At 44.5% G+C, this 70,188-nt stretch overlaps 4 protein-coding genes across 19 annotated transcripts in view; 2 read left to right on the plus strand and 2 right to left on the minus strand.

The window, feature by feature from the left end:
• The first annotated feature begins 10,570 nt into the window (after positions 1–10,570).
• On the plus strand, positions 10,571–41,914 carry LOC117733484 (sodium/calcium exchanger 1-like). 15 transcript variants are annotated; one of them, XM_034537173.1, is made up of 9 exons: positions 10,571–12,360; positions 21,126–21,232; positions 24,186–24,206; positions 24,332–24,349; positions 39,104–39,172; positions 39,465–39,592; positions 40,461–40,560; positions 40,667–40,927; positions 41,538–41,914. In XM_034537173.1, the coding sequence occupies exons 1-9, from the start codon at positions 10,571–10,573 to the stop codon at positions 41,912–41,914; spliced, it is 2,871 nt and encodes a 956-aa protein (XP_034393064.1). The 15 variants fall into 15 exon arrangements, with proteins under 15 accessions (XP_034393064.1, XP_034393073.1, XP_034393177.1 ...); XM_034537182.1 differs by lacking the exon at positions 21,126–21,232 and adding an exon at positions 22,252–22,355; XM_034537286.1 differs by lacking the exons at positions 24,186–24,206; positions 24,332–24,349; positions 39,104–39,172 and adding exons at positions 22,144–22,166; positions 22,343–22,355 and having other exon boundaries at positions 10,820–12,360; positions 21,126–21,240; positions 39,479–39,592.
• A 3,356-nt stretch (positions 41,915–45,270) lies between these two features.
• On the plus strand, positions 45,271–53,380 carry psen2 (presenilin 2). Its single transcript, XM_034543381.1, has 11 exons — positions 45,271–45,431; positions 48,227–48,364; positions 48,442–48,662; positions 48,730–48,871; positions 49,006–49,073; positions 49,183–49,403; positions 49,501–49,599; positions 49,703–49,768; positions 49,945–50,031; positions 50,215–50,330; positions 52,842–53,380. Exons 2-11 carry the CDS (start codon positions 48,233–48,235, stop codon positions 52,995–52,997), a joined length of 1,308 nt encoding a protein of 435 aa, XP_034399272.1. The 5' UTR covers positions 45,271–45,431; positions 48,227–48,232; the 3' UTR covers positions 52,998–53,380.
• A 2,256-nt stretch (positions 53,381–55,636) lies between these two features.
• dpy30 (dpy-30 histone methyltransferase complex regulatory subunit) lies at positions 55,637–60,306 on the minus strand. The gene is made up of 5 exons (XM_034540488.1): positions 60,238–60,306; positions 58,964–59,004; positions 56,420–56,467; positions 56,156–56,298; positions 55,637–55,819 (listed from the first exon to the last, which is right to left on the minus strand). Exons 1-5 carry the CDS (start codon positions 60,245–60,247, stop codon positions 55,747–55,749), a joined length of 315 nt encoding a protein of 104 aa, XP_034396379.1. The 5' UTR covers positions 60,248–60,306; the 3' UTR covers positions 55,637–55,746.
• Positions 60,307–67,550: 7,244 nt separating this feature from the next.
• Positions 67,551–70,188, minus strand: part of LOC117735667 (3-oxo-5-alpha-steroid 4-dehydrogenase 2-like) — a 14,008-nt gene continuing 11,370 nt past the window's right edge. Inside the window, exons 4-6 of one of the 2 annotated variants that reach the window (XM_034540467.1) lie at positions 69,335–69,436; positions 68,697–68,847; positions 67,558–67,726 (exon numbers count right to left, since the gene is read on the minus strand). In XM_034540467.1, the coding sequence (XP_034396358.1) occupies positions 67,660–67,726; positions 68,697–68,847; positions 69,335–69,436 (320 nt within the window). In that variant the 3' untranslated portion in view covers positions 67,558–67,659. Of the gene's footprint in view, positions 67,727–68,696; positions 68,848–69,334; positions 69,437–70,188 lie in introns of both variants that reach the window. The other variant, XM_034540476.1, reaches the window with a different exon arrangement.

The raw sequence follows: 70,188 nt of genomic DNA on the forward strand, positions 1-70,188 counted from the left end.
TTACTGATGAGTAATAGGCTGCTCTGGCATCACGGAGAGCCTTTTTATATGTTTTAAGACTATCTCTCCAAACTAAGTGTGATTCTTCCAGATTGGTGGAACGCCATATGCTTTCGAGCTTTCGTGAAGTTTGCTTTAGGTCGCGGGTCTGAGGGTTCTACCAGGGAGCAAACCTCCTTTGCCTCACTGTCTTCTTCTTCAGTGGGGCTATCAAGTCTAGTGTCATTCTCAGTGAGCCTGTAGCACTATCGACAAGATGATCAATCTGGGACGGACTAAAGTTAGCACAGGAGTCCTCCGTCACATTGAGACGTGGTATTGAATCAAATGCAGAAGGAATCGCTTCTTTAAATTTAGCTACAGCACTGTCAGTTAGACATCTGGTGTAGAAACTTTTTGCCTCGAGGAATGTGAGTATTAATATGACTTGGAGGAGTTGATTCATTTAGGCTGACATATTCTTCATGGCTCAGCCAGGTTTCAGTAAGACACAATAAATCAATGTGATTGTCTGATATTAAATCATTTACTAATACAGCTTTAGATGACAGAGATCTAATATTTAGGAGTCCACATTTAATTATTCTGTTTTGTTGCGCTGTTGCAGTAGTGATGTTAACCTGTATGAGGTTATTTTGTATGACTCCTCTTCTGGTTACTTTTGATTTAATTAATTTAAGTGGCCGTGGGACAGACACAGTCTCTATAGAGTTAAGGTTAAGGGTGGGTAACTGCTCCAATGGAAGTGCAGAGAAGGGTGGAAGACTACAACGCTGCTTCTGCTTGCTGATCTGAACTCTGGGTCATGGATTAAGTCCGTTAATCAACTTCGCCATGTTCGCAGAAATGAGACGCGCTCCATCCCAAGTGGGATGAATGCCGTCTGGACTCATCAGATCAGGCTTTCCCCAGAAAGTCCTCCAGTTATCTATGTAGCCCACATTGTTTGCTGGGCACCACCTGGACAACCAGCGGTTGAATGACGACATGCGGCTATACATGTCATCATTGATCAGATTGGGGAGAGGGCCAGAGAAAACTACGGTGTCCGACATTGTCTTGGCATAAGTACACACCGATTCCACATTAAATTTAGTGACCTCCGACCGCCGCAGTCGGGAGTCATTACCGCCGGCGTGTATTATAATCTTACTGTAACTACGCTCATCTTTAGCCAGCAGTTTTAAACCAGATTCAATGTCGCCCGCTCTGGCCCCCGGGATGCATATGACTTTGGTCCCTGGCTTCCCTATCTTCACGTCTCTGACTATGGAGCTACCTATAACCAGAGTGGGTTTCTCAGTGGGTGTGTCGCTGAGTGGGGAAAACTGGTTCGAAACGTGAAGAGGTTGGTGGTGCTCAGTGGGCTTCTGTTTAGACTTAAAACCCCTTCGAACAGTCACCCAGCCATCCGGCTGCTCGGGGGCTGCCAGGGGACAGCTAACAGAGGCTAATGCTAAAGGCTCCGCCAGTACTCAGGATAGTTGAACCATATATATATATATATATATATATATATATATGTATTTACATATATACGAATTATATTTAAGAACTCGTGATTCATGATTCCAGAGGAGGAACAGATAAGACCAGGAACTGGCTGTACCATACCACTGTGTGTGTGTGTGTGAGTGAGTGAGTGTGTGTGTGTGTGTGTGTGTGTGTGTGTGTGTGTGTGTGTGTGAGTGTGTGTGTGAGTGTGTGTGTGTGTGTGTGTGAGTGTGTGAGTGTGTGTGTGTGTGTGTGTGTGTGTGTGTGAGTGTGTGTGTGTGTGTGTGTGTGTGAGTGTGTGTGTGTGTGTGAGTGTGTGTGTGTGTTCGTTTGTGTGTGTGTGTGTGTTCGTTTGTGTGTGTGTGTGTGTGTGAGTGTGTGTGTGTGTGTGTGTGAGTGTGTGTGTGTGTGTGTGTGTGAGTGTGTGTGTGTGTGTTCGTTTGTGTGTGTGTGTGTGTTCGTTTGTGTGTGTGTGTGTGAGTGTGTGTGTGTGTGTGTGTGTGTGAGTGTGTGTGTGTGTGTTCGTTTGTGTGTGTGTGTGTGTTCGTTTGTGTGTGTGTGTGTGTGTGAGTGTGTGTGTGTGTGTGTGTGAGTGTGTGTGTGTGTGTGTGAGTGTGTGTGTGTGTGTGTGTGTGAGTGTGTGTGTGTGTGTTCGTTTGTGTGTGTGTGTGTGTTCTTGATGAATGTAGCAAACAAAAACTGGAACTGGAGTCTGAGGTCTGCTTGATGTCATCTGGTTCCACCAGAATCCGAACCGGTGTATACGATGAGGAGCTTTAAGAAGAACCAGATCATCTTCTCTCTGATGGTCTATTTACTGATAGAGGTCTAGAGGATAGAGGATCAGGACTAAACTGAGGTCTATAGTGTATCAGGACTGAACTGAGACCTGGGCCCTATTTCTCATACGTGGCTCAATTAAGTTGATCAACTGTCCTGTTAGCCAGCTTAAGTTAACACGATGATTGAAATCAGGCTATCTCGGTTTCCCAAAGGCTGATCCGTGTTTAAAAAATTTGGTCGAACCAGACTTCAGTACTCAGGATAGTTGAACCAGACTTCAGTAATCAGGATAGTTGAACCAGACTTCAGTAATCAGGATAGTTGAACCAGACTTCAGTAATCAGGATAGTTGATCCAGACTTCAGTAATCAGGATAGTTGAACCAGACTTCAGTAATCAGGATAGTTGAACCAGACTTCAGTACTCAGGATAGTTGAACCAGACTTCAGTAATCAGGATAGTTGAACCAGACTTCAGTAATCAGGATAGTTGAACCAGACTTCAGTAATCAGGATAGTTGAACCAGACTTCAGTACTCAGGATAGTCGAACCAGACTTCAGTACTCAGGATAGTTGAACCAGACTTCAGTAATCAGGATAGTTGAACCAGACTTCAGTAATCAGGATAGTTGAACCAGACTTCAGTAATCAGGATAGTTGAACCAGACTTCAGTAATCAGGATAGTTGAACCAGACTTCAGTAATCAGGATAGTTGAACCAGACTTCAGTAATCAGGATAGTTGAACCAGACTTCAGTAAGCAGGATAGTTGAACCAGACTTCAGTACTCAGGATAGTTGAACCAGACTTCAGTCCTCAGGATAGTTGAACCAGACTTCAGTAATCAGGATAGTTGAACCAGACTTCAGTAATCAGGATCAGGATAGTTGAACCAGACTTCAGTAATCAGGATAGTTGAACCAGACTTCAGTAATCAGCATAGTTGAACCAGACTTCAGTAATCAGGATAGTTGAACCAGACTTCAGTACTCAGGATAGTTGAACCAGACTTCAGTAATCAGGATAGTTGAACCAGACTTCAGTAATCAGGATAGTTGAACCAGACTTCAGTAATCAGGATAGTTGAACCAGACTTAAGTAATCAGGATAGTTGAACCAGACTTAAGTACTGGTTCAGGGATGTCGTATGTGTACAGATTGTAAAGCCCTCTGAGGGGAGTTTGTGATTTGAGATATTGGGCTATACAAAATAAACTGAATTGAATTGAATTGAAGTAATCAGGATAGTTGAACCAGAGTTCAGTTCTGAGTTTGGACTCATGGTTTAATGCATTTATTGTAAGTCACTTTAGATAAAAGCGTCAATCTAGTCCACAGGTAAGTAAGTCAGGTAGTCCACATAATTAAGTCAGGTAGTCCACATAATTAAGTTGAGTAGTCCACATAATTAAGTCAGGTAGTCCACATAATTAAGTTGAGTAGTCCACATAATTAAGTCAGGTAGTCCACATAATTAAGTCAGGTAGTCCACATAATTAAGTCAGGTAGTCCACATAAGTAAGTCAGGTAGTCCACATAATTAAGTCAGGTAGTCCACATAATTAAGTCAGGTAGTCCACATAATTAAGTCAGGTAGTCCACATAAGTAAGTTGAGTAGTCCACATAATTAAGTCAGGTAGTCCACATAATTAAGTCAGGTAGTCCACATAATTAAGTTGAGTAGTCCACATAATTAAGTCAGGTAGTCCACATAATTAAGTCAGGTAGTCCACATAAGTAAGTCAGGTAGTCCACATAAGTAAGTTGAGTAGTCCACATAATTAAGTCAGGTAGTCCACATAAGTAAGTCAGGTAGTCCACATAAGTAAGTCAGGTAGTCCACATAATTAAGTCAGGTAGTCCACATAAGTAAGTTGAGTAGTCCACATAATTAAGTCAGGTAGTCCACATAATTAAGTCAGGTAGTCCACATAATTAAGTCAGGTAGTCCACATAATTAAGTCAGGTAGTCCACATAAGTAAGTCAGGTAGTCCACATAATTAAGTCAGGTAGTCCACATAATTAAGTCAGGTAGTCCACATAAGTAAGTCAGGTAGTCCACATAATTAAGTCAGGTAGTCCACATAATTAAGTCAGGTAGTCCACATAAGTAAGTTGAGTAGTCCACATAATTAAGTCAGGTAGTCCACATAATTAAGTCAGGTAGTCCACATAAGTAAGTTGAGTAGTCCACATAATTAAGTCAGGTAGTCCACATAATTAAGTCAGGTAGTCCACATAATTAAGTCAGGTAGTCCACATAAGTAAGTTGAGTAGTCCACATAATTAAGTCAGGTAGTCCACATAATTAAGTCAGGTAGTCCACATAAGTCCACACAGGAGGTCGGGCTGGATGGACGGGTCAAACAAACACAGCAGGGAGTCCAAAAGGCAAAGATTAGTTATTATTTTAAAGTGCATCACGTAGGTTAACGTAAGAAAAAAAACGTACTTATTTCAATTTAAACCACGACTGCATTCCAAATCTCTCACAAACTGCAGCTGCCTTTACGAAATGCATACTGTTATACTGCCTCATCATAACATGGCACCTTGAACTATCAGATTCATACTTATATATCTGCTGTGCAAATGATTGTGGGTCAGAACAGCCAGAAGATCTAATGTGAAGCTAATTGAGGAAGCGCTCTTGAGCCTTGTATTGGAGGGTGGGAACACATGAGCGGTGTGGTGCTATTGGACCTGTTCATACTTCTGAACCCTGTGGTTCTGCTTGGGTTCAGCTTGTATGAGTTGAAGTTCTTCTGGACTTGAAGGTTTCCCCCTTAAGTCCATCAGGTCTATCAGATACATGCAGTTAAGCTTTCTCACAGACTTCCTGTTCCTCTTCAGGAGCATGTGGGCTCTGCAGGTCTCTGGATGCCACCTTCTCTGTGTGGAAAGCCACTGCTGTGAAGGTTGCACTCATCTCAGCATTCCTGCCTGTTGTGGCCCGTCGGCGTCACCAGGCTGCCGTTAGCCGTTATCTCCCTGAGGTGTCGGCGGGGACGAGGAGCTGCTGGATGGCCCCGGGCCCCGCAGAGCCTTGTATGGCCATGGCCCGCTGGGAGAGGGACGATAAGCAGCTCACAGGCAACTATGCCTCCATGTTTAGAGCAATGTCTGCTTCTGTTAAATTTAGAGCAGCTATCGGACGCAGCTCTCCCTCCTCAACACACTCCTGTTCTGCTGCTGCATCAGGACCAGAGGTGAGTACCGGATCACTGAAGGGACAAAAAGGAGCCCGTTTTCATCCAGCTCGAGAGGAGATGATGCTGCTGTGATGGAATCAAGTGAGCTGGAAGTGATGTATTAATACTGTAGTAGTGTAGTGATACTGTAGTAGTGTATTAATACTGTAGTAGTGTAGTGATACTGTAGTAGTGTAGTGATACTGTAGTAGTGTATTAATACTGTAGTAGTGTATTAATACTGTAGTAGTGTAGTGATACTGTAGTAGTGTAGTGATACTGTAGTAGTGTATTAATACTGTAGTAGTGTAGTGATACTGTAGTAGTGTATTAATACTGTAGTAGTGTAGTGATACTGTAGTAGTGTATTAATACTGTAGTAGTGTAGTGATACTGTAGTAGTGTATTAATACTGTAGTAGTGTAGTGATACTGTAGTAGTGTATTAATACTGTAGTGTATTAATACTGTAGTAGTGTAGTGATACTGTAGTAGTGTAGTGATACTGTAGTAGTGTAGTGATACTGTAGTGTATTAATACTGTAGTAGTGTATTAATACTGTAGTAGTGTATTAATACTGTAGTAGTGTAGTGATACTGTAGTAGTGTATTAATACTGTAGTAGTGTATTAATACTGTAGTAGTGTAGTGATACTGTAGTAGTGTAGTGATACTGTAGTAGTGTAGTGATACTGTAGTGTATTAATACTGTAGTAGTGTAGTGATACTGTAGTGTATTAATAATGTAGTAGTGTAGTGATACTGTAGTAGTGTATTAATACTGTAGTAGTGTAGTGATACTGTAGTGTATTAATACTGTAGTAGTGTATTAATACTGTAGTAGTGTAGTGATACTGTAGTGTAGTGATACTGTAGTGTATTAATACTGTAGTAGTGTAGTGATACTGTAGTGTATTAATACTGTAGTAGTGTATTAATAATGTAGTAGTGTAGTGATACTGTAGTAGTGTAGTGATACTGTAGTAGTGTATTAATACTGTAGTAGTGTAGTGATACTGTAGTAGTGTATTAATAATGTAGTAGTGTAGTGATACTGTAGTAGTGTATTAATACTGTAGTAGTGTAGTGATACTGTAGTGTATTAATACTGTAGTAGTGTAGTGATACTGTAGTAGTGTAGTGATACTGTAGTGTATTATTCTGTAGTAGTGTATTAATACTGTAGTAGTGTAGTGATACTGTAGTAGTGTATTAATACTGTAGTAGTGTAGTGATACTGTAGTAGTGTATTAATACTGTAGTAGTGTATTAATACTGTAGTAGTGTAGTGATACTGTAGTAGTGTATTAATACTGTAGTAGTGTAGTGATACTGTAGTAGTGTAGTGATACTGTAGTGTATTAATACTGTAGTAGTGTAGTGATACTGTAGTAGTGTAGTGATACTGTAGTGTATTATTCTGTAGTAGTGTATTAATACTGTAGTAGTGTAGTGATACTGTAGTAGTGTATTAATACTGTAGTAGTGTAGTGATACTGTAGTAGTGTATTAATACTGTAGTAGTGTATTAATACTGTAGTAGTGTAGTGATACTGTAGTAGTGTAGTGATACTGTAGTGTATTAATACTGTAGTAGTGTAGTGATACTGTAGTGTAGTGATACTGTAGTGTATTAATACTGTAGTAGTGTATTAATACTGTAGTAGTGTAGTGATACTGTAGTAGTGTAGTGATACTGTAGTAGTGTATTAATACTGTAGTAGTGTAGTGATACTGTAGTAGTGTAGTGATACTGTAGTAGTGTATTAATACTGTAGTAGTGTAGTGATACTGTAGTAGTGTAGTGATACTGTAGTAGTGTATTAATACTGTAGTAGTGTAGTGATACTGTAGTAGTGTAGTGATACTGTAGTGTATTAATACTGTAGTAGTGTATTAATACTGTAGTAGTGTAGTGATACTGTAGTGTATTAATACTGTAGTAGTGTAGTGATACTGTAGTAGTGTAGTGATACTGTAGTGTATTAATACTGTAGTAGTGTATTAATACTGTAGTAGTGTAGTGATACTGTAGTGTATTAATACTGTAGTAGTGTAGTGATACTGTAGTGTAGTGATACTGTAGTGTATTAATACTGTAGTAGTGTATTAATACTGTAGTAGTGTAGTGATACTGTAGTGTATTAATACTGTAGTAGTGTAGTGATACTGTAGTAGTGTATTAATACTGTAGTAGTGTATTAATACTGTAGTAGTGTAGTGATACTGTAGTAGTGTAGTGATACTGTAGTGTATTATTCTGTAGTAGTGTATTAATACTGTAGTAGTGTAGTGATACTGTAGTAGTGTATTAATACTGTAGTAGTGTAGTGATACTGTAGTAGTGTATTAATACTGTAGTGTATTAATACTGTAGTAGTGTAGTGATACTGTAGTAGTGTAGTGATACTGTAGTAGTGTAGTGATACTGTAGTAGTGTATTAATACTGTAGTGTATTAATACTGTAGTAGTGTAGTGATACTGTAGTAGTGTAGTGATACTGTAGTGTATTATTCTGTAGTAGTGTATTAATACTGTAGTAGTGTAGTGATACTGTAGTAGTGTATTAATACTGTAGTAGTGTAGTGATACTGTAGTAGTGTATTAATACTGTAGTAGTGTATTAATACTGTAGTAGTGTAGTGATACTGTAGTGTAGTGATACTGTAGTGTATTAATACTGTAGTAGTGTAGTGATACTGTAGTGTATTAATACTGTAGTAGTGTATTAATACTGTAGTAGTGTAGTGATACTGTAGTGTATTAATACTGTAGTAGTGTAGTGATACTGTAGTGTATTAATACTGTAGTAGTGTATTAATACTGTAGTAGTGTAGTGATACTGTAGTAGTGTATTAATACTGTAGTAGTGTAGTGATACTGTAGTGTAGTGATACTGTAGTGTAGTATTACTGTAATATTGTAGTAATACTGTAGGGAGAGAGAGACATAGAGACAGAGAGAGAGAGAGAGAGAGAGAGAGAGAGAGAGAGAGAGAGAGAGGGAGAGAGAGAGAGAGAGACAGAGAGAGAGAGAGAGAGAGAGAGAGAGAGAGGGAGAGGGAGAGAGAGAGAGAGAGAGACAGAGAGGGAGAGAGAGAGGGAGAGAGAGAGAGAGAGAGAGAGAGAGAGAGAGAGACAGAGAGGGAGAGAGAGAGGGAGAGAGAGAGAGAGAGAGCTCACACTGTTATTATTATCGGACGTGTTTCTCGACAGACTTTTATTGTTTCGCAGCAGAATCGAACGCTTTATTAAAAGTGTTTCTGCCTCCGGGGTTGAGTTTGAGTTTCTTCTGTCAGACACTGAACAGTGTGAGTGAGGTAGGTTTTCTTTGGCTTGTCTATTGCTGCAATAGAGTAGGTATTACTGCAGTCTACTTCTACAGAATGGCAGTACATGACACCTTATAGTCAGGTTATAATATTAGTGTGTTTATGGTGTCCTTAAAAAAGTGGTTTCAGTCTGATTTTAGAGCACATTGATATTTAGTATAAATTCATGTTAATATTTGCCGATTATAAAAGGAAAAAAAGGAGAATATATAACTTAAATAAATGTCTTCAACAAGTGTGTATTCATATTATCGCTTAGCCTTATTGATGTCATAACTCAATTCCCATCCAAAGAGTCCAACCTGACGATTGGGTCTGATAGTGGCGACTGTGGCTCAGGGTCGTCCTTCAATGAAAGGATCGGCGGTTTGATCCCCGGCTACGCTAGTCCATGTGGAAGTGTCCTTGGGCAGGATGTTCCTGTTGTGTGTGAGTGGGTGTGAATATTAGTTAGTCTTGATGGACAGGTAGCTCCTCCCATCAGGGTGTGAATGTTAGTTAGTCCTGATGGACAGGTAGCTCCTCCCATCAGGGTGTGAATATTAGTTAGTCCTGATGGACAGGTAGCTCCTCCAATCAGGGTGTGAATATTAGTTAGTCCTGATGGACAGGTAGCTCCTTCCATCAGGGTGTGAATATTAGTTAGTCCTGATGGACAGGTAGCTCCTTCCATCAGGGTGTGAATGTTAGTTAGTCCTGATGGACAGGTAGCTCCTCCCATCAGGGTGTGAATATTAGTTAGTCCTGATGGACAGGTAGCTCCTCCCATCAGGGTGTGAATATTAGTTAGTCCTGATGGACAGGTAGCTCCTTCCATCAGGGTGTGAATGTTAGTTAGTCCTGATGGACAGGTAGCTCCTCCCATCAGGGTGTGAATGTTAGTTAGTCCTGATGGACAGGTAGCTCCTCCCATCAGGGTGTGAATATTAGTTAGTCCTGATGGACAGGTAGCTCCTTCCATCAGGGTGTGAATGTTAGTTAGTCCTGATGGACAGGTAGCTCCTCCCATCAGGGTGTGAATGTTAGTTAGTCCTGATGGACAGGTAGCTCCTTCCATCAGGGTGTGAATATTAGTTAGTCCTGATGGACAGGTAGCTCCTTCCATCAGGGTGTGAATGTTAGTTAGTCCTGATGGACAGGTAGCTCCTCCCATCAGGGTGTGAATATTAGTTAGTCCTGATGGACAGGTAGCTCCTTCCATCAGGGTGTGAATATTAGTTAGTCCTGATGGACAGGTAGCTCCTCCCATCAGGGTGTGAATGTTAGTTAGTCCTGATGGACAGGTAGCTCCTCCCATCAGGGTGTGAATATTAGTTAGTCCTGATGGACAGGTAGCTCCTTCCATCAGGGTGTGAATGTTAGTTAGTCCTGATGGACAGGTAGCTCCTCCCATCAGGGTGTGAATGTTAGTTAGTCCTGATGGACAGGTAGCTCCTTCCATCAGGGTGTGAATATTAGTTAGTCCTGATGGACAGGTAGCTCCTTCCATCAGGGTGTGAATGTTAGTTAGTCCTGATGGACAGGTAGCTCCTCCCATCAGGGTGTGAGTGGGTGAATGATGTCATGTATTGTTAAAGTACAGGTCTATGTATTATAAACAGTCTGAAGAACCCAAATGATTTAGTTTACAAAGAAGCTGACTGTTGACTGATGTTGAAGCTTCACAACAACAACAACCTCAGTTAGATTGTCGTCCATTCAAACCAGTCGCAAACAGAAAGGCACTAAAGTCTCCTCTGTGTCCTGCAGGTTTAAGCTCAAGTGTCACCATGAGCCGATCCGGGACCTCGTCACTGTTCTCCACCTATCGGCTGCTTTTCCTGTCGGCCATCATCTCAACTGAACTTCCACATCCTGCGTCCGGAGGCTCTGTTCTGACCCTCACGTCCAACGACACGCTGGGCAACCACAGCCGGTGTGGAGAAGGCAGCGTCTGCGTTGAAGGAGTCATCCTGCCGTTGTGGAAGCCAGAAAACCCGGCCTTCACCGACCGCATTGCCAGGGCCACCGTCTACTTTGTGGGCTTGGCGTACATGTTCCTGGGTGTCTCCATCATCGCTGATCGCTTTATGGCATCCATCGAGGTCATCACCTCCCAGGAGAAACAGATCACCATCAAGAAACCCAACGGGGAGAAGATCACCACGACGGTGCGCATCTGGAACGAGACGGTGTCCAACCTGACCCTGATGGCGCTGGGTTCCTCTGCCCCAGAAATCCTCCTGTCGGTCGTGGAGGTTTGTGGTCACAACTTTAACGCCGGCGAGCTGGGCCCCAACACCATCGTAGGAAGTGCCGCCTTCAACATGTTTGTCATCCTTGGCTTTTGTGTGTCCGTCATTCCTGAAGGAGAAACCAGAAAGGTGAAGCACCTCAGGGTGTTCTTCGTCACCGCCACCTGGAGCGTCTTCGCATACATCTGGCTGTACCTGATCCTGGCTGTCTTCTCTCCGGGTGTTGTGGAGATATGGGAGGGTCTGGTCACCCTCTTCTTCTTCCCAATCTGTGTTGGATTCGCTTACGTGGCCGACCGCAGACTCCTTTTCTACAAATACATGCACAAACGATACAGAGCGGGGAAGCAGAAAGGAATGATTATCGAAACCGAGGGAGAACCACAGCTACCCTCAAAGGTCGACATAGAAATGGATGGGAGAATGCTCACCTCCGCCGGAGAGGATGCAGGGTTTGATGTTAAGGAGGTGGACGAGGAGGAGGCCCGCAGGGAGGTGGCCCAGATCCTGAAGGAGCTGAAACAGAAGCATCCCGAGAAGGAGATGGAGCAGCTGATGGAGCTCGCCAATTACCAAGTTTTAACCCAGCAGCAGAAGAGTCGAGCTTTCTACCGCTGTCAGGCCACCAGGATCATGACGGGAGCAGGAAACATCCTGAAGAAGCACGCCGCCGACCAAGCCAAGAGAGCCACCCACCACGATATCTGCTCCGAGGTTTCGGTGAACGCCTTTTCCTCCAAGGTGTTCTTCGACCCGGGTGCCTACCAGTGTCTCGAGAACTGCGGCTCTGTAGCACTGAACGTTGTGCGGCGTGGTGGAGACCTAACCAGCACCGTCTCAGTGGATTACCGGACTGAAGACGGCACCGCAAACGCCGGCTCAGATTACCAGTTCACCGAAGGAAGTATCGTATTCAAACCAGGCGAGACCGAAAAGGAACTCCGCATTGATATCATTGACGATGATATCTTTGAGGAAGACGAGCATTTCTTGGTTCACCTCAGCAACGTGAAGGTCCTGTCAGAGGGCGCCGGCTCAGACGAGTGCGAGGCGAACCACGTGGACGCCCTCGCGGGTTTGGGTCTGCCGTGCTCGGCCACCGTCACCGTCTTTGACGACGACCACGCGGGAATCTTTACGTTCAAAGAGCCGGCGGTGACCGTGAGCGAGAGTGTCGGGGTGATGGAGGTGAAGGTCTTCCGGACCTCAGGAGCTCGCGGCGTCGTGGTGGTGCCGTACAAAACCAAGGAGGGGACGGCTAAAGGAGGCGGCGAGGACTTCGAGGACACACACGGAGTCCTGGAGTTCGAGAACGATGAGATCTTGTAAGTACGAATCTTCTGCGTCAGTTCCCTGATTTCTCATCTTTTAGAGTCTTTGTCAAAACAAACTTTTAAATGTCATGAGGAGGATTTCTGTCGGCTGAGCTCTGGTTCTTTGTCTGTGAGCTGATGTTCAGACAAAGAAATGAATCAAATGAATGTTAGTTAGGGTAGTTGAACACGGGCTGATGAGTCTGTTCATGTGGGCGGGGCCAAGGGGACCATGTGGGCGGGGTCATGGCGGACCACACTGTGGGCGGGGCCATGGCGGACCACACTGTGAGGTTGCAGGTCATTCTTGTGAAATGTCTCTGGTGGAAGTTCTGACCACTTGAACATCTAAATGTACATTTCCCCATTTAAATGTTGGTTCATCACTTATAAATATAATATTTTAATATTATATCAATATTGAAAACGATCATCAGTGTGTGATGGATTGAAGTGCACGTGATTGGCTAACGCATGTTATGACATCACAGTTACCTGCAGACTACTCGTGATCTGTGGTTTCTATCCATTATGAGTTATGTTTAAATGTGTCTCAGTTGCTCCTCCTGACTCACGCAACTCTGTCCAGGAATGTGATGACAAGGCGTTTATTTCCAGAGCATAAACAAAGGAAATGAAAAGCTTTTATTAATGAGGACGCTGCTGGAGAGCCTTATATAGACCAGCCGTTGTCTTAAAGGGACAGTAGCAGAGCAGCGGAGCATACCACTCACTCATATTATCTACGGATCCCTTTGTTGTTTGGCTGGTCTGCAAGGATCCACAATATTGATTTTCACCATCTTCCAAAAAATTATTTCAACACTAAAACATAAAAAATACAAAATGTTGTACTTTTACTTTGTTATGGTAGTTTATCGTGTTTTATGTCTTCATAAAAACACACAATTCACATGAGTGAATAACATATATTATGTGTTAATGACGTGTAACGATGACCTCAGAGCTTCAGGAAGTTAAACATCATAATTCATCTAATATCTATTTTATATTCATGTGAAAAATGATTTATTCTAGTTCATCACCAACACTACATTTTACTAGATTACACCTGAACGCATCATGAGAACGTTATCATTTACCTTCAGCCAGTACTCATGTTCACTGAGCGGAGCCTGAACGCATCATGAGAACGTCATCATTTACCTTCAGCCAGTACTCATGTTCACTGAGCGGAGCCTGAACGCATCATGAGAACGTTATCATTTACCTTCAGCCAGTACTCATGTTCACTGAGCGGAGCCTGAACGCATCATGAGAACGTTATCGTTTACCTTCAGCCAGTACTCATGTTCACTGAGCGGAGCCTGAAGGCATCATGAGAACGTTATCATTTACCTTAAGCCAGTTCTCATGTTCACTGAGCAGAGCCTGAACGCATCATGAGAACGTTATCATTTACCTTCAGCCAGTACTCATGTTCACTGAGCAGAGCCTGAACGCATCATGAGAACGTTATCATCTACCTTCAGCCAGTACTCATGTTCACTGAGCGGAGCCTGAACGCATCATGAGAACGTTATCGTTTACCTTCAGCCAGTACTCATGTTCACTGAGCAGAGCCTGAACGCATCATGAGAACGATATCATTTAACTTCAGCCAGTACTCATGTTCACTGAGCGGAGCATGAACGCATCATGAGAACGTTATCATTTACATTCAGCCAGTACTCATGTTCACTGAGCAGAGCCTGAACGCATCATGAGAACGTTATCGTTTACCTTCAGCCAGTACTCATGTTCACTGAGCAGAGCCTGAACGCATCATGAGAACGATATCATTTAACTTCAGCCAGTACTCATGTTCACTGAGCGGAGCATGAACGCATCATGAGAACGTTATCATTTACATTCAGCCAGTACAGTTCTATACAACCAGAGGAGTCGCCCCCTGGTGGTCAGTAGAGAGAATGCAGCTTTAACACATGAAGCATAGACTTCTATACAACCAGAGGAGTCGCCCCCTGTGGTCAGGAGAGAGAATGCAGCTTTAACACATGAAGCATAGACTTCTATACAACCAGAGGAGTCGCCCCCTGGTGGTCAGGAGAGAGAATGCAGCTTTAACACATGAAGCATAGACTTCTATACAACCAGAGGAGTCACCCCCTGGTGGTCAGGAGAGAGAATGCAGCTTTAACACATGAAGCATAGACTTCTATACAACCAGAGGAGTCGCTCCCTGGTGGTCAGGAGAGAGAATGCAGCTTTAAAACATGAAGCATAGACTTCTATACAACCAGAGGAGTCGCCCCCTGTGGTCAGGAGAGAGAATGCAGCTTTAACACATGAAGCATAGACTTCTATACAACCAGAGGAGTCGCCCCCTGGTGGTCAGGAGAGAGAATGCAGCTTTAACACATGAAGCATAGACTTCTATACAACCAGAGGAGTCACCCCCTGGTGGTCAGGAGAGAGAATGCAGCTTTAACACATGAAGCATAGACTTCTATACAACCAGAGGAGTCGCCCCCTGGTGGTCAGGAGAGAGAATGCAGATTTAACACATGAAGCATAGACTTCTATACAACCAGAGGAGTCGCCCCCTGGTGGTCAGGAGAGAGAATGCAGCTTTAACACATGAAGCATAGACTTCTATACAACCAGAGGAGTCGCCTCCTGGTGGTCAGGAGAGAGAATGCAGCTTTAACACATGAAGCATAGACTTCTATACAACCAGAGGAGTCTCCTGTTCCTGAAGTCATGAGGAACAAGCCTCTCAGTCTGACGTACTTTATACGTCCTCGTTGAAGATTACGTCGATACGGTAGAAAACAAACATTACAGCGCACTGTGCATGTAGAAGACCTGATGTCGGATGAGCAGGGTTCATGTGAGGTTCACGGGCAGTAGGACGTGTGAAGCCGAGAACAGAGCACTGCTGCTGTTTCTGTGATCCGGTTCCAGCTCTGCTTTAATGTGAACGCTTCGTTTCAGAGCTCTTTTAACTTTTTATATTATTTAGTCTTTTCTGTTTTATTTTTTAGCTCCTTCATTTCCTTTTTTAATTAACAATTAACAGCGTATCTATTTTTCACAAGGAACATTTAAATAGACAAATAGGGTAATAGGGTAATAGGGTAATGGTTTCAGAGGTGAAAGGGAAAATATGATTATTAGCTTCATTCTAGACTCTGATAACTGTTAACTTCTACATGTTAATCCAAGGTTTCATTGTGAGTCCAGTGAAAGAAGAAAGAAATACTTTCTTTGTGTCTAATTTCAATAATCAGTTGTGTTTGTTGACCCACCAGGAATTCCTCAAACCTTTATGTAACTATAACCATTAATAATATATAATAATATCCACGCTCAGTCTCTGTCCGAGCTGGTCTTCATTAAGGGTTTCCTCTAAAGGTGACGGCGTTCCTTCTGCTGGAGGAGTGCAGCCTGAATGAGTGGATAGTTCTGCTGGTGTTTCCATTGTCTGTTGACGGGCTGCAGTCGTCTTTATTCTTTGCTGGTTTCCAGCTCGTGTCTTCTCGTGTGGACCAGATAAACATCACGCGGCCTCTTCCTTATTAGGCCGCGTGAGGAGCAGCTGGGTCCTGCTCAGCGTCCACGAAGCAGCCGGTTCCTGTCAGAGGACCACAGGGTGCCGTCTCCGTTGTCCTAACTGGTGTAGTAATGTGACGCTGGTTCATTTTCTTTAAACAACTCGTTTTGTTTTTCTAGTACAATTTGTATTTTAATACTTTTATTCTTTTTAATTCTTAATTATCTTACTGACAGATTAGTTTAGTTTCTGTAGGAATGAAACCCTGATCACAGAAAGTAAAGCGTGTTCGGTCACATTTCAGGAGCAGAATGAAACATATCATAACAATAATACTGAGAGAACACGACTCGCCCCGGAACATGAATTAAACTTAACCTAATGTTAGCTAGTCTGACTTCTTCAGCTTGAATCAAATGTCTGACCATCAATAACTTCACATGAGCATTGAACACCGAACATTAACCCACTTTAAATGTAAATATTAGAATAGTAAAAAGGTATTTGAAACAAAGTTATTATCTCTAAATGTGAGTCACAGTAAACGGTTCTAGTTCTGATTTTATCATACATTTTTAAGATTTATCAAAAAGAAAACTTTGATATTGTTTTGTAACAATGTGAAGATATAATCAAATACCAAATATTCATCCAGTATAGATTACAGGTGTAAACAAACCTCAAATATATTTGATTGCTGTTCAATCTTTAAATAAAACGTTGAGGACAGAACTTTACTTTCACACTCAGAGAGGCCATCAATCTGCTCGTATTAAATAAACATGGCAATGCATTAAGGCGGTGCTGTGTTTCCAATGCCGCCGGCTCACACACACACACACAGACACACACACAGACACACACACAAAGACACACACACACACACACACACACACACCCCGTGGATGTCTCCAATCAGGGCTGCTGTAGCCTGGAGCGCAGTGAAATCAGCTGGTTTCTTAATGTTGGGTCACTGAATCATTTGGGGCTGGTTCCGTTGTGTCGTTCCGTTGTTTCGTTACGTCGTGCCTCGTTACGTCGTGTCTCGTTACGTCGTGTCTCGTTACGTCGTGTCTCGTTACGTCGTGTCTCGTTACGTTGAGTCTTGTTCCGTTGTTACGTCGTTACATTGTTACGTCGTGTCGTTACGTCGTGTCGGTCGTCTCGTTACGTCGTTACGTCATCTCATTAGGTCATCTCGTTACGTCGTCTCGTTACGTCGTCTCGTTACGTCGTCTCGTTACGTCGTCTCGTTACGTCGTCTCGTTACGTCGTCTCGTTAAGTCGTCTCGTTACGTCTCGTTCCGTCGTGTCTCGTTTCGTCATGTCTCGTTCCGTTGAGTCTCGTTGCGTTGAGTCTCGTTGCGTTGAGTCTCGTTCCGTTGAGTCTCGTTCCGTTGAGTCTCGTTCCGTTGAGTCTCGTTCCATTGTTACGTTGTGTCGTTACGTTGTGTCGTTACGTTGTGTCGTTACGTTGTGTCGTTACGTTGTGTCGTTACGTTGTGTCGTTAAATTGTGTCGTTACGTTGTGTCGTTACGTTGTGTCGTTACGTTGTTTCGTTACATCGTGTGGTTACGTCGTCTGGTTACGTCGTGTGGTTACGTTGTGTGGTTACGTCGTGTGGTTACGTCGTGTGGTTATGTCAGGTGGTTACGTCGTGTCTCGGTACGACGTGTCTCGGTACGTCGTGTCATCGCTGCGATGCAGAGGGACCAGGCGGAGATGAACCGTCAGTTCATGGGGGAGCTTCAGATCCAGGCGGAGAGGCAAGCATTCGCCCTGGAGCAGCTCGCAGCTCGGACAGCTGCGGTTCCACCGCTGGCGGCTTCCTCCGCGGTTATAGACGTGGCCCTTCATCGGATGACGGCAGGGAACGATGCCCAGTCCTTCCTCGACTCTTTCGAGGCAACAGCGGAGGTGTGTGGCTGGCCTGCTGCCGAGTGGGCGGTCCGGCTCTTGCCTCTGCTGGCCGGGGAGGCACAGACAGCGGCCCTGGGACTCCCCCCGGCAGCCAGGCAGAGATATCAGAATGTGCGCAAGGCGGTGATCGACCGGATCGGCCTGTCCCCAAAGGACCACCGGCGGAGGTTCCGTGAGGCCAGGCTGGGGCCGGAGGACCGTCCCTTCGCTTTTGCGCAGCGGCTCAAGGACGCGGCCACCAGATGGCTACAACCCGGGGGTCCGGGAACGGCGCTGAAGGTGGTGGAAAAGCTCGTCCTCGAGCAGTTTGTGGGCGGATTACCGTCCGGAACCTCGGTGTGGGTCCGCTCCCACTGGCCGTCGCTGCTGGTGACCGCCATCACCTTGGCGGAGGACCACCTGGCGGTTCATTCCCCTGGGCAGGGGGACAGCGGTCTCATGCCGGCTTCGTTCCGGCCAACACCTGCCCCACGGAGGAGGCTACCCACACAGGCCCTGGCGGGGTCGACGCCGGCACCGTGTCCGGCACCCCTCCCGCGGGTCCCCGAGCCACCGCCCACCGACAGCACCGGCACTCTTCCTGACCTACAGGGGGGTTCTCGAACACCAGGGCAGGAGTGTTGGAGGTGCAGGCAGCCCGGGCACACCCGAAAAGGTGCCTCAGATCCGGTCCAGTGGACGGAGCAGTGCCAGTTGGTGTTCGAGAAGGTAAAACAAGCTCTCTGTGGGGAACCACTCCTTCACACACCTAACTTTTCTCATCCTTTTACTCTGCAGACTGATGCGTCGAACAGAGGGCTGGGGGCCGTTTTGTCTCAGCAGGTAGAGGGGGTTGACCGCCCGGTCCTGTACATCAGCCGGAAGCTTTCAGAGAGGGAGGCCAGGTACAGCACAGTAGAGAAGGAGTGCCTGGCCATCCGGTGGGCGGTCGACTCCCTGCGCTACTACCTCCTGGGTCGCTAATTCACCCTCTGGTCGGACCATGCCCCGCTCCAATGGCTCCACCGCATGAAAGATACCAACGCCCGGATCACTCGGTGGTATCTGGCTTTACAGCCTTTTAATTTCAAGGTGATCCATAGGCCGGGGACGCACATGGTTGTGGCCGACTTCCTCTCCCGCTCTCATGGGGGGGTGGGGGGGGAATTAGGTTAGGCCAGATGGCACCCTGGCCTAAGACGGGCGGTGGAGGTATGTGGCAGTGGGGTGTGGTTAGACTCAGCTGTAGATTGGGTGGAGCGGGGGGGTGGCTCAGGGAACAGTGCCGGAATGATGTCTAATCAGCCTCAGCTGGGGTTAATCTGTCTCTCTTCCCAATAAAGAGCAGGAGGGACTGAGAGGCGAGAGGGGAGAGCGAGGAGCGTCACCGAGCCTGTATTTGTGATTTTTGATAAATAAAGCATTTTGGAACTACCTCAAGCTGTGTGCTGCCTCTGTGCAAGTCCGCGACTCACCGGCTAACAGGGAAACCTGTTACAGTTACGTTGTGTCGTTACGTTGTGTTGTTACGTTGTGTTGTTACGTTGTGTCGTTACGTTGTGTCGTTACGTTGTGTCGTTACGTTGTGTCGTTACGTCGTGTCGTTACGTTGTGTCGTTACGTCGTGTCGTTACGTCGTGTCTCGTTTCGTTGTGTCTCGTTCCGTTGTTACGTCGTGGCGTCACGTTGTGTTGTCACGTCGTGTTGTCACGTTGTGTTGTCACGTTGTGTTGTCACGTTGTGTCGTTACGTTGTGTCGTTACGTTGTGTCGTTACGTTGTGTCGTTACGTTGTGTCGTTACGTTGTGTCGTTACGTTGTGTCGTTACGTCGTGTCTCGGTACGTCGTGTCTCGGTACGTTGTGTCCAATCCATGAAACAGAAGGAGGTAGAGAGGAGGGGGGGCGGGGCATCAGCAGGGCCAACGCGGGAGGCCGGTTCACCAGCATCAGACACCTCCAGGTCCAATGGACCCTATGAGACGTGAAGTCACAAAGACTCCGGGGAGGAAGCAGAGTTAATAAGGTGCAATGGAGAGATGTAAATTCATCCATAAGGAGAGAGAGAAGAGGAGATAGGTGCTCAGTGTATCCTAAAACATCCCCCAGCAGCCTATAAGCCTATAGCAGCATATCAAGGGGCTGGACCAGGGCAAACCTGATTCAGCCCTAACTATAAGCACTATTAAAGAGGAAAGTCTTAAGTCTATTCTTGAATGAGGTGACTGTGTCTGCCTCCAGGACTGAAAGTGGAAGCTGGTTCCATAAAAGAGGAGCTTGATAACTGAAGGCTCTGGCTCCCATCCTACTTTTTAGGACTCTAGGAACCACAAGTAGCCCCGCATTTAGTGAGCGCAGCTCTCTAGTGGGGCAATATGGTACTACAAGCTCCTTAAGATATGATGGTGCATCACCAATCAAGGCTTCGTAGGTGAGGAGAAGAATTTTAAATGTGATTCTTGATTTTACAGGGAGCCAGTGCAGAGCAGCTAATACAGGAGTCATGTGATCTCTTTTCTTAGTTTTACACGAGCTAGTTTAAGAGACTTATTAGAGCAGCCTGATAATAAATGGGGTGAATGCCGTCTGGACTCATCAGATCAGGCTTTCCCCAGAAAGTCTGCCAGTTATCTATGTAGCCCACATTGTTTGCTGGGCACCACCTGGACAACCAGCGGTTGAATGACGACATGCGGCTATACATGTCATCATTGATCAGATTGGGGAGAGGGCCAGAGAAAACTACGGTGTCCGACATTGTCTTGGCATAAGCACACACCGATTCCACATTAATTTTAGTGACCTCCGACCGCCGCAGTATTATAATCTTACTGTAACTACGCTCATCTTTAGCCAGCAGTTTTAAACAAGATTCAATGTCGCCCGCTCTGGCCCCCGGGATGCATATGACTTTGGTCCCTGGCTTCCCTATCTTCACGTCTCTGACTATGGAGCTACCTATAACCAGAGTGGGTTTCTCAGCGGGTGCGTCGCTGAGTGGGGAAAACTGGTTCGAAACGTGAAGAGGTTGGCGGTGCTCAGTGGGCTTCTGTTTAGACTTAAAACTCCTTTGAACAGTCACCCAGCCATCCGGCTGCTCGGGGGCTGCCGGGGGACAGCTAACAGAGGCTAACGCTATACGACTATTCTCATTGTATCTGAGTAATGTACAATGCCACCATTATTTTGCTGCTTGGGTTGAAGATGGTCTAATCACCATCAAATCTTTGTTTCTGTAAATGTTTCCCTGTAGCCTCCAACTCTGGTTCTCTGCCATCGTTCATCAGCTAGATTTCCTCGTTAGCCTCAGCCGTCTGTCCACTTCTCCTTCTGCAACCTTTCTGTGTGTTTTTCTGTTTCAGCAAAACTATTCAAATCAATATAATTGATGATGAAGAATATGAGAAAAACAAGAACTTCTTCCTAGAGATCGGAGAGCCTCAGCTGCTGGAGATGAGTGAGAGGAAAGGTGGGGGTGTCGCCTTCCCATGCTGTAACCCTACCCAGATCACTAATGACCTTTAACCTCTGTTAGTTCAAGCTCACCTCAAGACCTCACAGGGAGAAACATCAGCAATCAATCTATTGTAGACATATAGACGTTAAAGTCACAATGAATTGCATTATCTTTCCATGCAGTCATCGTTTTTTCTTCAGTACCAAAGCAGAAAACTACCTTCTTTGCATTTGTATTGTTTTAATGCCAAGAAAAGAAACGTTGGTCTCTTGAGGTATTGAGATAATAAAACCGATCAGGAGAGCCAGTATGCACAGATGAAAACTGATCAAAGAGTTCTCATTATTGATCCGCTATCAGGCTCTTTTTCAGTCACACAGATAGAGATTCAAGTCAGTCCTGTTATTATTTAACCAGAGCTAACTGTATGCTAACATGAAGAGGAGCTGTCCAGGCCCCTGTGGTGCTGATGAGGCCCACATTACTTATATTGCTATCTTGAGAAATCTGCCTTTTACTCGATTCATCATATATGAAGCCATTAACACAAGAAGCACATTATACTTCCTGTCACTATTGAAATGAACTTCTATTATGGAGGCAGAAACAGTTTGTATTGTGTAGAACTGAATAACCAGATAGTAACTTCTAAATCATGCAAACAGAGACAAGATGAAATGTTTGATCAGCTGTGTGATTGGATGCATGTTACTGCAATGCATCATGGGATCCGTGAATGACTTCTCTTCTTCAGTTGTTTATCTTTCAGACTGACAATCAACCAGGTCAGTTTCATGTTCTTTTACTTCCCAGAACACCTTAACATGACTGGAGACCAGCAGGTGTGAGTTTTAACTGTAATGAAGAGGTATCACCACGATGGTTCATTTTGACTTTAAGCTCCTCCCTGCAGGCCAGATGAGGTGAGCTCATCCCTGTTGCCACGGTGATGGTGATGGATCCCTGTCCTCTTGTGTGTGCTTGTGAACTAACGCATGACCCCTGACCTCCCCTCCTACTGTCGTCCACAGGAAGACCATAACAGTTAGAGTAATAGACCATGACGAGTACGATAAGCAGGCCAGCTTCTACATAGAGCTGCAGGAGCCATGTTGGAACCAGAGGAGATGGACAGGTGTGAAGAGTCACCTCCTTCAGCTCCTTTCAGGCGCTCCTTTTCTGCTTGTTTCGCTTTGCTCCTCCTGCTGCTGTCGCTGTGCCTCCTCCATGTTACAGTAGAATGGGCTGCCTCCTCCTCCTCCTCCTCCATGTTACAGTAGAATGGGCTGCCTCCTCCACGTAGTCTTTATACTCGTCACCTGACTCCCTGCTTTGCTGCCGTCATAACCACTTCGGCCACTAGAGGTCGACGTTGTCCTCTTGCATTCGTATTGGTGATCGATCAATGTGATTGGAGGATAACAGGGTTCTGAACCGACCTGCCCCCTTCTAGCTCATATCTACGAGGCTGATAACAAACCTGGTTTGGATTAACTAGGACAAGTAACAGTACAGGTTAGAAGGGGCTCCATAGAACATGCTAGGACAGGATTGGTGGACACTTGAGGACGCGTCAGAACTAACTGGGACTGTTAGACAGTTTTGGACAAGTTAAGAACCAGTTAGAACCAGTGTTTGAAGTTTGGAAATAAGTGGGAATGCTTTGACTGGTTGGATAGGGTTGGGTACAGGGACTGGTCAGAACTGAATAGGACACACGGGGACCGGATGCTTTCCATTGGTTGGGACCTGAAGGACAGACAACTCTAAACATGACAGAATGAGTCAATACAGAGTAGGATATTGTTGGTCCTGGCTGGGACAGATTAGGACTGTCTGGACATGTTCAGATGGATTTGGACATGTTGGGACAGGTTAAGACCAGTCTGGTTTGGTCAAGTTAGAACATGTCTGGTGAGGTTGGAACTGGTTGAGATGCGTTACAGCACAACAGGTTTGGACTGGTCTGAAGAGGGTTCAATTCCAATTCAATTCAGGGTTGAACATGTGAGGACAGGTTTGGACTGGTCTGAAGAGGGTTGAACATGTCGGGACAGGTTTGGACTGGTCTGAAGAGGGTTGAACATGTCGGGACAGGTTTGGACTGGTCTGAAGAGGGTTGAACATGTGAGGACAGGTTTGGACTGGTCTAAAGAGGGGACAGGTTTGGACTGGTCTGAAGAGGGTTGAACATGTGAGGACAGGTTTGGACTGGTCTGAAGAGGGGACAGGTTTGGACTGGTCTGAAGAGGGTTTAAACGTGTGAGGACAGGTTTGGATTGGTCTGAAGAGGGTTGAACATGTGAGGACAGGTTTGGACTGGTCTAAAGAGGGGACAGGTTTGGACTGGTCTGAAGAGGGTTGAACATGTGAGGACAGGTTTGGACTGGTCTGAAGATGGGACAGGTTTGGACTGGTCTGAAGAGCGTTGAACATGTGAGGACAGGTTTGGACTGGTCTAAAGAGGGGACAGGTTTGGACTGGTCTGAAGAGGGTTGAACATGTGAGGACAGGTTTGGACTGGTCTGAAGAGGGTTGAACATGTCAGGACAGGTTTGGACTGGTCTGAAGAGGGTTGAACATGTCAGGACAGGTTTGGACTGGTCTGAAGAGGGGACAGGTTTGGACTGGTCTGAAGAGGGTTGAACATGTGAGGACAGATGTGCATGTGGTCTTGTCCCTGTCCCAGTCCCAGTAAACCTGCCTGTGTGTGCTTTCACGTTAACACTAAACATCATCCAGGATTCACGGCTTTGACAAAGAAACGTTTGAACACAGTGATGCTCAGCATATGTGATCCCTTCATCTGGTCCTGTTGTCCTATACTCAGTCGGATCAGGACCGAATCATTCTCAGCTAAACTCTCCATCTTCTAAAGATCTGAGCTTCTCTTTTTTAACTTCTTGTTTCTTTTGATCCGTTTTGTCTTTGTGCTTCTTCTTTCTCTCTGATTGCATCTCTTCAGCTGTGTTGCTTCAGGAAGTCGGTAAGCTGCTCTAATGTTTCCTTTTCTGTCCTCATTCATTATATCTCTGATATACAGTTTAGAAATCAAATGACTGTCAAATCAGAACAAATTTTGACTTGTTTTCATATTTTGCATGAATTCAGGTGGATTCGTCAAAACAGGTGCGTGAACACAAACCCTCTCTCTACATTGTCTCATTCGTAGTGATACTGGAACATCTCCTGTGGATCTGAGACGTTGTGCTGTTTGACTCCTGATTAGACAGACTGCTGGTTTTGGATGTGGTTGTGGTTGTGGATGTGGTTGTGGTTGTGGATGTGGTTGTGGATGTGGATGTGGTTGTGGATGTGGATGTGGTTGTGGATGTGGTTGTGGTTGTGGATGTGGTTGTGGTTTTGTTTGTGGATGTGGTTGTGGTTGTGGATGTGGTTGTGGATGTGGTTGTGGATGTGGATGTGGTTGTGGATGTGGTTGTGGTTGTGGATGTGGTTGTGGTTGTGGATGTGGTTGTGGATGTGGTTGTGGTTGGGGATGTGGTTGTGGTTGTGGATGTGTTTGTGGTTGTGGATGTGGTTGTGGTTGTGGATATGGTTGTGGTTGGGGATGTGGATATGGTTGTGGATGTGGTTGTGGATGTGGTTGGGGATATGGTTGTGGTTGGGGATGTGGATATGGTTGTGGATGTGGTTGTGGATGTGGATGTGGTTGTGGTTGTGGTTGTGGATATGGTTGTGGTTGGGGATGTGGATATGGTTGTGGTTGTGGATGTGGTTGTGGATGTGGTTGTGGTTGGGGATATGGTTGTGGTTGGGGATGTGGATATGGATGTGGTTGTGGATGTGGTTGTGGATGTGGATGTTGTTGTGGTTGTGGTTGTGGTTGTGGATATGGTTGGGGTTGGGGATGTGGATATGGTTGGGGTTGGGGATGTGGATATGGTTGTGGATGTGGTTGTGGTTGTGGATATGGTTGTGGTTGGGGATGTGGATATGGTTGTGGTTGGGGATGTAGATATGGTTGTGGTTGGGGATGTGGATATGGTTGTGGTTGTGTTTGTGGATATGGTTGTGGTTGGGGATGTGGATATGGTTGTGGTTGTGTTTGTGGATGTGGTTGTGGTTGGGGATGTGGATATGGTTGTGGTTGGGGATGTGGATATGGTTGTGGTTGGGGATGTGGATATGTTTGTGGTTGGGGATGTGGATATGGTTGTGGTTGGGGATGTGGATATGGTTGTGGTTGTGGATATGGTTGTGGTTGTGTTTGTGGATGTGGTTGTGGTTGGGGATGTGGATATGGTTGTGGTTGGGGATGTGGATATGGTTGTGGTTGGGGATGTGGATATGGTTGTGGTTGTGGTTGTGGATGTGGTTGTGGTTGTGGTTGTGGTTGTGGTTGGGGATGTGGATATGGTTGTGGTTGGGGATGTGGATATGGTTGTGGTTGTGGTTGTGGTTGTGGATATGGATGTGGTTGTGGTTGTGGATATGGTTGTGGTTGTGGATATGGTTGTGGTTGGGGATGTGGTTGTGGTTGTGGTTGTGGATATGGTTGTGGTTGGGGATGTGGATATGGTTGTGGTTGTGGTTGTGGATGTGGATGTGGTTGTGGTTGTGGATGTGGATGTGGTTGTGGTTGTGGTTGGGGATGTGGTTGTGGTTGTGGTTGTGGATGTGGATGTGGTTGTGGATGTGGTTATGGTTGTGGTTGTGGATGTGGTTGTGGTTGTGGTTGTGGATATGGTTGTGGTTGGGGATGTGGATATGGTTGTGGTTGGGGATGTGGATATGGTTGTGGTTGTGGTTGTGGATGTGGATGTGGTTGTGGATGTGGTTGTGGTTGTGGTTGTGGTTGGGGATGTGGTTGTGGTTGTGGATGTGGTTGTGGTTGTGGATGTGGTTGTGGATGTGGATGTGGTTGTGGTTGTGGTTGTGGATGTGGTTGTGGTTGTGGTTGTGGATATGGTTGTGGTTGGGGATGTGGATATGGTTGTGGATGTGGTTGTGGATGTGGTTGGGGATATGGTTGTGGTTGGGGATGTGGATATGGTTGTGGATGTGGTTGTGGATGTGGTTGTGGTTGTGGTTGTGGATGTGGTTGTGGTTGTGGTTGTGGATATGGTTGTGGTTGGGGATGTGGATATGGTTGTGGTTGTGGATGTGGTTGTGGATGTGGTTGTGGTTGGGGATATGGTTGTGGTTGGGGATGTGGATATGGATGTGGTTGTGGATGTGGTTGTGGATGTGGATGTTGTTGTGGTTGTGGTTGTGGTTGTGGTTGTGGATGTGGTTGTGGTTGTGGTTGTGGATATGGTTGGGGTTGGGGATGTGGATATGGTTGGGGTTGGGGATGTGGATATGGTTGTGGATGTGGTTGTGGATGTGGTTGTGGTTGTGGTTGTGGATATGGTTGTGGTTGTGGTTGTGGATATGGTTGTGGTTGGGGATGTAGATATGGTTGTGGTTGGGGATGTGGATATGATTGTGGTTGTGTTTGTGGATATGGTTGTGGTTGGGGATGTGGATATGGTTGTGGTTGGGGATGTGGATATGGTTGTGGTTGTGTTTGTGGATGTGGTTGTGGTTGTGGTTGTGGATATGGTTGTGGTTGTGTTTGTGGATGTGGTTGTGGTTGGGGATGTGGATATGGTTGTGGTTGGGGATGTGGATATGGTTGTGGTTGGGGATGTGGATATGGTTGTGGTTGTGGTTGTGGATGTGGATGTGGTTGTGGTTGTGGTTGTGGATATGGTTGTGGTTGTGGTTGTGGATATGGTTGTGGTTGGGGATGTGGTTGTGGTTGTGGTTGTGGATATGGTTGTGGTTGGGGATGTGGATATGGTTGTGGTTGTGGTTGTGGATGTGGATGTGGTTGTGGTTGTGGTTGGGGATGTGGTTGTGGTGGTGGTTGTGGATATGGTTGTGGTTGGGGATGTGGATATGGTTGTGGTTGGGGATGTGGATATGGTTGTGGTTGTGGTTGTGGATATGGTTGTGGTTGGGGATGTGGTTGTGGTTGGGGATGTGGATGTGGTTGTGGTTGTGGATGTGGATGTGGTTGTGGTTGTGGTTGGGGATGTGGTTGTGGTTGTGGTTGTGGATGTGGATGTGGTTGTGGATGTGGTTATGGTTGTGGTTGTGGATGTGGTTGTGGTTGTGGTTGTGGATATGGTTTTGGTTGGGGATGTGGATATGGTTGTGGTTGTGGTTGTGGTTGTGGATGTGGATGTGGTTGTGGTTGTGGTTGTGGATATGGTTGTGGTTGTGGATATGGTTGTGGTTGTGGATGTGGTTGTGGTTGTGGTTGTGGATATGGTTGTGGTTGGGGATGTGGATATGGTTGTGGTTGTGGTTGTGGATGTGGATGTGGTTGTGGTTGTGGATGTGGATGTGGTTGTGGTTGTGGTTGGGGATGTGGTTGTGGTTGTGGTTGTGGATGTGGATGTGGTTGTGGATGTGGTTATGGTTGTGGTTGTGGATGTGGTTGTGGTTGTGATTGTGGATATAATTGTGGTTGGGGATGTGGATATGGTTGTGGTTGGGGATGTGGATATGGTTGTGGTTGTGGTTGTGGATGTGGATGTGGTTGTGGATGTGGTTGTGGTTGTGGATGTGGTTGTGGTTGGGGATGTGGTTGTGGATGTGGATGTGGTTGTGGTTGTGGTTGTGGATGTGGTTGTGGTTGTGGATATGGTTGTGGTTGGGGATGTGGATATGGTTGTGGATGTGGTTGTGGATGTGGTTGGGGATATGGTTGTGGTTGGGGATGTGGATATGGTTGTGGATGTGGTTGTGGATGTGGTTGTGGTTGTGGATGTGGTTGTGGTTGTGGTTGTGGATATGGTTGTGGTTGGGGATGTGGATATGGTTGTGGTTGTGGATGTGGTTGTGGATGTGGTTGTGGTTGGGGATATGGTTGTGGTTGGGGATGTGGATATGGATGTGGTTGTGGATGTGGTTGTGGATGTGGATGTTGTTGTGGTTGTGGTTGTGGTTGTGGTTGTGGTTGTGGTTGTGGTTGTGGATATGGTTGGGGTTGGGGATGTGGATATGGTTGGGGTTGGGGATGTGGATATGGTTGTGGATGTGGTTGTGGATGTGGTTGTGGTTGTGGTTGTGGATATGGTTGTGGTTGTGGTTGTGGATATGGTTGTGGTTGGGGATGTAGATATGGTTGTGGTTGGGGATGTGGATATGATTGTGGTTGTGTTTGTGGATATGGTTGTGGTTGGGGATGTGGATATGGTTGTGGTTGGGGATGTGGATATGGTTGTGGTTGTGTTTGTGGATGTGGTTGTGGTTGTGGTTGTGGATATGGTTGTGGTTGTGTTTGTGGATGTGGTTGTGGTTGGGGATGTGGATATGGTTGTGGTTGGGGATGTGGATATGGTTGTGGTTGGGGATGTGGATGTGGATGTGGTTGTGGTTGTGGATGTGGATGTGGTTGTGGTTGTGGTTGGGGATGTGGATATGGTTGTGGTTGTGGTTGTGGATGTGGATGTGGTTGTGGTTGTGGATATGGTTGTGGTTGTGGTTGTGGATATGGTTGTGGTTGGGGATGTGGTTGTGGTTGTGGTTGTGGATATGGTTGTGGTTGGGGATGTGGATATGGTTGTGGTTGTGGTTGTGGATGTGGATGTGGATGTGGTTGTGGTTGTGGTTGGGGATGTGGTTGTGGTTGTGGTTGTGGATGTGGATGTGGTTGTGGATGTGGTTATGGTTGTGGTTGTGGATGTGGTTGTGGTGGTGGTTGTGGATATGGTTGTGGTTGGGGATGTGGATATGGTTGTGGTTGGGGATGTGGATATGGTTGTGGTTGTGGTTGTGGATATGGTTGTGGTTGGGGATGTGGTTGTGGTTGGGGATGTGGATGTGGTTGTGGTTGTGGATGTGGATGTGGTTGTGGTTGTGGTTGGGGATGTGGTTGTGGTTGTGGTTGTGGATGTGGATGTGGTTGTGGATGTGGTTATGGTTGTGGTTGTGGATGTGGTTGTGGTTGTGGTTGTGGATATGGTTTTGGTTGGGGATGTGGATATGGTTGTGGTTGGGGATGTGGATATGGTTGTGGTTGTGGTTGTGGTTGTGGATATGGTTGTGGTTGGGGATGTGGTTGTGGTTGGGGATGTGGATATGGTTGTGGTTGGGGATGTGGATATGGTTGTGGTTGTGGTTGTGGATGTGGATGTGGTTGTGGTTGTGGTTGTGGATATGGTTGTGGTTGGGGATGTGGTTGTGGATATGGTTGTGGTTGGGGATGTGGATATGGTTGTGGTTGTGGTTGTGGATGTGGATGTGGTTGTGGATGTGGATGTGGTTGTGGTTGTGGTTGTGGATGTGGTTGTGGTTGTGGTTGTGGTTGTTGTTATGGATATGGTTGTGGTTGTGGTTATGGATGTGGTTGTGGTTGTGGTTGGGGATGTGGATATGGTTGTGGTTGTGGATGTGGTTGTGGTTGTGAATATGGTTGTGGTTGGGGATGTGGATATGGTTGTGGTTGTGGATATGGTTGTGGTTGGGGATGTGGATATGGTTGTGGTTGGGGATGTGGATATGGTTGTGGTTGTGGTTGTGGTTGTGGTTGTGGTTGGGGATGTGGATGTGGTTGTGGTTGGGGATGTGGATATGGTTGTGGTTGGGGATGTGGATATGGTTGTGGTTGTGGATATGGTTGTGGTTGTGGATATGCTTGTGGTTGGGGATGTGGTTGTGGATATGGTTGTGGTTGGGGATGTGGATGTGGTTGTGGTTGTGGTTGTGGATGTGGATGTGGTTGTGGATGTGGATGTGGTTGTGGTTGTGGTTGTGTTTGTGGTTGTGGTTGTGGATATGGTTGTGGTTGTGGATGTGGATGTGGTTGGGGATGTGGATATGGTTGTGGTTGGGGATGTGGATATGGTTGTGGTTGTGGATATGGTTGGGGTTGGGGATGTGGATATGGTTGTGGATGTGGTTGTGGATGTGGATGTGGATGTGGTTGTGGTTGTGGTTGTGGTTGTGGATATGGTTGGGGTTGGGAATGTGGATATGGTTGTGGATGTGGTTGTGGATGTGGATGTGGATGTGGTTGTGGTTGTGGTTGTGGTTGTGGATATGGTTATGGTTGTGGTTGGGGATGTGGTTGTGGTTGGGGATGTGGATGTGGTTGTGGATGTGGTTGTGGATGTGGATGTGGATGTGGTTGTGGATGTGGTTTTGTTTGTGGTTTTGGTTTTAGTTCTGGATGTGGTTGTGGTTGGGGATGTGGATATGGTTGTGGATGTGGTTGTGGATGTGGATGTGGTTGTGGTTGGGGATGTGGATATGGTTGTGGTTGTGGTTGTGGATATGGTTGGGGATGTGTATATGGTTGTGGATGTGGATGTGGATCTGGTTTTGTTTGTGGTTTTGGTTTTGGTTGTGGTTGTGGATGTGGATGTGGTTGTGGTTGGGGATGTGGTTGTGGTTGTGGTTGTGGATGTGGATGTGGTTGTGGATGTGGTTATGGTTGTGGTTGTGGATGTGGTTGTGGTTGTGGTTGTGGATATGGTTTTGGTTGGGGATGTGGATATGGTTGTGGTTGTGGTTGTGGTTGTGGATGTGGATGTGGTTGTGGTTGTGGTTGTGGATATGGTTGTGGTTGTGGATATGGTTGTGGTTGTGGATGTGGTTGTGGTTGTGGTTGTGGATATGGTTGGGGTTGGGGATGTGGATATGGTTGGGGTTGGGGATGTGGATATGGTTGTGGATGTGGTTGTGGATGTGGTTGTGGTTGTGGTTGTGGATATGGTTGTGGTTGTGGTTGTGGATATGGTTGTGGTTGGGGATGTAGATATGGTTGTGGTTGGGGATGTGGATATGATTGTGGTTGTGTTTGTGGATATGGTTGTGGTTGGGGATGTGGATATGGTTGTGGTTGGGGATGTGGATATGGTTGTGGTTGTGTTTGTGGATGTGGTTGTGGTTGTGGTTGTGGATATGGTTGTGGTTGTGTTTGTGGATGTGGTTGTGGTTGGGGATGTGGATATGGTTGTGGTTGGGGATGTGGATATGGTTGTGGTTGGGGATGTGGATGTGGATGTGGTTGTGGTTGTGGATGTGGATGTGGTTGTGGTTGTGGTTGGGGATGTGGATATGGTTGTGGTTGTGGTTGTGGATGTGGATGTGGTTGTGGTTGTGGATATGGTTGTGGTTGTGGTTGTGGATATGGTTGTGGTTGGGGATGTGGTTGTGGTTGTGGTTGTGGATATGGTTGTGGTTGGGGATGTGGATATGGTTGTGGTTGTGGTTGTGGATGTGGATGTGGATGTGGTTGTGGTTGTGGTTGGGGATGTGGTTGTGGTTGTGGTTGTGGATGTGGATGTGGTTGTGGATGTGGTTATGGTTGTGGTTGTGGATGTGGTTGTGGTGGTGGTTGTGGATATGGTTGTGGTTGGGGATGTGGATATGGTTGTGGTTGGGGATGTGGATATGGTTGTGGTTGTGGTTGTGGATATGGTTGTGGTTGGGGATGTGGTTGTGGTTGGGGATGTGGATGTGGTTGTGGTTGTGGATGTGGATGTGGTTGTGGTTGTGGTTGGGGATGTGGTTGTGGTTGTGGTTGTGGATGTGGATGTGGTTGTGGATGTGGTTATGGTTGTGGTTGTGGATGTGGTTGTGGTTGTGGTTGTGGATATGGTTTTGGTTGGGGATGTGGATATGGTTGTGGTTGGGGATGTGGATATGGTTGTGGTTGTGGTTGTGGTTGTGGATATGGTTGTGGTTGGGGATGTGGTTGTGGTTGGGGATGTGGATATGGTTGTGGTTGGGGATGTGGATATGGTTGTGGTTGTGGTTGTGGATGTGGATGTGGTTGTGGTTGTGGTTGTGGATATGGTTGTGGTTGGGGATGTGGTTGTGGATATGGTTGTGGTTGGGGATGTGGATATGGTTGTGGTTGTGGTTGTGGATGTGGATGTGGTTGTGGATGTGGATGTGGTTGTGGTTGTGGTTGTGGATGTGGTTGTGGTTGTGGTTGTGGTTGTTGTTATGGATATGGTTGTGGTTGTGGTTATGGATGTGGTTGTGGTTGTGGTTGGGGATGTGGATATGGTTGTGGTTGTGGATGTGGTTGTGGTTGTGAATATGGTTGTGGTTGGGGATGTGGATATGGTTGTGGTTGTGGATATGGTTGTGGTTGGGGATGTGGATATGGTTGTGGTTGGGGATGTGGATATGGTTGTGGTTGTGGTTGTGGTTGTGGTTGTGGTTGGGGATGTGGATGTGGTTGTGGTTGGGGATGTGGATATGGTTGTGGTTGGGGATGTGGATATGGTTGTGGTTGTGGTTGTGGATATGGTTGTGGTTGTGGATATGCTTGTGGTTGGGGATGTGGTTGTGGATATGGTTGTGGTTGGGGATGTGGATGTGGTTGTGGTTGTGGTTGTGGATGTGGATGTGGTTGTGGATGTGGATGTGGTTGTGGTTGTGGTTGTGTTTGTGGTTGTGGTTGTGGATATGGTTGTGGTTGTGGATGTGGATGTGGTTGGGGATGTGGATATGGTTGTGGTTGGGGATGTGGATATGGTTGTGGTTGTGGATATGGTTGGGGTTGGGGATGTGGATATGGTTGTGGATGTGGTTGTGGATGTGGATGTGGATGTGGTTGTGGTTGTGGTTGTGGTTGTGGATATGGTTGGGGTTGGGAATGTGGATATGGTTGTGGATGTGGTTGTGGATGTGGATGTGGATGTGGTTGTGGTTGTGGTTGTGGTTGTGGATATGGTTATGGTTGTGGTTGGGGATGTGGTTGTGGTTGGGGATGTGGATGTGGTTGTGGATGTGGTTGTGGATGTGGATGTGGATGTGGTTGTGGATGTGGTTTTGTTTGTGGTTTTGGTTTTAGTTCTGGATGTGGTTGTGGTTGGGGATGTGGATATGGTTGTGGATGTGGTTGTGGATGTGGATGTGGTTGTGGTTGGGGATGTGGATATGGTTGTGGTTGTGGTTGTGGATATGGTTGGGGATGTGTATATGGTTGTGGATGTGGATGTGGATCTGGTTTTGTTTGTGGTTTTGGTTTTGGTTGTGGTTGTGGATGTGGATGTGGTTGTGGTTGGGGATGTGGTTGTGGTTGTGGTTGTGGATGTGGATGTGGTTGTGGATGTGGTTATGGTTGTGGTTGTGGATGTGGTTGTGGTTGTGGTTGTGGATATGGTTTTGGTTGGGGATGTGGATATGGTTGTGGTTGTGGTTGTGGTTGTGGATGTGGATGTGGTTGTGGTTGTGGTTGTGGATATGGTTGTGGTTGTGGATATGGTTGTGGTTGTGGATGTGGTTGTGGTTGTGGTTGTGGATATGGTTGTGGTTGGGGATGTGGATATGGTTGTGGTTGTGGTTGTGGATGTGGATGTGGTTGTGGTTGTGGATGTGGATGTGGTTGTGGTTGTGGTTGGGGATGTGGTTGTGGTTGTGGTTGTGGATGTGGATGTGGTTGTGGATGTGGTTATGGTTGTGGTTGTGGATGTGGTTGTGGTTGTGGTTGTGGATATGGTTGTGGTTGGGGATGTGGATATGGTTGTGGTTGGGGATGTGGATATGGTTGTGGTTGTGGTTGTGGATGTGGATGTGGTTGTGGATGTGGTTGTGGTTGTGGATGTGGTTGTGGTTGGGGATGTGGTTGTGGTTGTGGATGTGGTTGTGGTTGTGGATGTGGTTGTGGATGTGGATGTGGTTGTGGTTGTGGTTGTGGATGTGGTTGTGGTTGAGGTTGTGGATATGGTTGTGGTTGGGGATGTGGATATGGTTGTGGATGTGGTTGTGGATGTGGTTGGGGATATGGTTGTGGTTGGGGATGTGGATATGGTTGTGGATGTGGTTGTGGATGTGGTTGTGGTTGTGGTTGTGGATGTGGTTGTGGTTGTGGTTGTGGATATGGTTGTGGTTGGGGATGTGGATATGGTTGTGGTTGTGGATGTGGTTGTGGATGTGGTTGTGGTTGGGGATATGGTTGTGGTTGGGGATGTGGATATGGATGTGGTTGTGGATGTGGTTGTGGATGTGGATGTTGTTGTGGTTGTGGTTGTGGTTGTGGTTGTGGATGTGGTTGTGGTTGTGGTTGTGGATATGGTTGGGGTTGGGGATGTGGATATGGTTGGGGTTGGGGATGTGGATATGGTTGTGGATGTGGTTGTGGATGTGGTTGTGGTTGTGGTTGTGGATATGGTTGTGGTTGTGGTTGTGGATATGGTTGTGGTTGGGGATGTAGATATGGTTGTGGTTGGGGATGTGGATATGATTGTGGTTGTGTTTGTGGATATGGTTGTGGTTGGGGATGTGGATATGGTTGTGGTTGGGGATGTGGATATGGTTGTGGTTGTGGTTGTGGATGTGGTTGTGGTTGTGGTTGTGGATATGGTTGTGGTTGTGTTTGTGGATGTGGTTGTGGTTGGGGATGTGGATATGGTTGTGGTTGGGGATGTGGATATGGTTGTGGTTGGGGATGTGGATATGGTTGTGGTTGTGGTTGTGGATGTGGATGTGGTTGTGGTTGTGGTTGTGGATATGGTTGTGGTTGTGGTTGTGGATATGGTTGTGGTTGGGGATGTGGTTGTGGTTGTGGTTGTGGATATGGTTGTGGTTGGGGATGTGGATATGGTTGTGGTTGTGGTTGTGGATGTGGATGTGGATGTGGTTGTGGTTGTGGTTGGGGATGTGGTTGTGGTTGTTGTTGTGGATGTGGATGTGGTTGTGGATGTGGTTATGGTTGTGGTTGTGGATGTGGTTGTGGTGGTGGTTGTGGATATGGTTGTGGTTGGGGATGTGGATATGGTTGTGGTTGGGGATGTGGATATGGTTGTGGTTGTGGTTGTGGATATGGTTGTGGTTGGGGATGTGGTTGTGGTTGGGGATGTGGATGTGGTTGTGGTTGTGGATGTGGATGTGGTTGTGGTTGTGGTTGGGGATGTGGTTGTGGTTGTGGTTGTGGATGTGGATGTGGTTGTGGATGTGGTTATGGTTGTGGTTGTGGATGTGGTTGTGGTTGTGGTTGTGGATATGGTTTTGGTTGGGGATGTGGATATGGTTGTGGTTGGGGATGTGGATATGGTTGTGGTTGTGGTTGTGGATATGGTTGTGGTTGGGGATGTGGTTGTGGTTGGGGATGTGGATATGGTTGTGGTTGGGGATGTGGATATGGTTGTGGTTGTGGTTGTGGATGTGGATGTGGTTGTGGTTGTGGTTGTGGATATGGTTGTGGTTGGGGATGTGGTTGTGGATATGGTTGTGGTTGGGGATGTGGATATGGTTGTGGTTGTGGTTGTGGATGTGGATGTGGTTGTGGATGTGGATGTGGTTGTGGTTGTGGTTGTGGATGTGGTTGTGGTTGTGGTTGTGGTTGTGGTTGTTGTTATGGATATGGTTGTGGTTGTGGTTATGGATGTGGTTGTGGTTGTGGTTGGGGATGTGGATATGGTTGTGGTTGTGGATGTGGTTGTGGTTGTGAATATGGTTGTGGTTGGGGATGTGGATATGGTTGTGGTTGTGGATATGGTTGTGGTTGGGGATGTGGATATGGTTGTGGTTGGGGATGTGGATATGGTTGTGGTTGTGGTTGTGGTTGTGGTTGGGGATGTGGATATGGTTGTGGTTGGGGATGTGGATATGGTTGTGGTTGTGGTTGTGGATATGGTTGTGGTTGTGGATATGGTTGTGGTTGGGGATGTGGTTGTGGATATGGTTGTGGTTGGGGATGTGGATATGGTTGTGGTTGTGGATATGGTTGTGGTTGTGGATGTGGTTGTGGTTGTGGTTGTGGATATGGTTGTGGTTGGGGATGTGGATATGGTTGTGGTTGTGGTTGTGGATGTGGATGTGGTTGTGGTTGTGGATGTGGATGTGGTTGTGGTTGTGGTTGGGGATGTGGTTGTGGTTGTGGTTGTGGATGTGGATGTGGTTGTGGATGTGGTTATGGTTGTGGTTGTGGATGTGGTTGTGGTTGTGGTTGTGGATATGGTTGTGGTTGGGGATGTGGATATGGTTGTGGTTGGGGATGTGGATATGGTTGTGGTTGTGGTTGTGGATGTGGATGTGGTTGTGGATGTGGTTGTGGTTGTGGATGTGGTTGTGGTTGGGGATGTGGTTGTGGTTGTGGATGTGGTTGTGGTTGTGGATGTGGTTGTGGATGTGGATGTGGTTGTGGTTGTGGTTGTGGATGTGGTTGTGGTTGAGGTTGTGGATATGGTTGTGGTTGGGGATGTGGATATGGTTGTGGATGTGGTTGTGGATGTGGTTGGGGATATGGTTGTGGTTGGGGATGTGGATATGGTTGTGGATGTGGTTGTGGATGTGGTTGTGGTTGTGGTTGTGGATGTGGTTGTGGTTGTGGTTGTGGATATGGTTGTGGTTGGGGATGTGGATATGGTTGTGGTTGTGGATGTGGTTGTGGATGTGGTTGTGGTTGGGGATATGGTTGTGGTTGGGGATGTGGATATGGATGTGGTTGTGGATGTGGTTGTGGATGTGGATGTTGTTGTGGTTGTGGTTGTGGTTGTGGTTGTGGATGTGGTTGTGGTTGTGGTTGTGGATATGGTTGGGGTTGGGGATGTGGATATGGTTGTGGTTGGGGATGTGGATATGGTTGTGGATGTGGTTGTGGATGTGGTTGTGGTTGTGGTTGTGGATATGGTTGTGGTTGTGGTTGTGGATATGGTTGTGGTTGGGGATGTAGATATGGTTGTGGTTGGGGATGTGGATATGATTGTGGTTGTGTTTGTGGATATGGTTGTGGTTGGGGATGTGGATATGGTTGTGGTTGGGGATGTGGATATGGTTGTGGTTGTGTTTGTGGATGTGGTTGTGGTTGTGGTTGTGGATATGGTTGTGGTTGTGTTTGTGGATGTGGTTGTGGTTGGGGATGTGGATATGGTTGTGGTTGGGGATGTGGATATGGTTGTGGTTGGGGATGTGGATATGGTTGTGGTTGTGGTTGTGGATGTGGATGTGGTTGTGGTTGTGGTTGTGGATATGGTTGTGGTTGTGGTTGTGGATATGGTTGTGGTTGGGGATGTGGTTGTGGTTGTGGTTGTGGATATGGTTGTGGTTGGGGATGTGGATATGGTTGTGGTTGTGGTTGTGGATGTGGATGTGGATGTGGTTGTGGTTGTGGTTGGGGATGTGGTTGTGGTTGTTGTTGTGGATGTGGATGTGGTTGTGGATGTGGTTATGGTTGTGGTTGTGGATGTGGTTGTGGTTGTGGTTGTGGATATGGTTGTGGTTGGGGATGTGGATATGGTTGTGGTTGGGGATGTGGATATGGTTGTGGTTGTGGTTGTGGATATGGTTGTGGTTGGGGATGTGGTTGTGGTTGGGGATGTGGATGTGGTTGTGGTTGTGGATGTGGATGTGGTTGTGGTTGTGGTTGGGGATGTGGTTGTGGTTGTGGTTGTGGATGTGGATGTGGTTGTGGATGTGGTTATGGTTGTGGTTGTGGATGTGGTTGTGGTTGTGGTTGTGGATATGGTTTTGGTTGGGGATGTGGATATGGTTGTGGTTGGGGATGTGGATATGGTTGTGGTTGTGGTTGTGGATATGGTTGTGGTTGGGGATGTGGTTGTGGTTGGGGATGTGGATATGGTTGTGGTTGGGGATGTGGATATGGTTGTGGTTGTGGTTGTGGATGTGGATGTGGTTGTGGTTGTGGTTGTGGATATGGTTGTGGTTGGGGTTGTGGTTGTGGATATGGTTGTGGTTGGGGATGTGGATATGGTTGTGGTTGTGGTTGTGGATGTGGATGTGGTTGTGGATGTGGATGTGGTTGTGGTTGTGGTTGTGGATGTGGTTGTGGTTGTGGTTGTGGTTGTTGTTATGGATATGGTTGTGGTTGTGGTTATGGATGTGGTTGTGGTTGTGGTTGGGGATGTGGATATGGTTGTGGTTGTGGATGTGGTTGTGGTTGTGAATATGGTTGTGGTTGGGGATGTGGATATGGTTGTGGTTGTGGATATGGTTGTGGTTGGGGATGTGGATATGGTTGTGGTTGGGGATGTGGATATGGTTGTGGTTGTGGTTGTGGTTGTGGTTGGGGATGTGGATATGGTTGTGGTTGGGGATGTGGATATGGTTGTGGTTGTGGTTGTGGATATGGTTGTGGTTGTGGATATGGTTGTGGTTGGGGATGTGGTTGTGGATATGGTTGTGGTTGGGGATGTGGATATGGTTGTGGTTGTGGTTGTGGATGTGGATGTGGTTGTGGATGTGGATGTGGTTGTGGTTGTGGTTGTGTTTGTGGTTGTGGTTGTGGATATGGTTGTGGTTGTGGATGTGGATGTGGTTGGGGATGTGGATATGGTTGTGGTTGGGGATGTGGATATGGTTGTGGTTGTGGATATGGTTGGGGTTGGGGATGTGGATATGGTTGTGGATGTGGTTGTGGATGTGGATGTGGATGTGGTTGTGGTTGTGGTTGTGGTTGTGGATATGGTTGGGGTTGGGAATGTGGATATGGTTGTGGATGTGGTTGTGGATGTGGATGTGGATGTGGTTGTGGTTGTGGTTGTGGTTGTGGATATGGTTATGGTTGTGGTTGGGGATGTGGTTGTGGTTGGGGATGTGGATGTGGTTGTGGATGTGGTTGTGGATGTGGATGTGGATGTGGTTGTGGTTGTGGATGTGGTTTTGTTTGTGGTTTTGGTTTTAGTTCTGGATGTGGTTGTGGTTGGGGATGTGGATATGGTTGTGGATGTGGTTGTGGATGTGGATGTGGTTGTGGTTGGGGATGTGGATATGGTTGTGGTTGTGGTTGTGGATATGGTTGGGGATGTGTATATGGTTGTGGATGTGGATGTGGATCTGGTTTTGTTTGTGGTTTTGGTTTTGGTTGTGGTTGTGGATGTGGATGTGGTTGTGGTTTCTTCCCCTGGTTCAGGTTCTGTTTTTGAAACCAGTTTCTGGTTACCTGTTCAGGCAGAGACGTCTACAGGAAGGTCCAGGGACGAGACCACCCCACCCGCTCTGCCATCATCAACATTGCAGGTACATCCGTCTGTTGGTCCACCACCTGTCCATCTCCACCAATCAATCTGTCTATCAGTCTGCCTTCATCCATTCATCCAGTATGACTCTTTATGACATCATGTGTTTATACACATTGTTAAATGTTTTGATGTGTTTTATTACACACTATACTATCACATGCAATGCATATAGCACCCATCATCCATCCTCTCTCTTTCACTCTCTCCTCTCTTTCCTTTGATCTTTCTCTCCTGTCCTCCTCCTCTCTTCTTTCTCTCCTCTCCTCTCCTCCTCCCTCCTTCTCTCTCAGATGAGGGGTGTGAGGAGGTTTTGACCAAGAAGGAGGAGGAGGAGAGGAGGATTGCAGAGATGGGTCGGCCGATGCTGGGCGAGCACATGAAGCTGGAGGTGGTCATCGAGGAGTCGTACGAGTTCAAGGTGGGTTCACTGTCACTGACGATGGTCTAAATAACAGGAGAGGAGCATGACTTAGAAAATGAACCTGCTGATTCACTGTGTGGCTTCTTGTGGCTTAATGTGACTTCCTGTGGCTTCCTGTGACTTCCTGTGGCTTCATGTGACTTCCTGTGACTTTCTGTGACTTCCTGTGGCTTCCTGTGACTTCCTGTGGCTTCCTGTGAATTCATTTGGCTTAATGTGACTTCTTGTGGCTTCCTGTGACTTCCTGTGGCTTCCTGTGGCTTCCTGTGACTTCCTGTGACTTCCTGTGGCTTCCTGTGAATTCATTTGGCTTAATGTGACTTCTTGTGGCTTCCTGTGACTTCCTGTGGCTTCCTGTGGCTTCCTGTGACTTCCTGTGACTTCCTGTGGCTTCCTGTGAATTCATTTGGCTTAATGTGACTTCTTGTGGCTTCATGTGGCTTCCTGTGGCTTCCTGTGACTTCCTGTGACTTCCTGTGGTTTCCTGTGGCTTCCTGTGACTTCATGTGACTTCCTGTGGCTTCCTGTGACTTCATGTGGCTTCCTGTGGCTTCCTGTGACTTCCTGTGGATTCATGTGGCTTCCTGTGACTTCCTGTGACTTCCTGTGGTTTCCTGTGGCTTCCTGTGACTTCCTGTGGCTTCCTGTGACTTCCTGTGACTTCCTGTGGCTTCCTGTGACTTCCTGTGACTTCATGTGGCTTCCTGTGACTTCCTGTGGATTCATGTGGCTTCATGTGGCTTCCTGTGACTTCCTGTGGATTCATGTGGCTTCCTGTGACTTCCTGTGGTTTCCTGTGACTTCCTGTGGTTTCCTGTGACTTCCTGTGACTTCCTGTGGCTTCCTTTGGCTTCCTGTCTTGCAGAGCACCGTGGATAAACTCCTCAAGAAGACCAACCTGGCCCTGGTGATCGGGACCAACAGCTGGAGGGAGCAGTTTGCGGAGGCCATCACAGTCAGCCCTGGTAAGACCTGGACCTGAGCCTGTCTCAGGGCAACAGAAAGCTGCAGTTTGGAGGTTTAAAGGTGAATCTGTGTTGACTCCTGGCTCTGCCTCCCTCTCCTGCCCAGGGGGTGATGATGATGATGAGAAGCTGCCCTCCTGTTTTGACTATGTCATGCACTTCCTTACCGTCTTCTGGAAGCTTCTGTTTGCCTTGGTTCCTCCCACCGACTACTTCAACGGCTGGGCCTGCTTCGTCGTCTCCATCTCCGTCATTGGCCTTCTGACGGCATTCATTGGTGACCTGGCGTCTCATTTCGGCTGCACCGTTGGCCTCAAAGACTCCGTCACGGCTGTGGTGTTCGTTGCTTTGGGCACATCTGTTCCAGGTGTGAGTCACTTGTACAGCACAATACTTTATATTCATATTATGTGGTCCACAGCGACTTCCCAAAGAAAAAGGTTCAGAATCTGCCAAGCGTCCACTTGACCTGGAGCTTGACCTAACTTAAACCCGTTCTGATGCACCCAACATCACCGGTGTGTACAGGTGTGTGTAGTTGTATTTGTAACAATACAGAAATGCATGCAGCAACCACTAGATTGCAGTGAAAGCAGGATTATTAATCAGGGTTTGTTTACTCTCTTCAGGGGATTACTTTCACTTTACAAGTTGAGATATGGTTTTGATATCCTGACTTTTAGTCCCTATTATGGCTCAAAAACCAAAAACATCAAGTCCGATATTTGAATGCAAATGCTCTAGTCCTAGTGCCTGGTAAACAACCTTTCTAACCCCACACCTCCTCTTTTTGAAATTGTCAAGCCCAAGCTTAGTATGTCCTCCTGGACACAGAAGACATTATACAACTGTTTTCACAGGCTGAGGAGAACTAACCAGGACCAGTAAACCTTTATCAACACTAATCAATACAGCAGTTAAGTCCACTTGATGGATCTCAAACACAGCCGATCATCTCCCCTTTCTCTCTCCCTCAGACACCTTTGCCAGTAAGGTGGCAGCCATCCAGGACCAATACGCCGACGCCTCGATCGGCAATGTGACAGGAAGTAACGCTGTCAACGTCTTCCTGGGTATCGGCGTGGCCTGGTCCATCGCTGCCGTCTACCACTACTCCAAAGGCCAGGAGTTCAGAGTTGATCCGGGCACGCTCGCCTTCTCTGTCACACTCTTCACCATCTTTGCCTTCATCTGCATTGCCGTCCTCATCTACCGCCGCCGGCCCGAGATCGGCGGGGAGCTCGGTGGACCCAGAGTCCCCAAGATCCTCACCACCTGCCTGTTCTTCAGCCTGTGGTTACTGTACATTGTCTTCTCCTCGTTGGAGGCCTACTGCCACGTAAAAGGCTTCTGAATGTTTTGCTTGTGAAGGGTCCCCAAAGGTTCTGACAGGTTCTTGATGAACAGTTCTTAGGGGTTCCTGCATATTTTGACAGGTTCCTTTTATTTGTGTTATTGGTATAAAGGTCTGGAGCATATCTAAAGGTTGCAACAGCTTCCTGAGAGTTGATGCATTCCTAAAGGTTAACGTAAACGTGCTGACAGGCCTCTGGAAACTTGGATGGATTCCTAATGGTTCTCACAGGTTTTTGGGGGTTTCTAAATGCTAAAAATGTAATATTCTGATGGACTATTTCTATCATATTATTTAAATGTCTAACAACTTTGATGGCCTTCTAAAGTTCCTGACGCAGTCCTGCATAATTTGACAGATTTCCTAAGACGTCTTAAAGTTGTAACAGGTTGCTGACAGTTGATGGATTTCAAAAGGTTCCAGTAGGTTCCTTATTATTATTGTACAAGCTTCAGGTATTTGTTCATAGTGTCTGAATAAACCTATGGATTCTACTTGGTCCTTGAATGTTCATATCGTTGTATTAGTTATTTGTCAAAACAAAGTGTGGATATAGTTCTAAAGCTTGTCACGGGTTCCTGACCGTAGATTGATCTCTTGAGGATCTGGTGGGTATCCAGATCTTTGGTCATTTTGACAAATCTCTAATAAACTAATTGTAAAGTTCTTTAAAAGGTCTAACAGGTTCAAAAAGCTTGCATTAAAGGTTCCTGACAGATTATTTGTGTTGTTGAATATTTATTTTCTAAAGGTTATTGTGGAACCCGGTGACATCGAGTCTTCATCCAAACATGTATCGTACATTCTTCATCAGGGCCTTTGAGCACTTTAGAATTCCATGGAATGGAAGTGCAGAGAAGGGTGGAAGACTACAACGCTGCTTCTGCTTCCTGATCTGAACTCTGGGTCATGGATTAAGTCCGCTAATCAACTTGGCCATGTTCGCAGAAATGAGACGCGCTCCATCCCAAGTGGGATGAATGCCGTCTCGACTCATCAGATCAGGCTTTCCCCAGAAAGTCCTCCAGTTATCTATGTAGCCCACATTGTTTGCTGGGCACCACCTGGACAACCAGCGGTTGAATGACGACATGCGGCTATACATGTCATCATTGATCAGATTGGGGAGAGGGCCAGAGAAAACTACGGTGTCCGACATTGTCTTGGCATAAGTACACACCGATTCCACATTAATTTTAGTGACCTCGGACCGCCGCAGTCGGGAGTCATTACCGCCGGCGTGTATTATAATCTTACTGTAACTACGCTCATCTTTAGCCAGCAGTTTTAAACAAGATTCAATGTCGCCCGCTCTGGCCCCCGGGATGCATATGACTTTGGTCCCTGGCTTCGCTATCTTCACGTTTCTGACTATGGAGCTACCTATAACCAGAGTGGGTTTCTCAGCGGGTGTGTCGCAGAGTGTGGAAAACTGATTAGGTGTTACATGAACCAGGGCGGTAGGTGAGGGTGAAATTGAACCTTCCCAGGAACAAAGCCCACCGAGCCTGGCGAGAGGTTTTTGTGGTCGGTCTAAACTATGAATGGTTGCTCTGCTCCCTCCAACCAGTGCCTCCACTCCTCCAAAACCAGAACCACAACCAATAGCTCCTGGTTACCCACATCCTAGTTGCGCAACGCAGGTGAAAGGCGCCGAGAAGAGAAGGTGCACGGGTGCAGCTTCTTATCCTGAGGGGCCTGCTGAAAGAGGACAGTCCCGACCCCAGAATCCGAAGCATCCACCTCCACCACGAACTGCAGAGAGGGATCCGGGTGAAGTAACACCGGGGCAGAAGTGAATAGTCTCTTCAGGGTGGCAAAAGCAGAGTCTGCATCCGGGTCCAAGAGTAGCTGTTTGTGAGTGGTGGGCTTGGGCCACTCCACCACTCACCCGGCCCTGCTGGATAACAAAGCCAAGGAAGCCGACGGTGGTCACATGAAACTCACACTTCTCCGCCTTGATGAAAAGCTTGTTCTCCAGCAGCCGGCGCACCACAAGCTTGACGTGTTGGGTGTGTTCCTCCAGGTTCCGGGAGAAGATGAGGATATCGTCCAGGTATCCGGAGATGAAACGGATGACATCATTGATCAAGGTCTGGAAAACTGCAGGGGCATTGGTGAGGCCGAAACGGCCCGGCGGTGTATTGAAGGCTGTTTTCCATTCATCTCCCTCCCGGCTCCGAATGAGGTGTAAGGCATTGCGGAGGTCCAACACAGTGACCTTGAGGAGGGGCTCAAAGGCAAGGTCAATGAGAGGGAGAGGGGATTGGTTCGGATATGAGGTGCAGGTGTGGTGCATACCTTAGAACCCATGGTGTTTATTAATCACTGTATGTACTTCGCATTTTTTCATTTTCTTAAATGTAATATGTCCTGCACTGATATTTTATTGTATTGTATATTGTGCATTTTTTCATACTTAATATTGTTTACTCTGTAACCTTGCTTAGTGCTGCTTTAAAGAAATGTCCCATATATATATATATATATATATATATATATATATATATATATATAGTGAAGGAGCTACGAGCTGATTGGCAGAAGCCGAGCGAAGCCGAGCATATATATACAGCGACTATTCATATATACATACATATATGTATGTATATATGAATGTGTATATATACATTCATATATATGTGTATGTATATATACACATTCATATATATATACATATATATATATGTATGTATATATACACATATATATGTATATATACATTCATATATATATATATATGTATGTATATATACACATTCATATATATATACATATATATATGTATTTATGTGTACTTACATGTACTTACATGTATTTACATGTATTTACATGTACTTACATGTACTTACGTGAGCGTTTGTTTAAGTCAGAGATACTTTGTACTACTTTGAATACTTCTTGATAGTTTAATGTATAATGGTACTTAGTATATTTAGTTTTTTATATTGGTTTATTAATAGTATATTCTGTGTGTAAAACACACATTGTGGACATAATGACACTTGTGAGGTACTTGTACTTTACTTATATATTTATACTCCACCACCAGATTCTAGACATAAAATACATCAGCTGGTAAAATATGAAGCATCATAAGAAACTACGAACTAAATAAGTATATCGTATAAAACACAAGTGAAGCTTCGAATGCAGTACTTTGAGTTGTTCTATATACTTCATATGTTATATACTACACACACATTTCTACATTAATATATATTTATAAACACATGTGAATAAATCCGAACGAGGTCTTTAAACTACAAGCAGACTACATAACTAACCGGAAGTCGCTGTTTCTGTGACTTCCGGTTTATTCTTTGAAGGCAGCTGAAAACTGTCCGACTTGAGCCTATCGAGAAGTAACGCTCATCCGGGGATGTGAGGCACCACGTGACCTCGTGACGCTCCTTGCGGGTCACGTGGTGCCCGTCAGCTGATTAACCGTCTTCCGGGTTGTTGCTCGGTGTTTATTTTGTAGCGGCTCGTCTTGTTTTCTGCGGAGGAACTCGAGGTAAACTCTACATATATACACTTATATATATATATATATATATGTATACATGTATACATATACACATGTATGTATACATGTGTATATACATACAAACTATTTAAATGTCTTTGATTACAGAAACAGTAGAGAGACTTTAGACACGACACAGTTTTATGTTGTATTCTATTCATTCAAAGTAAAGGTCACATATACACTAAACATACAGTATATATACAGTATATATATATATATATATATATATATATATATATATACTGTGTACATATACTGTATGTTAAGGCTACATGTGTTATATTGATTTGGGGTCAGACTTTGATTTATTTCTCTTTGTGCCTCTAAGGATCTTAAATATTATCATCATGTACTTACATGTATTTACGTGTACTTGTACTTACATGTACCTACGTGTACTTACATGTACTTACATGTACTTACATGTACCTACGTGTACTTACATGTACTTACAAGTACTTACATGTATTTACGTGTACTTACTTGTACTTACGTGTACTTACATGTACTTACGTGTACTTACTTGTACTTACATGTACTTACATGTACTTACATGTATTTACGTGTACTTACATGTACTTACATGTACTTACATGTATTTACGTGTACTTACTTGTACTTACGTGTACTTACTTGTACTTACATGTACTTACATGTACTTACATGTATTTACGTGTACTTACATGTACTTACGTGTACTTACATGTATTTATGTGTACTTACATGTACTTACGTGTACTTACATGTACTTACATGTATTTACGTGTACTTACATGTACTTACGTGTACTTACATGTACTTACATGTATTTATGTATACTTACATGTACCGACATCTCTCAGTGGATGTCTGACCGTTCACTTCGCTCGGCTTCTGCCAATCAGCTTGTAGCTCCTTCACTTCGAGCTAAACACTCAACAAAGTCCCGACTGTTTGCTGTGCTGGCTCCTCATTGGTGGAACGAGCTCCCCATTGACATCAGGACAGGAAGTCTCTACAGACTAAAAACACATCTTAGTGACGACACCTTGAATAGGGAAGGTAGAGCCGTAGTAGCACTTTGGTAGCACTTAAATGTCCCTTACCGATAGCACTTTGTAGTTTAACACTCTAGTAGCACTTAAATGTCCCTTACCGATAGCACTTTGTAGTTTAACACTTTAGTAGCACTTAAATGTATCTTACCGATAGCATTTTGTAGTTTAACACTTTAGTAGCACTTAAATGTCTCTTACCGATAGTACTTTGTAGTTTAACACTTTAGTAGCACTTAAATGTCTCTTACTGATAGCACTTTGTAGTTTAACACTTTAGTAGCACTTAAATGTCTCTTACCGATAGCACTTTGTAGTTTAACACTTGAGTAGCACTTAAATGTCCCTTACCGATAGCACTTTGTAGTTTAACACTTTAGTAGCACTTAAATGTATCTTACCGATAGCATTTTGTAGTTTAACACTTTAGTAGCACTTAAATGTCCCTTATCGATAGCACTTTGTAGTTTAACACTTTAGTAGCACTTAACAGTCTCTTACTGATAGCATTTTGTAGTTTAACACTTTAGTAGCACTTAAATGTCTCTTACTGATAGTACTTTGTAGTTTAACACTTTAGTAGCACTTAAATGTATCTTACTGATAGCACTTTGTAGTTTAACACTTTAGTAGCACTTAAATGTCCCTTACCGATAGCACTTTGTAGTTTAACACTTTAGTAGCACTTAAATGTATCTTACCGATAGCATTTTGTAGTTTAACACTTTAGTAGCACTTAAATGTCTCTTACCGATAGCATTTTGTAGTTTAACACTTTAGTAGCACTTAAATATCTCTTACCGATAGCACTTTGTAGTTTAACACTTTAGTAGCACTTAAATGTCCCTTATCGATAGCACTTTGTAGTTTAACACTTAAGTAGCACTTAACAATCTCTTACTGATAGTACTTTGTAGTTTAACACTTTAGTAGCACTTAAATGTCTCTTACTGATAGCACTTTGTAGTTTAACACTTTAGTAGCACTTAAATGTCCCTTATCGATAGCACTTTGTAGTTTAACACTTTAGTAGCACTTAAAAGTCTCTTACTGATAGCATTTTGTAGTTTAACACTTTAGTAGCACTTAAATGTCTCTTACTGATAGCACTTTGTAGTTTAACACTTTAGTAGCAAAGTCTGGTCTCTGTCACATGGTCTGGTCTCAGACCTCAAGTCACATGGTCTGGTCTCTGTCACATGGTCTGGTCTCTGTCACATGGTCTGGTCTCAGACCTCCAGTCACATGGTCTGGTCTCTGTCACATGGTCTGGTCTCAGACCTCAAGTCACATGGTCTGGTCTCTGTCCTCAAGTCACATGGTCTGGTCTCTGTCACATGGTCTGGTCTCTGTCACATGGTCTGGTCTCAGACCTCCAGTCACATGGTCTGGTCTCTGTCACATGGTCTGGTCTCAGACCTCAAGTCACATGGTCTGGTCTCTGTCCTCCAGTCACATGGTCTGGTCTCTGTCACATGGTCTGGTCTCAGACCTCAAGTCACATGGTCTGGTCTCTGTCCTCCAGTCACATGGTCTGGTCTCTGTCACATGGTCTGGTCCCAGACCTCAAGTCACATGATCTGGTCCCTGTCACATGGTCTGGTCTCTGTCACATGGTCTGGTCCCAGACCTCAAGTCACATGATCTGGTCCCTGTCACATGGTCTGGTCTCTGTCACATGGTCTGGTCCCAGACCTCAAGTCACATGATCTGGTCCCTGTCACATGGTCTGGTCTCTGTCCTCAGTCTACCATGAGCGCCTCAGACAGTGACGAGGACTCCTACAACGAGAGGACGGCATTGGTCCCGTCTGAGAATCCAGAGGTCCCGTCCTACAAACCAGACCCGAACCTCAACCTCCCCGCCGACCCCCCATCCAAAAGGGTAACGGTCCTCCCTCAGTGTCGTATCTGCATCAGAAATAAAGCCCATAATAAACAATAATCATTTCCCGCTGTCAGTCTGGGGTCAGCAGGAGGCCGGCCGCCACAGGAAGTGGCTCGGACCAGGAGCCGGACCAGGAGCCGGACCAGGAGCCGGACGCAGACGACGAGGAGCTGACGCTGAAGTACGGAGCCAAACACGTCATCATGCTCTTCGTGCCCGTCACCCTCTGCATGGTGGTGGTGGTCGCCACCATCAAGTCGGTCGGCTTCTACACCGAGAAGACCGACCAGCAGCTGTAGGTTCTCGCGCCGCCTGTTCTCCTCCCCTCGCCCGACCCCAGCTCACCACGTTTGTCCTCGCAGGATCTACACGCCGTTCACGGAGAACACCGCGTCCGTCGGCCGCCGGCTGCTCAACTCCGTCCTCAACACCATCATCATGATCAGCGTCATCGTGGTCATGACCATCTTCCTGGTCGTCCTCTACAAGTACCGTTGCTACAAGGTCAGAAGGTCGAACGCCTTGTAGGAACGTTCTGTTACTTCATGTGGCGTCATGTGACGTCATCATGTGGCGTCATCATGTGACTTCACGTGACTTCATCATGAGTCTCTGATTGTGTGTCTGGTGTTGTTTAGTTCATCCACGGTTGGCTCATCCTGTCCTCCCTCATGCTGCTCTTCTGGTTCAGCTTCATGTATCTGGGGTGAGTCCAGCTGCGTGTTCCTAACCTGCAGGTTAACCAGGCCGAGTGGCTCAAAGAGGGTTAAAGGTGCAGCTCGCCTGCGTCATCGTGCTCTTACTCTGATTCCCAGCGAAGTGTTCAAGACTTACAACCTGGCGGTGGACTACCCAACGGTCGGGGTGATCATCTGGAACTTCGGGGCCGTGGGGATGATCTGCATCCACTGGAAGGGCCCCCTTCAGCTGCAGCAGGCCTACCTCATCCTCATCAGTGCCCTCATGGCCCTGGTCTTCATCAAGTACCTGCCCGAGTGGTCGGCCTGGGTCATCCTGGGAGCCATCTCCGTCTACGGTTAGGCTTCCCCTGTGAGAGGTTCACCAACAGCCTCTGATAATGTGGATGCTTCAGTCTCCCATCATGCACTGCTCTGCTGTTTGTGTTGTTGCAGACCTGGTGGCCGTACTGTCTCCTAAAGGTCCTCTCAGGATGTTGGTGGAGACGGCTCAGGAACGCAACGAGCCCATCTTCCCGGCCCTCATCTACTCCTGTGAGTCTGCTCTGAGACCGGAACGCTGTCGCTTTAAGAATTTATAATAACAGGAAGTCATATTATTAACCAACTACCTCTTTGTTTGCCTGCTTGTGTTCAGCTGCCATGATGTGGACGGTGGGGATGGCGAGCCCGGCGGACGCTCAGCACTCAGGACAGGAAACAGGTCGGACATTCACTGCAAGGAATCATGGGAAATGAGCTGGTGGACACAATATCATGAACACCTGCACAATCTGATGATTCCACCTAAATCAGATTACACCTAAAAATGTATTCAATTAATCAATTAGTTTCTTTAGATTCTAGTGGCTCACTTCCTGTCGCCATTCTGTTTTTCAGACGAGGAGGCGGAGCAGAGCAGCAGGGGGGCGGAGCCTCAGAATCAACAGTCCCGGTCGTTTCAGGAAGATGACCTGGAGGAGGACCGTGAGTTTAAATCAGCTGACTGCGTAGTTTACGGTTTTATCCAGAGTAGGAATATACAGCGTCTGTAGGAGACTGAAGGTGTGTTTAAGGTTTAATACCACAGTAGGATAACACAGCGTCTGTAGGAGACTAAAGGTGTGTTCAAGGTCCATAGGAGACTAAAGGTGTGTTCAATGTCCGTAGGAGGGGTGAAGCTCGGTCTCGGTGACTTCATCTTCTACAGTGTTCTGGTTGGGAAAGCTGCAGCGACGGGTGGAGACTGGAACACAACGCTCGCCTGCTTCGTCGCTATTCTTATCGTAAGTTCTCAAACTTCCTCCATGTTGTCAAGTAATTGAATGTCTCTCTGTGGTTCTTCTTCTTTGGTCTGAATGATTGCGCTCTTTTCTCTTCTGGGTGATGACTTTGCTTTATTTACTTTTCCTCAATAAGCAGTTGTTAAGCTTTATTGAGGGGAATAAAAGTGTTATGAAAACATACTCCACCTGTACCACACCTGCTGTAACTCACCTGTTGTAACTCACCTGTTGTAACTCACCTGTTGTAACTCACCTGTTGTAGCTCACCTGTTGTAACTCACCTGTTGTAGCTCACCTGTTGTAACTCACCTGTTGTAACTCACCTGTTGTAGCTCACCTGTTGTAGCTCACCTGTTGTAACTCACCTGTTGTAGCTCACCTGTTGTAGCTCACCTGTTGTAACTCACCTGTTGTAACTCACCTGTTGTAGCTCACCTGTTGTAACTCACCTGTTGTAACTCACCTGTTGTAGCTCACCTGTTGTAACTCACCTGTTGTAGCTCACCTGTTGTAACTCACCTGTTGTAACTCACCTGTTGTAACTCACCTGTTGTAGCTCACCTGTTGTAGCTCACCTGTTGTAACTCACCTGTTGTAACTCACCTGTTGTAACTCACCTGTTGTAACTCACCTGTTGTAGCTCACCTGTTGTAACTCACCTGTTGTAGCTCACCTGTTGTAACTCACCTGTTGTAACTCACCTGTTGTAGCTCACCTGTTGTAGCTCACCTGTTGTAACACACGTGGTAGTAACACAACTGTTGTAACACACCTGTTGTAGCTCACCTGATGTAACACACGTGGTAGTAACACAACTGTTGTAACTCACCTGTTGTAGCTCACTTGTTGTAACTCACCTGTTGTAGCTCACCTGTTGTAACACACGTGGTAGTAACACAACTGTTGTAACTCACCTGTTGTAGCTCACTTGTTGTAACTCACCTGTTGTAGCTCACCTGTTGTAACTCACCTGTTGTAACTCACCTGTTGTAACTCACCTGTTGTAGCTCACCTGTTGTAACTCACCTGTTGTAACTCACCTGTTGTAACTCACCTGTTGTAGCTCACCTGTTGTAACTCACCTGTTGTAACTCACCTGTTGTAGCTCACCTGTTGTAACTCACCTGTTGTAACTCACCTGTTGTAACTCACCTGTTGTAACTCACCTGTTGTAGCTCACCTGTTGTAACACACGTGGTAGTAACACAACTGTTGTAACTCACCTGTTGTAGCTCACTTGTTGTAACTCACCTGTTGTAGCTCACCTGTTGTAACTCACCTGTTGTAACTCACCTGTTGTAACTCACCTGTTGTAACTCACCTGTTGTAGCTCACCTGTTGTAACTCACCTGTTGTAACTCACCTGTTGTAACTCACCTGTTGTAGCTCACCTGTTGTAACTCACCTGTTGTAACTCACCTGTTGTAGCTCACCTGTTGTAGCTCACCTGTTGTAACTCACCTGTTGTAACTCACCTGTTGTAACTCACCTGTTGTAGCTCACCTGTTGTAGCACACGTGGTAGTAACACAACTGTTGTAACACACCTGTTGTAGCTCACCTGATGTAACACACGTGGTAGTAACACAACTGTTGTAACTCACCTGTTGTAGCTCACTTGTTGTAACTCACCTGTTGTAGCTCACCTGTTGTAACACACGTGGTAGTAACACAACTGTTGTAACTCACCTGTTGTAACTCACCTGTTGTAACACACCTGTTGTAACTCACCTGTTGTAGCTCACCTGTTGTAACTCACCTGTTGTAACTCACCTGTTGTAACACACCTGTTGTAGCTCACTTGTTGTAACTCACCTGTTGTAACTCACCTGTTGTAACACACCTGTTGTAACTCACCTGTTGTAGCTCACCTGTTGTAACTCACCTGTTGTAACTCACCTGTTGTAACTCACTTGTTGTAACACACCTGTTGTAACACACTTGTTGTAACACACCTGTTGTAGCTCACTTGTTGTAACACACCTGTTGTAGCTCACCTGTTGTAACACACCTGTTGTAACTCACCTGTTGTAACTCACCTGTTGTAACTCACCTGTTGTAACTCACCTGTTGTAACTCACTTGTTGTAGCTCACCTGTTGTAACTCACCTGTTGTAACTCACCTGTTGTAACTCACTTGTTGTAACACACCTGTTGTAGCTCACCTGTTGTAACTCACCTGTTGTAACTCAACTGTTGTAACTCACCTGTTGTAACTCACCTGTTGTAGCTCACCTGTTGTAACACACCTGTTGTAACTCACCTGTTGTAACTCACCTGTTGTAACTCACCTGTTGTAGCTCACCTGTTGTAACTCACCTGTTGTAACACACCTGTTGTAACTCACTTGTTGTAACTCACTTGTTGTAACTCACCTGTTGTAACTCACCTGTTGTAGCTCACCTGTTGTAGCTCACTTGTTGTAACTCACCTGTTGTAACTCACTTGTTGTAACTCACCTGTTGTAACTCACTTGTTGTAACTCACCTGTTGTAACTCACCTGTTTTTCAGGGTCTGTGCCTGACGCTGCTACTGTTGGCCATCTTTAAGAAAGCTCTGCCGGCGCTGCCCATCTCCATCACCTTCGGCCTGGTCTTCTACTTCTCCACTGACTTCCTGGTTCAGCCCTTCATGGACAACCTGGCCAATCACCAGTTTTACATCTGAGAGGAAGCCCCGCCCACATCACCTGTCGCCTCGTCTTTATCGTCATCGTCGTCATCTTATTATAGAGACTACTCCCCGCGGCCGTCTTTAAAAGTCTGTTTGGGGAACTCGATGCGTCCACTGAACCACAGGAAGTGACATCATGCAGAGTGAGAGCAGCAGGTCATCTGATCAGGTGATCCGTGACAGCTGCGTGTGATAGGCCGATGCTCCCGTCAGTCAACTAACAACATGTAAAGCTTCTCTTTGCTGTCTCTGTCCTGATTGGTTCTCGCAGCCTGCTATACATCATGTGACCTGACACTAAACCAGCTGATTGTGATTCGCTGGTCTGGGAGCTGATTTATACAATAAACATGTAATCAATAACTTGTAACAAATCACAACGTGACAATATTTATTTCTGATACCCTGAAACAAATAATCACAATATCATGAAGATGAGACTCAGCATTGAGCACTTTGTAATATGTCTTTATGTCTTATGAGTTCATATGACCATGAGCCATTTGCCAGGAGTTAAAGCAGGTTTTGATGTCACTAGTTAACTGGTTAAGGTGGTTTTGATGCCACTAGTTAACTGGTTAAGGTGGTTTTGACGCCACTAGTTAACTGGTTATGGTGGTTTTGATGCCACTAGTTAACTGGTTAAGGTGGTTTTGATGCCACTAGTTAACTGGTTAAGGTGGTTTTGATGCCACTAGTTAACTGGTTAAGGTGGTTTTGATGCCACTAGTTAACAGGTTAAGGTGGTTTTGATGCCACTAGTTAACTGGTTATGGTGGTTTTGATGCCACTAGTTAACTGGTTATGGTGGTTTTGATGCCACTAGTTAATTGGTTATGGTGGTTTTGATGCCACTAGTTAATTGGTTAAGGTGGTTTTGATGCCACTAGTTAACTGGTTAAGGTGGTTTTGATGCCACTAGTTAACTGGTTATGGTGGTTTTGATATCACTAGTTAACTGGTTAAGGTGGTTTTGATGCCACTAGTTAACTGGTTAAGGTGGTTTTGATGCCACTAGTTAACTGGTTATGGTGGTTTTGATGCCACTAGTTAACTGGTTAACGTGGTTTTGATGCCACTAGTTAACTGGTTATGGTGGTTTTGATGCCACTAGTTAATTGGTTAAGGTGGTTTTGATGCCACTAGTTAACTGGTTATGGTGGTTTTGATGCCACTAGTTAATTGGTTATGGTGGTTTTGATGCCACTAGTTAACTGGTTATGGTGGTTTTGATGCCACTAGTTAACTGGTTAACGTGGTTTTGATGCCACTAGTTAACTGGTTATGGTGGTTTTGATGCCACTAGTTAATTGGTTAAGGTGGTTTTGATGCCACTAGTTAACTGGTTATGGTGGTTTTGATGCCACTAGTTAATTGGTTATGGTGGTTTTGATGCCACTAGTTAATTGGTTATGGTGGTTTTGATGCCACTAGTTAACTGGTTAAGGTGGTTTTGATGCCACTAGTTAACTGGTTATGGTGGTTTTGATGCCACTAGTTAATTGGTTATGGTGGTTTTGATGCCACTAGTTAATTGGTTAAGGTGGTTTTGATGCCACTAGTTAACTGGTTAAGGTGGTTTTGATGCCACTAGTTAACTGGTTAAGGTGGTTTTGATGTCACTAGTTAACTGGTTATGGTGGTTTTGATGCCACTAGTTAACTGGTTATGGTGGTTTTGACGCCACTAGTTAACTGGTTATGGTGGTTTTGATGCCACTAGTTAACTGGTTAAGGTGGTTTTGACGCCACTAGTTAACTGGTTATGGTGGTTTTGACGCCACTAGTTAACTGGTTATGGTGGTTTTGATGCCACTAGTTAATTGGTTATGGTGGTTTTGATGCCACTAGTTAATTGGTTAAGGTGGTTTTGATGCCACTAGTTAACTGGTTATGGTGGTTTTGATGCCACTAGTTAACTGGTTATGGTGGTTTTGATGCCACTAGTTAACTGGTTATGGTGGTTTTGATGCCACTAGTTAACTGGTTATGGTGGTTTTGATGCCACTAGTTAATTGGTTATGGTGGTTTTGATGCCACTAGTTAACTGGTTATGGTGGTTTTGATGCCACTAGTTAATTGGTTATGGTGGTTTTGATGCCACTAGTTAACTGGTTATGGTGGTTTTGATGCCACTAGTTAATTGGTTATGGTGGTTTTGATGCCACTAGTTAATTGGTTAAGGTGGTTTTGATGCCACTAGTTAACTGGTTATGGTGGTTTTGATGCCACTAGTTAATTGGTTATGGTGGTTTTGATGCCACTAGTTAACTGGTTATGGTGGTTTTGATGCCACTAGTTAATTGGTTATGGTGGTTTTGATGCCACTAGTTAACTGGTTATGGTGGTTTTGATGCCACTAGTTAATTGGTTATGGTGGTTTTGATGCCACTAGTTAACTGGTTATGGTGGTTTTGATGCCACTAGTTAATTGGTTATGGTGGTTTTGATGCCACTAGTTAACTGGTTAAAGCAAATTGCAGCAAACCAGCAGCACTTTTCAACATGTTGATTAAAAATAAATATTTGTTCCGAAGGGAAATATGACTCAAATTAAGTTCAGTCATGAATTTCAGATTCTATTTTAATAGATTTAACTTTGAACAAATAATGAATAAACCCACAAAGAGCAACTCCTGTCACATCATCAACATGTTTATTCTGGATAATAAAAAACAAAAAACAACAACAGTGTAGCAGTTTATGAACAAACGAGTTTCTACTGAATGAAACGACTTCACAGTTCAGTTCCTCTCTTCAAACTGGGATTTGTTCTTCAGCAGGAACGCCGCCAGGTACTCGATCGGGTTCGGAGGTCTGGAGGACACAAAGGAAAGACTTGGTTTAGAACACATTGACAAACAATATGTCCTTCATACGACCTTCAACCAATTATTAAAAGTTGTATTCAACGAGCTGCAGATTTACAAAACCACCAGTTAACAAGCTTCGCCCTCATTGGCAAAAAGACAATAGTCTAACCAAGCCGTTTCCTCCAGCAGCCAAGTCTACCTGGACGTCTGATCTACAGGTAGACTCAATGACGAACCAGAGAGAACGTTACAACGTGGGTTCCTTCATCAGTGAGGAACATCCGCTGGAAGTAAAAACATGCACTCTTTGCTGAAGTGAAACCGGGCGAGTGGGTCCCACCTGTCCTTGGCGAGCAGCGACAGACCCTGAAGCAGGATCGGGACTACGGTCTGGTCCAGGTAGGCTCGGGTCGGCAGCGCCTGCAGGTCCACCTTCTGCTTCGAGGACTTCTCCGAGCCAGCCTTCTCGTTCTCCACCGTCCTCTGGAGGAGCAGCAAGGCATGCTGGGAGTTAGCCTATCACCCCCCACTCACACCGTGTGTGTGTGTGTGTGTGTGTGTGTGTGTGTGTGTGTGTGTGTGTGTGCGTGTGTGTTAGTGTTACCTGGATGTTTTCCGTCAGACCGTACTCTGCGTGAGGGTTTTCAGACACCTGCAGGAGAACTCATGTTCATCATCATCATCATCATCATCATCATCATTATTAATCAAGTAACTAAGTACCGTTTTATCACACTTGTACTTGGGAGTATTTTAAATGTTCTGATACTTTCTACTTCACTACATCTCAGAGTACATTTCATTACATCACATTACATTACATTACATTACATTACATTACATTACATTACATTTCATGTCATTTAGCTGACCCTTTTATCCAAAGCGACTTACAATAAGTGCATTAAACCATGAGTCCAAACTCAGAACAACAAGAATCAAGCAAGTACAATTTCTTCAAAAAGTTAAACTACAAAGTGCTATCAGTAAGAGACATTTAAGTGCTACTAAAGTGTTAAACTACAAAGTGCTATCAGTAAGAGACATTTAAGTGCTACTAAAGTGCTAAACTACAAAGTGCTATCGGTAAGAGACATTTAAGTGCTACTAAAGTGCTAAACTACAAAGTGCTATCAGTAAGAGACATTTAAGTGCTACTAAAGTGCTAAACTACAAAGTGCTATCGGTAAGAGACATTTAAGTGCTACTAAAGTGCTAAACTACAAAGTGCTATCAGTAAGAGACATTTAAGTGCTACTAAAGTGTTAAACTACAGAGTGCTATCAGTAAGAGACTTTTAAGTGCTACTAAAGTGTTAAACTACAAAGTGCTATCAGTAAGAGACATTTAAGTGCTGCTAAAGTGCTACTACGGCTCTACCTTCCCTATTCAAGGTGTAGTCACTAAGATGTGTTTTTAGTCTGTAGAGACTTCCTGTCCTGATGTCAATGGGGAGCTCGTTCCACCAATGAGGAGCCAGCACAGCAAACAGTCGGGACTTTGTTGAGTGTTTAGCTCGAAGTGAAGGAGCTACAAGCTGATTGGTGGAGGTTAGACCATGTCCTGGGTGTGAGGTTAGACCATGTCCTGGGTGTGAGGTTAGACCATGTCCTGGATGTGAGGTTAGACCATGTCCTGGATGTGAGGTTAGACCATGTCCTGGGTGTGAGGTTAGACCATGTCCTGGGTGTGAGGTTAGACCATGTCCTGGGTGTGAGGTTAGACCATGTCCTGGGTGTGAGGTTAGACCATGTCCTGGGTGTACGGTTAGACCATGTCCTGGGTGTGAGGTTAGACCATGTCCTGGGTGTGAGGTTAGACCATGTCCTGGATGTGAGGTTAGACCATGTCCTGGATGTGAGGTTAGACCATGTCCTGGGTGTGAGGTTAGACCATGTCCTGGGTGTGAGGTTAGACCATGTCCTGGGTGTGAGGTTAGACCATGTCCTGGGTGTACGGTTAGACCATGTCCTGGGTGTGAGGTTAGACCATGTCCTGGTGTGAGGTTAGACCATGTCCTGGGTGTGAGGTTAGACCATGTCCTGGTGTGAGGTTAGACCATGTCCTGGGTGTGAGGTTAGACCATGTCCTGGGTGTGAGGTTAGACCATGTCCTGGGTGTGAGGTTAGACCATGTCCTGGATGTGAGGTTAGACCATGTCCTGGGTGTGAGGTTAGACCATGTCCTGGATGTGAGGTTAGACCATGTCCTGGATGTGAGGTTAGACCATGTCCTGGGTGTGAGGTTAGACCATGTCCTGGGTGTGAGGTTAGACCATGTCCTGGGTGTGAGGTTAGACCATGTCCTGGGTGTGAGGTTAGACCATGTCCTGGGTGTGAGGTTAGACCATGTCCTGGATGTGAGGTTAGACCATGTCCTGGGTGTGAGGTTAGACCATGTCCTGGATGTGAGGTTAGACCATGTCCTGGTGTGAGGTTAGACCATGTCCTGGGTGTGAGGTTAGACCATGTCCTGGTGTGAGGTTAGACCATGTCCTGGTGTGAGGTTAGACCATGTCCTGGTGTGAGGTTAGACCATGTCCTGGTGTGAGGTTAGACCATGTCCTGGTGTGAGGTTAGACCATGTCCTGGATGTAGACTGGACCCGATCTGTTCGCAGCACGGTATACAAGTACCAATGTTTTGAAGTGGATGCGGGCGGCCACCGGTAACCACCGGTGGCCGCCCGCATCCACTTCAAAACATTGGTACTTGTTGTACGACATTTAGCTTTAGTGACTTTACAGATTTATATAAAGTGATGATTAATGCAATAACATAACATAATACTTATGTGCTTTTAGTTGACTAAATGATTGATACTTCATCAGCTGTAACGTTAAACACAGCCAGGAGCTCCTGCTAGGCTAACAGTTGTTGTGCTAAGCTAGGTTAACCACTTCCTGACCTCAGTCTGTACAGGACTCTGAGATGAAACATCTGACTGATGGTACTGTGTACAGTACTGTGTGGTACTGTTGTACAGTACTGTGTACAGTACTGTACAACAGTACCACACAGTACTGTACACAGTACTGTGTGGTACTGTTGTACAGTACTGTGTACAGTACTGTGTGGTACTATGTACAGTACTGTGCGGTACTGTGTGGTACTGTGTGGTACTGTGTACAGTACTGTGTGGTACTCACAGGAGTGTGGCCCTCCATGGACTGGTCTCCGTCTGTGTGATCTGAAAGGAAACGAGACGGTTTTCAGTGAAGTGAAAAAACTGCCGTATTATCGCCGTATTATCGCCGTATTACTGCCGTATTATCGCCGTATTACTGCCGTATTATCGCCGTATTACTGCCGTATTATCGCCAAATTACTGCCGTATTAACGCCGTATTAACGCCGTATTATCGCCGTATTACTGCCGTATTATCGCCAAATTACTGCCGTATTAACGCCGTATTATCGCCAAATTACTGCCGTATTAACGCCGTATTAACGCCGTATTATCGCCGTATTAACGCCGTATTAACGCCGTATTATCGCCGTATTAACGCCGTATTAACGCCGTATTAACGCCGTATTATCGCCGTATTATCGCCGTATTAACGCCGTATTAACGCCGTATTATCGCCGTATTATCGCCGTATTACTGGCGTATTATCGCCGTATTATCGCCGTATTATCGCCGTATTACTGCCGTATTATCGCCGTATTAACGCCGTATTATCGCCGTATTACTGCCGTATTATCGCCGTATTATCGCCGTATTAACGCCGTATTATCGCCGTATTATCGCCGTATTATCGCCGTATTATCGCCGTATTATCGCCGTATTAACGCCGTATTAACGCCGTATTATCGCCGTATTAACGCCGTATTATCGCCGTATTATCGCCGTACTATCGCCGTATTATCGCCGTATTAACGCCGTATTATCGCCGTATTAACGCCGTATTAACGCCGTATTATCGCCGTGTTCCTCAACAGATGCTAATGTTCTGTTTGAGCCTCTAAAACAAAGACGGACTCCATTAAATTGCTGATTTGTGAACGCGGTTGGGTTCGCAGCATCCGGGTAGCGGGCTCGATGCCGGGTAACCACTGGAGGCCCTCTGGTAGAACCCTGGAGGCCCTCTGGTAGAACCCTGGAGGCCCTCTGGTAGAACCCTGGAGGTCCTCTGGTAGAACCCTGGAGGCCCTCTGGTAGAACCCTGGAGGTCCTCTGGTAGAACCACTGGAGCTCCGGGGTTCCACCGTTTAAACGGACTGGTTCGTTTGTTCCAGTTTGTGTGTTCGCCGCCCAGAGAAGCTTCCAGACCTCGGAGAGGCGGCGCGTCCCTGCCCGGAAGACACAGCTCGTTACCGGGTACAACACCGGGTACAACACCGGGTACAACACCGGGTCGACCCCGCCGAACGACCCCGGAGACCCGCGGCAGAGACGCGCTGGATGCTCCACATCAACTCACCGTCCGCCATGTTTGTTGTCTGGAGGACTCGAGGCTTCTTCTTCTTCTTCTTTTGAGCCGGAGGTCTTGGGCGCTGTGCCGCCCCCTGCTGCTGCGGAGTGAGAACACAACAACAACAACAACAAAGACCAGCTGTGTGTTACCCCTGTTCCACCACTGTGATGAACAAATAAAGATCCTGTAACATAGTGGCTCATATTATCCTTCATATATATCATATTTAAAATATATAGTCTTTGACCCGCAGCCTCGTATTCCTGTTGATCCTCACATTTATAAACCCAGAGAACCTTCAGAGAACCCAGAGAACCTCCAGAGAACCTTCAGAGAACCCAGAGAACCGTCAGGGAAACCAGAGAACCTCCAGAGAACCTTCAGAGAACCCAGAGAACCGTCAGGGAACTCAGAGAACCTCCAGAGAACCTTCAGAGAACCCAGAGATCTGTCAGGGAAACCAGAGAACCTCCAGAGAACCTTCAGAGAACCCAGAGAACCCCAGAGAACCTCCAGAGAACCTTCAGAGAACTCAGAGATCCGTCAGGGAAACCAGAGAACCTCCAGAGAACCTTCAGAGAACCCAGAGATTCGTCAGGGAACCCAGAGAACCCAGAGAACCCCCCAGAGAACCTTCAGAGAGCCAATATACTCACACTGGTTCTCACCATTACATTCATTTAATCCATTCCTGCTCAGGTTCCTCTGACTCTTTAGAACCGGATGTCAAAGTCTCACCTTTTGACCACATTTGGTTAATATGAATAATGTGAATACAGTATTATATGACATGTAAGACCTGATCCCCATTGAGAAGAAGCCTGTTAGACCTGACCCCCATTGAGAAGAAGCCTGTTAGACCTGATCCCCATTGAGCAGAAGACTGTTAGACCTGATCCCCATTGAGCACAAGACTGTAAGACCTGACCCCCATTGAGAAGAAGCCTGTTAGACCTGACCCCCATTGAGAAGAAGCCTGTTAGACCTGATCCCCATTGAGCAGAAGACTGTTAGACCTGATCCCCATTGAGCAGAAGACTGTTAGACCTGATCCCCATTGAGAAGAAGCCTGTTAGACCTGATCCCCATTGAGCAGAAGACTGTTAGACCTGATCCCCATTGAGCAGAAGACTGTTAGACCTGATCCCCATTGAGAAGAAGCCTGTTAGACCTGATCCCCATTGAGCACAAGACTGTAAGACCTGACCCCCATTGAGAAGAAGCCTGTTAGACCTGACCCCCATTGAGAAGAAGCCTGTTAGACCTGATCCGCATTGAGAAGAAGCCTGTTAGACCTGACCCCCATTGAGAAAAAGCCTGTTAGACCTGATCCCCATTGAGCAGAAGACTGTTAGACCTGATCCCCATTGAGCAGAAGACTGTTAGACCTGATCCCCATTGAGAAGAAGCCTGTTAGACCTGATCCCCATTGAGCACAAGACTGTAAGACCTGACCCCCATTGAGAAGAAGCCTGTTAGACCTGACCCCCATTGAGAAGAAGCCTGTTAGACCTGATCCCCATTGAGCAGAAGCCTGTTAGACCTGACCCCCATTGAGAAGAAGCCTGTAAGACCTGACCCCCATTGAGCAGAAGCCTGTTAGACCTGATCCCCATTGAGCAGAAGCCTGTTAGACCTGACCCCCATTGAGAAGAAGCCTGTAAGACCTGACCCCCATTGAGCAGAAGCCTGTTAGACCTGATCCCCATTGAGCAGAAGCCTGTTAGACCTGACCCCCATTGAGAAGAAGCCTGTAAGACCTGACCCCCATTGAGCAGAAGCCTGTTAGACCTGATCCCCATTGAGCAGAAGCCTGTTAGACCTGACCCCCATTGAGAAGAAGCCTGTAAGACCTGACCCCCATTGAGCACAAGACTGTTAGACCTGACCCCCATTGAGCAGAAGCATGTTAGACCTGATCCCCATTGAGCACAAGACTGTTAGACCTGACCCCCATTGAGAAGAAGCCTGTTAGACCTGATCCGCATTGAGAACTAGTCCTCCAAACCAGAACCATTTCTCGATGAGTGCTCCCAATGCGCATGTTTCCGGTTTGTGTGGATGTCTTTCAAAATAAAAGCATCGTGGATTAAAACGTAGTTTCTTACCAATTAATGTGTTTTGACGTGAAATAATAACACAATATTTATTTAAACTCATTATAAAATGTGTTCAGAGATGAGCTGGAGGACTCTTTAATTAAATTATATGATATATTATTTAATTAAATTATATTATTTAATTAAACAGGTTTAAATCACGTTTAAATCGTTTTAGCATCGTCTATCTTTTCACTTCGTTTTGATTTTTGTTATTTTTTCCAGGAGGAATATATTGATCATCATATTACTGATCATCATATTGATCATCATATTACTGATCATCATATTGATCATTATATTACTGATTATATTATTGATCATCATATTACTGATCATATTGATCATTATATTACTGATCATCATACTGATCATCATATTACTGATCATCATATTACTGATCATCATATTGATCATTATATTACTGATCATCAATATGATCATCATATTGATCATCATATTGATCATCATATTGATCATTATATTACTGATCATCATATTGATCATATTGATCATTATATTACTGATCATATTGATCATTATATTACTGATCATCATATTACTGATCATCATATTGATCATCATATTACTGATCATATTATTGATCATCATATTGATCATATTACTGATCATCATATTGATTATATTACTGATCATATTGATCATCATATTACTGATCATCATATTACTGATCATTATATTACTGATCATTATATTACTGATCATTATATTGATCATTATATTACTGATCATCATATTGATTATATTACTGATCATATTGATCATCATATTACTGATCATATTACTGATCATCATATTACTGATCATATTACTGATCATCATATTACTGATCATATTACTGATCATATTACTGATCATCATATTACTGATCATCATATTGATCATTATATTGATCATTATATTATTGATCATATTATTGATCATCATATTGATCATCATATTACTGATCATCATATTGATCATTATATTATTGATCATATTATTGATCATCATATTGATCATCATATTACTGATCATCATATTGATCATATTACTGATCATATTGATCATCATATTGATCATATTACTGATCATCATATTGATCATCTTATTGATCATCATATTACTGATCATCATATTACTGATCATCATATTGATCATATTACTGATCATATTGATCATCATATTGATCATATTACTGATCATATTACTGATCATCATATTACTGATCATCATATTGATCATCTTATTTATCATCATATTACTGATCATCATATTACTGATCATCATATTGATCATCATATTACTGATCATCATATTACTGATCATCATAATACTGATCACCATATTGATCATATTACTGATCATCATATTGATCATATTACTGATCATATTACTGATCATCATATTACTGATCATCATATTGATCATCTTATTGATCATCATATTACTGATCATCATATTACTGATCATCATATTGATCATCATATTACTGATCATCATATTACTGATCATCATAATACTGATCACCATATTGATCATATTACTGATCATCATATTGATCATATTACTGATCATCATATTGATCATATTACTGATCATCATATTGATCATATTACTGATCATCATATTGATCATTATATTATTGATCATCATATTGATCATTATATTATTGATCATCATATTGATCATTATATTACTGATCATCATATTGATCATATTACTGATCATCATATTGATCATATTACTGATCATCATATTGATCATATTACTGATCATCATATTGATCATTATATTATTGATCATCATATTGATCATATTACTGATCATCATATTGATCATTATATTATTGATCATCATATTGATCATTATATTACTGATCATCATATTGATCATATTACTGATCATCATATTGATCATATTACTGATCATCATATTGATCATATTACTGATCATCATATTGATCATTATATTATTGATCATGATATTGATCATATTACTGATCATCATATTGATCATTATATTACTGATCATCATATTGATCATATTACTGATCATCATATTGATCATTATATTATTGATCATCATATTGATCATTATATTACTGATCATCATATTGATCATATTACTGATCATCATATTGATCATTATATTATTGATCATCATATTGATCATTATATTACTGATCATCATATTGATCATATTACTGATCATCATATTGATCATTATATTATTGATCATCATATTGATCATTATATTACTGATCATCATATTGATCATATTACTGATCATATTGATCATATTACTGATCATATTGATCATCATATTACTGATCATCATATTGATCATCATATTACTGATCATCATATTGATCATCATATTACTGATCATCATATTGATCATTATATTACTGATCATTATATTGATTATATTACTGATCATATTGATCATCATATTACTGATCACCATATTGATCATCATATTACTGATCATTATATTGATCATTATATTACTGATCATTATATTGATTATATTACTGATCATATTGATCATCATATTACTGATCACCATATTGATCATCATATTACTGATCATTATATTGATCATTATATTACTGATCATTATATTATTGATCATCATATTACTGATCATTATATTGATCATTATATTACTGATCATTATATTGATCATATTACTGATCATATTGATCATCATATTATTGATCATCATATTGATCATCATATTACTGATCATCATATTGATCATCATATTACTGATCATCATATTGATCATTATATTACTGATCATTATATTGATCATTATATTACTGATCATTATATTGATTATATTACTGATCATATTGATCATCATATTACTGATCATCATATTGATCATTATATTACTGATCATTATATTGATTATATTACTGATCATATTGATCATCATATTACTGATCATCATATTGATCATCATATTGATCATCATATTACTGATCATCACATTACTGATCATCATATTGATCATCTTATTGATCATCATATTATTGATCATCATATTATTGATCATCATATTGATCATATTACTGATCATCATATTACTGATCATCATATTGATCATATTACTGATCATCATATTACTGATCATCATATTACTGATCATCATATTACTGATCACATTACTGATCATCATATTGATCATCATATTGATCATCATATTGATCATCTTATTGATCATCATATTATTGATCATCATATTGATCATATTACTGATCATCACATTACTGATCATCATATTGATCATCTTATTGATCATCATATTATTGATCATCATATTATTGATCATCATATTGATCATCTTATTGATCATCATATTATTGATCATATTACTGATCATCATATTATTGATCATCATATTGATCATATTACTGATCATCATATTACTGATCATCATATTGATCATATTACTGATCATCATATTACTGATCATCATATTACTGATCACATTACTGATCATCATATTGATCATCATATTGATCATCATATTGATCATCATATTACTGATCATCATATTACTGATCATCTTATTGATCATCATATTACTGATCATCATATTACTGATCATCATATTGATCATCTTATTGATCATCATATTACTGATCATCATATTGATCATATTACTGATCATCATATTACTGATCATCATATTGATCATCTTATTGATCATCATATTACTGATCATCATATTACTGATCATCATATTGATCATCTTATTGATCATCATATTACTGATCATCATATTGATCATATTACTGATCATCATATTACTGATCATCATATTGATCATCTTATTGATCATCATATTACTGATCATCATATTACTGATCATCATATTGATCATCTTATTGATCATCACATTACTGATACCGTTTACTGAGAAACAAAGACTTGGATTGGGGGTCAGGTGGTCGTGATGATGGAATAAACCACGAAGGACCGGATGAGTCCAATCGATCCTGATCCTCTTTCCACAGGTGGATCCAGACCAAGGTTCCCCCCAGTGCAGAAAACACACAGGTCTAGGGAAACCCCAAACCGAGTCTCGAATCAGAGCCCTGAACCAGGTTTTACACACACAAGGAATCCGGTTTGTAAAAGTACTAATACCTCAGTGTAGAAATACCACAAGTAAAAGTACTAATACCTCAGTGTAGAAATACCACAAGTAAAAGTACTAATACCTCAGTGTAGAAATACCACAAGTAAAAGTACTAATACCTCAGTGTAGAAATACCACAAGTAAAAGTACTAATACCCCAGTGTAGAAATACCACAAGTAAAAGTACTAATACCTCAGTGTAGAAATACCACAAGTAAAAGTACTAATACCTCAGTGTAGAAATACCACAAGTAAAAGTACTAATACCCCAGTGTAGAAATACCACAAGTAAAAGTACTAATACCTCAGTGTAGAAATACCACAAGTAAAAGTACTAATACCTCAGTGTAGAAATACCACAAGTAAAAGTACTAATACCCCAGTGTAGAAATACCACAAGTAAAAGTACTAATACCTCAGTGTAGAAATACCACAAGTAAAAGTACTAATACCTCAGTGTAGAAATACCACAAGTAAAAGTACTAATACCTCAGTGTAGAAATACCACAAGTAAAAGTACTAATACCTCAGTGTAGAAATACCACAAGTAAAAGTACTAATACCCCAGTGTAGAAATACCACAAGTAAAAGTACTAATACCTCAGTGTAGAAATACCACAAGTAAAAGTACTAATACCTCAGTGTAGAAATACCACAAGTAAAAGTACTAATACCTCAGTGTAGAAATACCACAAGTAAAAGTACTAATACCTCAGTGTAGAAATACCACAAGTAAAAGTACTAATACCTCAGTGTAGAAATACCACAAGTAAAAGTACTAATACCTCAGTGTAGAAATACCACAAGTAAAAGTACTAATACCTCAGTGTAGAAATACCACAAGTAAAAGTACTAATACCCCAGTGTAGAAATACCACAAGTAAAAGTACTAATACCTCAGTGTAGAAATACCACAAGTAAAAGTACTAATACCCCAGTGTAGAAATACCACAAGTAAAAGTACTAATACCCCAGTGTAGAATTACCAAGTCCTGCATGTGACTTCAGTCCAAACGGATCAGCATCCACATGAAGTTGCGGTATTCAAAGTAAAAGAACTTCATATCAGGACTGCAGGGTTCTCATCTTTATTCTAGAACATGACATCATCATTTGGGTTTTATTGGGTTCTCCAGGAGCTTCAGAGCTTCAGGAGGTCAGCTGTCGTTCATGGTCACAGGATGAAAGGAAGGAGAGCCTTCCTGGAGCGGGGGTAGTCCTCAAACCTCTGCTGGTAGTCTCTGCAAGACCGGCAGGCCGTTAGACCTCATCCCCACTGAGAGCTAGTAAACAAGACCGTTAGACCTGATCCCCACTGAGAGCTAGTAAACAAGACCGTTAGACCTGATCCCCACTGAGAGCTAGTAAACAAGACCGTTAGACCTGATCCCCACTGAGAACTAGTAAACAAGACCGTTAGACCTGATCCCCACTGAGAACTAGTAAACAAGACCGTTAGACCTGATCCCCACTGAGAGCTAGTAAACAAGACCGTTAGACCTGATCCCCACTGAGAGCTAGTAAACAAGACCGTTAGACCTGATCCCCACTGAGAGCTAGTAAACAAGACCGTTAGACCTGATCCCCACTGAGAACTAGTAAACAAGACCGTTAGACCTGATCCCCACTGAGAACTAGTAAACAAGACCGTTAGACCTGATCCCCACTGAGAGCTAGTAAACAAGACCGTTAGACCTGATCCCCACTGAGAACTAGTAAACAAGACCGTTAGACCTGATCCCCACTGAGAACTAGTAAACAAGACCGTTAGACCTGATCCCCACTGAGAGCTAGTAAACAAGACCGTTAGACCTGATCCCCACTGAGAACTAGTAAACAAGACCGTTAGACCTGATCCCCACTGAGAACTAGTAAACAAGACCGTTAGACCTGATCCCCACTGAGAACTAGTAAACAAGACCGTTAGACCTGATCCCCACTGAGAACTAGTAAACAAGACCGTTAGACCTGATCCCCACTGAGAACTAGTAAACAAGACCGTTAGACCTGATCCCCACTGAGAACAAGACTGTAATACTTGGTGGTCTAACCCTTGAATTACAGAATCTGATAATTGATCTGTTTATAACTCTGTGATACATTAACATCCTTTAATGACAAGTGGCAGGTTGTGACTGGATATTGTATTTTTTTTGGGGGGGGTCTGATTGGCTCAAACCCGGACTCAGACAGAACCGGTTGTGAAAGTACCTGTGGTGCTGGTAGGCTCGGGGCCCAATGGAGCACACGGTGAAGAAAGCAAAGGCCGTGGAGGGCAAAGACCACGAGGCTAAAGCAAAACCGCACCACTCCAGGATCTCACCCAGGAAGTTGGCACCAGACACAAACTCAAACATTCCCCCTGAAGAAAAGTAAAGGTACAAGTGAAGATATTCTTTCTGATGTCGATAAAGAAGCCTATAGATCAGGATCTAGTGTGAATCAGGATCTAGTGTGGATCAGGATCTAGTATGGATCAGGATCTAGTGTGGATCAGGATCTAGTATGGATCAGGATCTAGTGTGGATCAGGATCTAGTATGGATAAGGATCTAGTGTGACTCAGGATTTAGTATGGATAAGGATCTAGTATGAGTCAGGATCTAGTGTGGATCAGGATCTAGTGTGGATCAGGATCTAGTATGGATAAGGATCTAGTATGAGTCAGGATCTAGTGTGGATCAGGATCTAGTGTGGATCAGGATCTAGTATGGATAAGGATCTAGTGTGACTCAGGATTTAGTATGGATAAGGATCTAGTATGAGTCAGGATCTAGTGTGGATCAGGATCTAGTGTGGATCAGGATCTAGTATGGATCAGGATCTAGTGTGGATCTGGATCTGCTGTACCGTAGGGGATCTTGTAGACTGTCTCTCCAGGTCTTCTCAGGCTCCGCAGGATGTGGTCACTGTGGATGTTGATGATCATTCCGACGACGAAGAGAAGAAAACCTTCAAAAAGATCACATATAAAATAATTATGCGGTTCCTTTAAATGTAGGATGACGTGTTCGAGCAGGTAGAAGATGATGATACATTTAATAATAATAATAACAACAAAAACAGGTACAGAGGCGTGATTATTAATTAAAAGTTGTCAATACATTATAAATAAATAGCTTTTCTTTACAGGAACCACGTGTCTTCACTTTGGATCAACGTGTTCACCGCCAACGTAAACACGAAATGCCACAAACATCATGATGGATCATCACCATCATCATCATCATCACCATCATCATCACCATCATCATCATCACCATCATCATCACCATCATCATCATCATCATCATCACCACATCATCACCATCATCATCATCATCACCATCATCATCACCATCATCATCACCATCATCACCACATCATCACCATCATCACATCACCACCATCATCACATCATCACCACCATCATCACATCATCACCATCATCATCATCATCACCACATCATCACCATCATCACATCACCACCATCATCACATCATCACCATCATCATCATCATCACCACATCATCACCATCATCATCACCATCATCATCATCATCACCATCATCATCATCACCATCATCATCATCATCATCATCACCACATCATCACCATCATCATCATCACCACATCACCATCATCATCATCATCACCACATCATCACCATCAACACCATCATCACATCATCACCATCATCATCATCATCACCACATCATCACCA

The sequence above is a fragment of the Cyclopterus lumpus genome, chromosome 1 (assembly GCF_009769545.1).
Source record: "Cyclopterus lumpus isolate fCycLum1 chromosome 1, fCycLum1.pri, whole genome shotgun sequence".
Taxonomy (NCBI): domain Eukaryota; kingdom Metazoa; phylum Chordata; class Actinopteri; order Perciformes; family Cyclopteridae; genus Cyclopterus; species Cyclopterus lumpus.

What these genes read in the sequence shown, in the direction of transcription:
- LOC117733484 (XM_034537173.1), top strand. Translation starts at nt 10,571, where the DNA reads ATGAGCCGATCCGGGACCTCGTCACTGTTCTCCACCTATCGGCTGCTT. An exon ending in TTCGAGAACGATGAGATCTT is followed by an intron (nt 12,361 to 21,125) that starts GTAAGTACGAAT and finishes TTTCTGTTTCAG; the next exon opens with CAAAACTATTCAAATCAATA. An exon ending in GGCCATCACAGTCAGCCCTG is followed by an intron (nt 40,561 to 40,666) that starts GTAAGACCTGGA and finishes TCTCCTGCCCAG; the next exon opens with GGGGTGATGATGATGATGAG.
- dpy30 (XM_034540488.1), bottom strand. An exon ending in CCATGGAGGGCCACACTCCT is followed by an intron (nt 56,468 to 58,963) that starts GTGAGTACCACA and finishes GTTCTCCTGCAG; the next exon opens with GTGTCTGAAAACCCTCACGC. An exon ending in GTCTGACGGAAAACATCCAG is followed by an intron (nt 56,299 to 56,419) that starts GTAACACTAACA and finishes CTGCTCCTCCAG; the next exon opens with AGGACGGTGGAGAACGAGAA.
- psen2 (XM_034543381.1), top strand. Translation starts at nt 48,233, where the DNA reads ATGAGCGCCTCAGACAGTGACGAGGACTCCTACAACGAGAGGACGGCA. An exon ending in CCGACCCCCCATCCAAAAGG is followed by an intron (nt 48,365 to 48,441) that starts GTAACGGTCCTC and finishes TCCCGCTGTCAG; the next exon opens with TCTGGGGTCAGCAGGAGGCC. An exon ending in ACAAGTACCGTTGCTACAAG is followed by an intron (nt 48,872 to 49,005) that starts GTCAGAAGGTCG and finishes GGTGTTGTTTAG; the next exon opens with TTCATCCACGGTTGGCTCAT.